The 72,089-nt window shown below is 39.7% G+C and overlaps 1 protein-coding gene across 3 annotated transcripts; it reads right to left on the bottom strand.

Moving 5' to 3' along the window:
- Positions 1-5,908: 5,908 nt before the first annotated feature.
- Atl2 (atlastin GTPase 2) lies at positions 5,909-51,078 on the bottom strand. Of its 3 annotated transcripts, XM_070025404.1 has the most exons (14): positions 50,864-51,078; positions 28,185-28,429; positions 21,878-22,012; positions 21,507-21,611; positions 18,792-18,842; positions 18,453-18,509; positions 17,700-17,792; positions 15,161-15,299; positions 14,049-14,176; positions 12,422-12,478; positions 10,634-10,705; positions 9,544-9,975; positions 7,697-7,711; positions 5,909-7,601 (listed from the first exon to the last, which is right to left on the bottom strand). In XM_070025404.1, the coding sequence occupies exons 1-14, from the start codon at positions 50,979-50,981 to the stop codon at positions 7,494-7,496; spliced, it is 1,755 nt and encodes a 584-aa protein (XP_069881505.1). In that variant the 5' UTR covers positions 50,982-51,078; the 3' UTR covers positions 5,909-7,493. The 3 variants fall into 3 exon arrangements, with proteins under 3 accessions (XP_069881505.1, XP_069881506.1, XP_069881507.1); XM_070025405.1 differs by lacking the exon at positions 7,697-7,711 and having other exon boundaries at positions 5,909-7,113; XM_070025406.1 differs by lacking the exon at positions 7,697-7,711 and having other exon boundaries at positions 7,122-7,601; positions 50,864-51,072.
- Positions 51,079-72,089: the final 21,011 nt, after the last annotated feature.

Here is a 72,089-nt window from a genome sequence, read left to right on the forward strand (position 1 = left end):
GTCCAGCAATTCACTTCTCCTTGCAGAGAAGACAGTTCTGATCCAGCAGTCAACATATACTGCCAGAAAGGCAAGCCCTGGAGATAGATACTTAGCTAGTATCTTTACATCTTGCTGTCCCCCTTTCCTTATGCCTGTCAGTCACTCCTGGTCAGGGAGGATAGTGGGAAGGGCTTTTAATTCTGAGATAAATTGTTAAATTATTCAGAATCCTGTTTTCCAATATGGGAGTTGTTCTGTGGCTTGTTGGTGCTGAGGTTGGAACTCTACACATCAGAGTAGCTACACAATGTTCAACCATTTGGGTCGCCACCCCAGCCCTTTGGGCTTCAGTTGTTCAGACAGATTCTCGTTTTGTCCTGGGCCCGCATCAGACCACAATATAATCTCTGCCTCCTGAGTGGCTAGGATTACAAACAAGCCACTATGTCTGGCCACCATACTTGGCTTTTTAGACATAGAATCTAACATTTTTGCCTATTTTGGCCTTGAACCATGATCCTACTTGGCTAGAATAGTTCTAGGATTTTACATGTGTAAAGGGATTTGAGACCAAATATCTGAGGCTTGCTAATATAAATGGCTGACTTTGCTACTTACTATTAAAGGCTCAGATTACTCTCTGTACTTGTTTCAAACAAGTCTGGTGGACTATTGACCTCCTCTTCCTTTAATTCATTAATCCTGCTCTATTGGATTCCTCAATGAGGAGTTGAATATTGATAGATGTTCATTATATATTTATAAGATAAACATTTTAACCTTAATGATTAAGGCTTCATAGGAGGCTTAATTTCTACTGATTTATAAAATTTACCCAAGGTTCTTTTCTCTGCACTCAAAAGCTGATGAAAGAATACAAAACATTATGAAGTCTCATAGCATTCCTAAAAGACTGCAAACACCAGTTTGCCTACTAGTTTGTTCCTTAAGGAAGGTATTTGAAAGGTGAGAACTAGCCCAAAGCTTGTGAATAATTATAAAAGAAAATTTAAGGTTAAGAATGGATCTGAACTATGGAATATGGATCAGTATTGTGGGATATAATATTCACTTTAATACAGAAGGAAATATTTTCAACCTATTGATTACACCTGTCCTCCCCAATACAAACTCCACCTCTCCAGAAGAAGCAATATAATTTCAGCTCCACACAGAAAGCTTCTATAGAATATAAAAATAGCAGGAAAAAAATCCATAATTCTGCTATTAAAAAACACTCCTACCCAGTCAGGGCAGGAAAATCCCTGAGATTCTTATTCCAATAAACTACCAAAAAAACCTTAAGTGGAGCTATAGCTCAAGTATTAAACATTAGCCTTGAGCAAAAGCAGCTCAAAGACAAAGAAGCTCAGAGACAGTACCCAAACCCTGAGTTCAAAACCTGGAATCAGCAAGACAGATAGATAGATAGATAGATAGATAGATAGATAGATAGATAGATAGATAGATAGATAGATAGATATAGATAGATAGCTATAGATAGATACATATATATGTATATATGTACTCTCAAAATTTACCATGTATACAAATATTTAATATACAAAAGACTAAAAAATGCTTAAAGTATACCTTAATGAAAAATACTAATATTTGCTTTCTTCTGGGACAAAATAGTCATGACCATCACCCTCCAAAACTCATTATGTTTCTCTTTAGAAAGGAGTGTATACTGTTAAAAATAGGTATATAACTTAGTAGCTACAATTTTAAGAGAATCAACCCTATACAAAAGACTTAAGGGAACATATTCCAGAATTTTTACACATTCTTATATCCTCTTAAGATCTCAGGAAGGTATTATTCTGTTTGTAAAGCCAAAGACACTGAGGTTAAACTTTCACAGTACTGGTTGTTTTAATGCACTCCACCTTTTCCTAGAACTGAAGTTTAAGTATTCTTCCAGCTCTAAATTAGACAACTTTTAAGTAGTCTTCATGTTTTGAAATTAGGATGTCTAGATTATGCCTTTTTTTTGGTCGTGGGGGCTGAACTCTGGGCCTGGGCACTGTCCCTCAGCCCTTCAGCTCAAGGCTAGCGCCCTGCCACTTGAGCCACAGCGTTACTTCCAGATTTTTCTGCTTATGTGATGCTGAGGAATCAAACCGAGGGCCTCATACATGTGAGCAAGCACTCTACCACTGAGACAACGTCCCAGCCCTCTATGCCATTTGCCATCAGTGGCTAGACTTGTTACCTTTAGACTGACTCTGGGTTAATAATTACCATATAAACTTGTCAGGGTTTTTTTTTTTTACAATTTTTTTTTTTTTTTTTTTTTGGTCATGGGGCCTGAACACTGGGTTTGGAAACTGTCCCTCAGCTCTACAGCTCAAGGCTAACACTCTACCGCTTGAGCCACTGCACCACTTCTGGCTTTTTCTGCTTATGTGGTGCTAAGGAATTGAACCCAGGGCCTCATTCATACAAAGCAAGCACTCTACCACTGAGCCACATTCCCAGCCCCATTTTTTACAATTCTTAAAAGTGCTGGGAATGTAGCAGTGGGAGAGTGCCTGCCTAGCATGCACAGGGCACTGAGTTTAATCCCCAACACCACACCCATAATAAATGACAGAAAAAAAGAAAAAACTTGTGAATAAGCTTCAAGAAGTAATTGGCAGTCAGCAAATCAAGTAGATGCAGGCTTACCACAAGCAAAACTGGCACACAATTTTCTCTTCTTGTACCTGATTACTAAAAGCACTTTTCACATTTTACTTGATTCTCTCACCAATCCTGTGGTCAGAGGAAAAGTCATAAAAAGCAAACTGTCAATGATCCAAAGTCTGTTTTTCCCTCCTCAAACTCCAACCACCAATCAGGTGTGGCAGGTGTGGCAGGTATGGTGGTATGCATTTGTAGTCCTAGCTACTTATGAGGCTGAGGTAGGAGGATCACTGTGTTACCACCCTGAGCAACACAGTGGCACTCCACCTTAAAAATTTAAGAAACTCATCTTCCATTGAAAGAATAATTTGATTATTACTTAATTACCTAGGAAAGCATTCATGTTGTATGCAAAGTATAGGACAATTCTTTCATGCAAAATCAAAACTAAGAGCATATTTTTGCATACATAGATTATGTCTACAAGGACAGAAAAAGTTTCAATTAAGCACATACTGAACTAAATATTTACCTCTGAAGCACACAATCAAATGACAAGGCTTTTGACTTCTTGATTAAATGTTTTGGTTGTTTTGGGTTTTTTTTTTCTGAGACAGGGTCTTACTACACAGCCCAGGCATGCTCAGCTTCAGCCTTTATAATACTGGGACTACAAGCATGTGCCATGATGCCCCACTGACTCCTATTTTTTGAAGTGGTAATATTAGGGGTAATTTTTGCTTTGCTTCAGTGTTCTTTTTAATGTTTTTCAGAATGCCAATGTCTGCAGCTTGATGTACAGATGGTCTGTCTGCAGCTTCGTATTCATGCAAGCTTCCAGAACTGTGTACTTGAGCCCTACATTTGCAGCCTGAGATATCTAGACTTTTTTCTTAATGTTTCATACAACCCATGCTGGCCTCAAACTTAAGATCACAGGTATAAACCATTTTTTTATGTCCAGCTGAGATTCTTATTTTGATTTCCTCTTGTATAAGACTGTCTTTAGTATGAAAAGTAGAAATAAGTATGTAGAATTATTTGAGCTAGAGACTGCAGTACTTCCATTCCCTAAGCTTTCTTGTATCTTTAGGTACTTTTGACCTGGTCCACTGGGATCACTGGCTGTAAAGAGAAACTACGGAAACAAACTATGCAACTATGAACTCTTGCGACTAAGAAAACTGAACCAGAAAACCCGTTTAAAATTTGTCCAAGGCAAGGGAGGAAGGAGGGAAAAGAGGAAGGGAGAGTGATACAAAAGGATGAGACCGATTTTAACATATTGGAAACGTGTAAATTCAACAATGAAATTCCCACCTTAGCAATTTGAGCTAACAGTAACAAATGCAAAGGGCAAATAAGCAAACGAATAACATCCAAATTCATAAATCTAAAAGCACATACAAGTTGTACTTCGGTGCAGTAATGGTGAGCACTCCTCAGGCGTACACTCCAGAAAAATGCTAAGCTGAAAGAGAAGTTCCTAAGACTCAGTAGAATAAATACAGAAGCTGACAACTCTGTGCTTTGAGATGCATAATTTGGTTTTGTGTGACCAGCAGCCAACAACTAAAAAATTCTCCAGTGTCAAGTTTTCTCTATGGCAGGACCTCTAGATAGAAACCAGGCAAGACAGTCATTTGATTTGTAAACTCTGGGCAAAAAAGATGGCTGCCAGAGCATAGCTGACAGCTCTCCAATATGATTTCATCACCCCCAACAACTGAACAAGAATGAATGTATCTGTCCAGATACTTAGGTGTGCACACTAATTCTGGTCCAGTTAGCTGAGAGATTCAGGCCAGGAGTTTTCAGGCTGAAGGCTAAACATGTACAACACACATGCAAACTATACACTAATAATGCTTATTATCTAGCTAAAGGGCTAAAACAACTACTTCTTGAAGTCTCTACACAGCTCAATTCTTTAAGTAAAACAAAACTCAACACAGAGTTTGAAAACACAGCCTTCAAAGGTGAAACATTGACACTGAGTATGTGGCCCAAGTGGCAGATCACCTACTTAGCAAGCACAAGTTCAACTCTATTACAGAAAAAAAAATGAAATTTTGTTAATTTTACAACTAGAGTATTTTCACTGAAGCCAACAATGAGTAGCAATCTACCTTAGTGAGCAATGAAAAATATTTTGTATACTCAACAGCAGGATCACATAATAATTGCCCCTTGCACTGAAAAGTACATTATTTGTGTCTTAATTATTAAGTAGGAGCATTTTCACTGCAAAAATCTTGTTTAAAAAAAAAAACTTTGTAAGAGATTTTAAAATATACCACAGAAAATATATTAACATCAAAGTTGTTTCTTCAGTCAAGTTCTGTCTTTAATCCCTTTTACTGCTTCTTGTTTAACAATGTTTCAAATTTATCTAAAACTAACATGCTTTCTTGGGAAAAACACTAATTTAACCAGAAATGCTAAGGACCCAACAGACTATTATTTCATAATTTCTTAAAAGGTAAGCTGTGAAAGTCTTTAATTTCAGAACAATTACTATTATACAACAAACTTTTTATTTTATTCACTCATTAAAAACAGTCCACAGCATTCATAAAACAGGGTGGTAGAAGAAATAAAGAGACATTTCAAGTGGATTCTTTTAGGTATAAGAACAAATGATTAGGCAGCAATTTAATACAGATGGAAACAAATACAATCCATATAAAAACAGGATTCAAATGGGGTGAGAAAGAAGAAATATCAACCAAAACACATTTAGACTTTTCATGCATGTAACTCAACATCTGAATTTTCACTTAAAATCAAACTAGGTGCTTTAATAGGTGTTTGCAAAGAATACTATAAATCTATTAAAGAAATGTTAGCTTCACATTTAACACATACAACAGGAAGGAAATAGAATGGGGAAAAGAGAGCTTAAGGGAGAGCAGGGGAAGGAGAAAAGAGAAGGAAAGAGACAATTGGAGGGCGAAGGGGAGAAGGTGGGAGGGAAGGAAAGAGAGAAGGGGGGAGGAGAGGGAGAGACAGAAAGAGAAAGAGAGAGAGAAGGAGGGAGGGAGGGAGGGAGGGAGAATGAATTAATGAGAATTAACAAACCCCAAGCTGCACCAGGCTTCTCACAAGACGACACAGAAAAATAAGCTTAGTTTTACAAGTTTAGTTTTGAGATACAATACCTTAGAGCTCTCAACTTGAGTGTTTCCTGCTCATGCTCTTTTCAGTATAAACAAATATGGTTTATGTAGTGGAGTACATATTTGAAGAATTCCTTAAAAAAGAATCACAAGTTTCATTTTATATATACAACAAATTTTTAATTATATACTGAAAATAAATTACAGGAAATAACTTTAAAATGCAACAGAGGACAAGTCACAATAAACATTCCCATTGAATTCCCTTGGGGGTGGGGGGTGTGAGATTGCAGTGCTCAAAGAAGATAAATATCACAAATATATCAAAACTTTAAATTGTCTATGCATTCACACACTGACATGAGCCACAAACATTCCTTTCACAGGGACTGTACTTATTAGCCTACCACAGAACCAGATTTTGCCATAAACTACAAAACTTTTAATACAAAATTGTATTTATATATTTATAATTCATATACATGCCCTATCTGTGATTTTAGAAAATAAAAGCTACACGCTGTACAGTACAGACACTCTTAACTCATAGCTGTAGGCAACATTTTTGGATGGAATCTTTTCCCCCAATAAAATTAATGGCATATTTTATGTACATGAAGGCTAAACTGCAAAAAGACAGTTCAGTTTCCCAGATATGCATTTTTTAGGGCTGGTTTACAAATTTAAAAAGGCAAGACAAATGTACACCTCAAAATTACTTTCTTAGCTACAAGAGTTGTCATGTAATTTTCGTGACGTTTCTGGTACATGCATTTATGTAATACTGGTATTGAAGGCAGTAAAGCAATATATACTTTTAATGTAGTGGCTCAATAAAGGCTTCATTGTCATTCCAATCTGATTCTTGATACAATGATTCATAGATTCTCTAAAAATTAAAATTTCAATGGGTCATTATGTTAGAGACTCTAAATAGATTTCTTAAAATAGTTCCCTGAAATATCCTTTTACATAAGACAAATTTCACTAACATTAGATTGACTAAAAAGAAAAAGAATTCAACATGGCACAATGTGCATGATAAACTAATGCTCCTTATCCAATTTCCAGGTGTAAGGAGCCATTAAAAGAATGCTCAAAACCAACAAACAATTTTCACACTCTGTGGCAGCCATCTGTGAAGCCAGTTATACTAAACTACTTCTACAGTTGATTGTAAACTTTGGTTTATTTTTATTTGAGTTCTCATTGTACAGCAAGCATGAAAAAGGGAGAGTGGAGTCCATGAGGAGATGAACTGTCAGTCTGTCTTTAATCGGGCATGATGAGACACTTGGTCAGTCAGGCCTGCCTTGATAGAGTTTGTTACAGACTGCCTTATGTTTTCCTCCATCAAATTATCACCCAGGGGCTTCAATACCTGTGGTATGAGAAATGTGCAAAACAAACAAAAACATGAGGTAAAAAAAGAGTTACATATAAAAATAGATATAAAAATTCAATTCAAAGCAATGATAAAAATAACCAGGAATGTGAGAAATAAAAAGATGCTTCTCCCAAAAAAAAAGTTACAATGCTACAAATAATGTAGATAGACATTTTATAATGCAACAAAATTACTTTCCTCTCATTCAAACCATTCAAATCCTATGAGATGGATGTGCAATTCCATACCCTATATGCAGCATCAAATCTGGTATGTATACAGCATTTAGGCAGACCGGCCCAGACGGTCCTGCTTATTGTCCTACATGTATAAGTGTGAACACTTCAGATAGAGAAAAAAGTTAAAAATACTGTCTAATTTTTCTTCTTGTTATTGTTGGATGACAGTCTCTGACGCTGTGCTGATGAAAGAGCACGATGAGCCATTCGACGTCTAGTAACTTCAAACAGTTTGGAAAAGACCTAAAACATGGAGTGATTTGTTAGGAGAATGACTCAGAGTGCCTTCAAGCTAGAGTTTAAGACTATAAAAATTTGAGACTTTGTAGGTTTCTCACCTTCCTGGGACTCCTCTGAAGCAAAAGAAAAGAGAAACGCAAAGAAATTTAGACAAAGTTTGATGACACAGCACATATCTTCCCTGGGTAATGATCACCTTACCCTCACTGTGCTGTACGAAAATAATTTTACACACCTGAAATGGTTCCATATAACTGTTTTATAAATCTTAAACTCAATGCTGAACAGATGAGTTTTAGAAGAAAACACTACAATTACTGAAGTTCTTATTGAAGAAAAGTCAGTAATCATTCAAAATTTCAAAGTAGATCATGTTTTTTTAAAAAAGGTAAAGTGGTGACAGAGTTTAATCTATCTTCTACTGAAGATAGCAAAAGATTGTGAAATAGTGATGTTTATAAAAGATAAAAATTTAAATTTAATGAATATCCAAATACAAATTTCCAAATTAGAATCTTAATAAATAACAGCACATCTCCAAAGAGGAAAAAAAAGAAAATCCAAATTAACATAGTGGGTAACTTTACAATGTCTTAATGTAAGCATTATTACAAGAAAGGTCAGCATCCTATCAAGTTTCTTTAAAACATGTTCTATCTCTTCAGCCTTTGAATTTTAAGCAGAAGCAAACATGAACCCAAGTATCCTAAATACTTCACTTCAATACCTCACTGGCCCAGAAATAGGATCTGAAAATGTCTATAATATTACATTGTTCATCAGTAATTACTTCAGCATTCATTATGGTTCTTGAGATGATGTTCAGTTACTTTCATTATGATGGTTTTAATAATATTCATACCTGTATACTAGCAATTCTAACACAGAGGTGGCAAATATATAAATTGACTTTAGTTTATACTTTCAGGACAAGAGTTTACAGCCTGACTACTTAAGGTAAAGAAGTATGATTGAGGGGCTGGGAAGGTGGCTCAGTGGTAGAGTGCTTGCCTTGCATGAGGCCCTGGGTTCTATTCCTCAGCACCACATAAAGAAAAAAGAAAAAAGCTGGAAGTGGCACTGTGACCCAAGTGGTAGGGCGCTAGCCTTGAGCTGAAGAGCTGAGGGACAGTGCCCAGGCCCAGAGTTCAGGCCCATGACCGAACCCCCCCCCCACCAAAAAAAAAAAAATTATGATTGAAGTTGGTTTCTTTGCTCATGGTGTTTTATTTTGTTTATTAGTATTTCCAAGGCACAGATGTCAAAATTTCTTTAGAAAGAAATCTATGTGGGAGCCACCTTGAAGCATATCAGCAACTTACTACTACCTTCATAAGAAGGCAATCTGCCAATATTGTTAACAACTTACACAAACTGTGCTTCTAAACTTCTTTTCTTTACCTTTAAAACTGCTATGGAAGCTGGGCACTGGTGGCTCATGCCAGTTATCATAGCTACTCAGGCGGCTGAGATCTGAGGATTGCAGTTCAAAGCCAGCCTAGGCAAGAAAGTCTGTGAGACTTTCATCTCCAATTAACCACCAGAAAACCACTGTGGCTCAAAGTGATAGAGCACTAGCTTTGAGCTGAAGAGCTCAAGGACAGTACCCAGGCCCAGAGTCCAAGCCCCATGAACAACCAATAAAAACCCAAAAAACAAACAAAAAAAAAACCTGCTTATGGATATTTTCTTTTCTCAAATAAACAAACAAAAAAAAAAATCAGAGACGTTGGCCCTGCCCCTACTGTCTGATATAGCCAGGCCTATAAATAATTACAAATTTAAAGAAAAATAAATCTTCAGTTAATATTCTACATCCAAACAAAGCATTGTTTGGTCATTTTTTACATAAAGGAAAAAAGTACGTGTGCAAACACTGGAGAGGTTAGTAGGTAAGAGGGGAAAATAAGATTAGTCACTGAAAAACCAAAACAGAGATACCAACCTGTTCCCATAGTGTTTCAGCAATCTGATCAATCATTGTTCCAATTTCTCTGAACTCCCCAGAGTATTTAACATATGCCCAAGTACAAAGGGATGTCAGTGCTAACCCCATGACAAGGTTACATAAGACGGCTATAGAGTTTAGGCCAATGAAGCCAGTCAGTCCTGAGATTATGTACATAGCAAACATGACTGCAAACAGCGTGGCAGGAGTACGAGCAGCATAGAAGATATTTTTGCCATCGTTGTGCTTTATAAAATTTGCATAGGTTTCTTCAATTTCAGCTTCAAGCTGGTCCTGATAACGACGGCAGAACTCATCTCCACCCATTTTTTTCACAGAACGAAACTGTTTAAGGGCCACTTCCTTGAAATCAAGATGTTTTCGCTCCAGATCTGAAGGTGCAATGTAAGGCTTGTCCCCACCGCATACCTATAAGGGCAGAATTGTAGGAGGAGATTATTACATGCTAGAAGTAACATTTAAAAGAAGCTCCCTGCTCATAGATATTAATCTCTGAAAATCAAATCACTTACATGGTTTAGTTTTAAAGTTATTTATAATACTTCACAAAACATTAAAACCTGCTATTTCTTCCATGTCTGACTCAATAGACTAAGACTATTATGACTAAGACAACTAAAACTGGAAACAAAAAATAAAATACACTACCATCAACGTAACTTCATTTGGCCCCACCAACACACCATAATAGTACAAAATAAATGCTATGAAGAGAATGCAGAAGTAATAGTACTACAGAGATCAATACTTCACTAGTTTAACAAGCTTAATGCAGACACTGCTATTGCCTAATATTTTGTTTCCATCACAGATTACGAATAACAGCACTCTGAATTACAAGTCAGAAAACACTTTAGTTGAATTTATGTAGTCACTTGTCACCTGAATTCTGCATTCAAACCACACCAATTATTTTCTTATAGTTTATTTCTAGCAGAGACCATAAAGGGGAATTATATAATGATACAGTATGACAATATATAAAGACCACAAATTAGCTCAATTACTTTAAACATAAAAATCTCCTATCTTTCTCTAGTATCAAGTTTAAATTTTAGTTACAAACCTGTTCCATATTTTTACAATAAATATCTCTTGCTCCTGCTACTGCAGCAAGATTATTCGCCTCAGCTGTTGCCTAAAACATAAAATTATATGTGCCATTAATGTATGCAAAAAAAGCTCTATGACTAGAAACACAGTAAACTATATATAATGAAGAATTCAGAAAATATCAACATCTAGTTCCTTTCTTGTGGGAAGATATATAAAAGATATGATACAGACTTCTAATAGAACTTCCTACCCAATTGTGTATTGCTTAGGTTTATGTTTAAATGGACTTGTAGAATATACTAATTACTCAGGTAGACAGAACCCTACAATGTGTCAGGTCTCTATGTGTAAGGAATCAAGAATTCCTAGTTCACAGTTGTTAATATCATAAGATCAAATACAGTTCTCATTTCTGTGAATCTGAGTCATTCTCAAGTACATAAAGCCAATTGTCACACTGAGTTTTATCAGAAAATACTGTTTAACCCATCATGAAACTGAGAAATTGCCCCAAATAGTCAATTTTCACAAGTAAAAATTAATTACAAAAACAGTGTCCCAAAAGAACACTATATTAAAAAAAATTATAAAGCATGAAGCTGGAGGTGTAGATTTAGCAGTAGAGCACCTATCTGGAAAGCAAGATCTCCAGTACTGGAAGTTCAAACTTCAGTATTGGGGCCAAAAAAAAAAAAAAAAAAACAGAAGCCAGGCACTGTAATCCTAGCTACTCCAGAGACTAAAATCAGGAGGATCATGGTTTGAGTCCAGCCTACTTAAAAAGTACACAAAATCCCATCTCTGTAAATTGCTAGATACAGTGGTATGTGCTATAATCCTGGCTATATATCTATATGGGAAGCTGAAACTGAGGATCATGGTTCTAGGACAACCCAGGCAAAAAAGTTCATGCAATCTCATCTCAAAAGAAAGTGTTGAGCATGGTGATTCAGACCTGTGATCCCAGCTTTGCGCAGCAGGAAGCATAAATAGGAAGATGATTGCCAGGCTGGCTCAGGAACAAAGCAAGACCTATCTCAAAAATAATTGGGGCACAAAGGGTGGCACAAAGCTCTGAGTTCAAACCCTAGTACTGCAAAAAAAAAGAAATTAAAAAGAAGTCTATATTTATTCACTACCAACAGAACAAATTGTTAATACCCAATTTTTTTTTTTAAAGCATTAGTTTACTTTTTTTTTTTTTTTTTTTGGTGCCAGTGCTGGGGCTTGAACTCATGGCATGGGCACTATCCTTAAGCAGTTTTGCTCAAGGCTAGTGCTCTACCACTTGAACCACAGCTCCACTTTCAGCTTTTTGGTAGTTAATTGGAGATAAAGTATCACAGCCTCTCCTGCCTGGACTGATTTCAAACCACTATCCTCAGCTCTTAGTCTCCTGAACAGCTAGGATTGTAGGCATGAACCACTGGTGCAGGTATAAGCCTTATGTTTTGAACAACATTTATCGTCAAAGACTCAGAGAACAGAAGCAGCTTAATTCAAAGCCCACATTAAGCCATCTTATATAATAAAAATTTCCTTATACTTTGAGCATCTAAAGAGGAAGTACCAAGGACTCTCGATTTCTAGCAGCCTGTACATACTCAAGATCTACACTCTGAAGTTACAAAATAAATCATATACAATTTTCAGAATTCATACAAAGATTGCCTTAAATAGATATAATGTATTTGTATGCAAAAAAAGTACATATCCCCTTTTTACCTATGTTTCTAATTAAAGCAAAAAATTTTGTTTGCCCACTTAAGTGTATTCACATCTCTTCTTGTCCTCATACCTGAAGCATGGACTTTGGATGTGGAAGTTCCTCACCTTGATATATTTTAATGTAAGCCTAAAAGGACAGAAGATTCATTTTAGTGGGTTATACAATTTAAAAGGAAATTCTAGGTTTTAAACATATGTGATCTGTCTATAAGGTTAATCCTATCCTCAATACTATCAAATAGATAAGTTGTAGGAAGAAAAGGATAGGTTTTAGAAGTCAACATAGGCATCTTTTGTCTCCACTTTGTGTAACTCAAGATTAATTTATAACTAAGCAAATATCATAATTCATAACTAACAATTCATAACTAAGCAAAAAAGCAAAGTGATCAAATGTCTAATCAGCAAGCAGAAATAACATTTTTAATCAACTAATTTCCTTTTCATCTATATACTATATATATATATAAAATATATATAGGTATATATATTCTATATTGTATATATTATATACTATACCTCAGCCAGGTGCTGGTGGCTCACACCTGTAATCTCAACTAATTAAGAGGCTGAGATCTAAGGATCAAGGTTCAAAGCCAGCATGGACAAGCCAAATCTGAGAGCCTTATCTCCAATTACCCACACCACCAAAATGGAAGTGTGGCTCGAGTGGTAGAGCACTAGCTTTGATCTAATCAAGAGTGTGAGGCCCTGAATTCAAGCCCCAGTAGTGGCACACACAAAAGAATACAACCCTCTACAATAATCTGTTCTAGTGAAGTAAGGAGACTGGGTCTATGCTTCCCCTAGATGACTGGCCCTTGCTTTCCCCTGATTGTTTCCCTAGATGATTTGCTTTTCTATTAGGTTTAAACCTCATCTGGTTTGCTTTGCTCATATATAACACTTTTGTTGGGTTTGATTCCACACATCTTGTGTGGTTTGGGCCTATATAAGCTTTGTGCTAACTGCATTCAGGGCTGCTGGTCTTTGAGACAAGAGTCCACCAGCAGTTCTCCAGCTCTCCAATAAAAACTCTTCATTTGGCCTTTTAAGTGGTGGCTTCTCTGTTCCTCACAAGTGAGTTTCCTTACAACACTAGCAGGTCAACTATAAAGGCTAAGTAAGAAGGTATGTGGGTCCATGAATAATTTACTTGAAATACAAAACCAGTATAGATACTTTCAGCTATTCTTATCAAGTTCTCAGAACTAAGGGAAGGCTTTTGTGAGAACTTAGCATGCTGAGTTATGTTTCTAGTTTCTATTTGCACTCACAAATGAGAGTGAATGGCTCTCCTCTCTACATCAGAGAGAGAAAGACCAAGGTGGGAAGTTCTGTAAACATATGTCACTATTGTTTTTGTCTGTACTAGTATTAGTGCTTGAACTCAGGGCCTCCCACTCTTGCTGTGCTCTGCCACTTGAGGCATGCTTCCACTTTCATCTTTTTGTTCTTTAATTGGATATTTAAGAATCTCCAGGATTTGCCCATGCTGCTTGTGACTAAGATACTCAGATCTCAGGCTTCTAAGCAGTTATGCTATAGGTGTAAGTCACTGCTCCTTGGCTACTACAATATTTTAAGTATCTCTAAATGTTGATTCATCTAATTTAAGACAGAAAATTTTGGTTTTAAAATAAAGATAAGAAACTGCATTTATATCTCAAAATCATTTTCTTTAAGAGTTTACCTACCTTAAAATATTCTACAAGATCTCTACAAGTGACTTTAGATCCACTTATCTCTTTTTCTACTAAGTTTTCAGGAGCAAGGAGCAATGGAACCAGGTTTCGAAGCTCTCTTTTAAAGTCTTCATCAATATCTGGTGGATATGAAATTGGTTGAACACATTAGTCCAAAAAATAAGAGTGAAAAACAATTACAACATTCATAAAGTTCTATTCTATGAAATAAGAGTACATCAATTATTTAAATAAAACCATTTTAAGTATACTTAAGTAAGGTATATCTCCTAGGAAAAAAATCTAATTCCCACTACTAAGTTACCCTAGTTTCCCATCCTTCCATAATTCTTCTGCCTCAAACTGTAAACTACCAAAACAACCCCCATAATAAGTATTAACTTACAAAAGACATGCATTATTTAATTTTATACAGATTTTTTTCTAGCGATCTGTAAAAGTTTTGTCAAACTCAAATCATTTGTGACCACTCAAAATAATCTTAAAATAAACACAACTTAAATCTGATTCCATCAATACAATAAATGGTAGGCTTTTTGCAGACAGCGACCAGATTGTTAAAAAGAAACATTCTTAGTCCTCACAATATTCAGAATATCAGTCCTGAGCAACAGCTCACATGATAAAATGGACTAAGTGGTACAAACTTGTAATCCCAGTTATTTGGGAGGAGGAAATAAGAAAACTGATTCAAAGTAAGACTTCATCTCAACCAATAAAGTGGGAGTGATGAGGCAAGACTATAATCTCAGCTACATAAGAAACATACATAGGAGGTTCACAGTCCAAGGCTAGAAACCCAGGCAAAAATACAAAAACCTATCCTAAAACTAAAGCAAGTGACAGAGGCCTGTTTAGCAAACCCTGAATTTAAGTACCAGAATGCCAAAATAAACAAAACAAAATGGTAAAATGGTGTAAGCAATATGCAAAACTGTAGCAAAGAAACCAATGAAAAGTTAGAGATAACACAGAGCATTATAATCCACTTTATTATCAAGGTCCTCCCACCATAAGACAGGAAGTTTAAGAAATCATATTTTTTTAAAATTTCATCCTCTAAAAAAGCAAGTTCTGAGTTTATCAAGAATGGGAATTCCCACCTTTCAATCTCCCATCAAAACTAGGATTAGTTGCAACTTTAAGACCAGGATGTGGCAAAAGGAAGCAACCCAGATTTGAGAAACAATTGTGAATGTGCTTCCTTACATTCTGTAGCTCTTCATGTTGATTTTGTTTTACCTGAAGACAGAAAGAAATAGAATAGTAAATGGAAGAAAAAAAATTAACTTTGAAAAGGGAGTTATACAGCATACTTACACACATGTACTCTCAACTCAGAAGCTACAGCAGAGAAGAGTTCATTGGCAAAACAAATTACTAAATGTCTAAGACCTGGTGCAGTGGCTCAGGCCTATAATCTCTGCTACTCAAGAACAGCTGGGCACCAGTGGCTCACACCTGTAATCCTAGCCACTCAGGAGGCTGAGATCTGAGGATCACAGTTCAAAGCCAGCCCGGGCAGAAAAGTCCATGAGACTCTTATCTTCAATAAACCACTACAAAACCAGAAGTGGCGCTATGACTCAAGCGGCAGAGTCCTCACCGTGAGCTGAAGAGCCCAGGGACAGCACTCAAGCTCAGAGTTCAAGCCTCATGACCGACAAAAAAACAAAACAAACAAACAAAAAAAAACCAGTGGATACACAAAGATCACAGTTCAAGGCCAAAAGTCAGAAAGACCCTGATCTCAATTAGTCTTGGTGGAACATTCCTATAGTCCCAATTATGCAAAGAGCTATAGGGAAGAGGATCAAAGGCTAACAATAGCCCAGAGCAAAACTTCAAGACCCTGCCTGAAAAATAACTAAACAAAAATGAGGTGAGGATGTGGTTCAAGTGACATAACACTGTCTAGACCAGCAAAGCCCGGAGTTCAAATCCCAATACACTATAAATACCAATAACTTAAACATCTATTTATTTTGTGTGTGTCAGACTAGAGCCTGAAGTCAGGGCCTGTGCTCTTACTTGACATTTTCACTAACACTGGTGATCCACCACTTGAGTTATACTCCAGGTTTCCTATTTCTGAACACTCTGGTAAAATAATAAAGGTATTTCTTTTTCTAAGCTGCCTGAGATATAAAAAAATTCAAATAATAAATATAGTATCTAATGTCTAAATAATAGATTCTGGTTATGACTTATAAACCAGTAAAGAACTTGTTTTTGAATACTTAAATGTCAAAATAAAACAAAAAGACACAAAATCTAAATACTAATTTACCGACAAATAAAAAGACTAGCCCCTGAAAAAATAAGAACTAAGTTTCAAAAAGCTTTGGTACAGTTTAGATAATCTTAGAAATTAGGAATCCAGGGCTCTCTGCAAAGTTATCAGTGTTTTCTCTGGAAAAAAAGCTTAACCTCAGAAACACTGTGAGTAATTACTAGCTTATCTAGATATAATTCACACATTCTACATTCCAAAGATTCTTCTCAAAAGCCATTCTAGCAAAACATGTGCTATTCATAATTAAAGCCTTAAAATGACCTAAATATCCAGGGTAGAATGGGAGGGTAGAAAATCTCCATCACAGAATGGAAAAAGTCATCCATTCAGTGAAATACTGTATAACAGTAAGAATAAATGAACAATAAACTATGTGCAACAATGTGGTTTAATCTCAGAAAAAATACTAGACAAAAAAGACTAGGCATAAAAGAATAATTCTATAAGCAATTCTGAATATTCATATGAGTACAAAAACAAAGCCTATATGGCCATGGACAAGAAAATCACATTGTTACCCAAAGTCTTTGAATGTGACTGAAAAACCAAATGGACCACCAAAAAATCTCTGTAGCCTACTACATGAGGAAAGGGATCTCCTATCTTTTTTTGTTATGAATAATAGTCTGTAAGTATCTGAATGGCAAGTTTTCCAAGTATTCCCATTAGGGGTAAAGGATCATAATCTTGGTGAGATTATTTTCTAGGAATGTCTGAGTGGCATATTGCACAGGAGGATATTTGAGTCCTGGACTCAATTACCAAAAAGAGATCAAAGTTAGTTAAGAGATCAAAGAGAACTCAGTTTTCTGTGTCCTCTTTTCATATAAAAATAAGAAGGACAAACTAAATAATATTCAAGATCATTTTTTTAGCTCTATGTACTGTCACTGTTCCAGAAATAACTATCCTTTGACAGAGGGCCTCACTTCATATGTGTTCTATGTTTGCATATTAATCAGTCTGTCCAAAATATTCAGAAGTTCAACAGCCAGAGAACTGGAAGCAATCAAGTAGAGATGGAAAAATTTAATCTTCTTCAAGAGTATTTTTTAATACTTTAATGCTTCTTCAAAAGCATTTTTTTAAATAAAAGTATCTTTTTAATACTTATTACTGAGGGAGTTTTCTCCGGAAAAAAATACTTACTCCTAAATTTTTAGAGTGTTATCTTCTTTAGCAGTTGCATAACCAATTTCCTTTTCATCAATTACGTAGTACCTAGGCTAATCTAGAATACTTAATTGATTTGAATGATAGTAACTGGTAATATAAGCACAATCCAGGCAGCTAAGCCCTTTGCCTGGCTTGACGTGTATACTCAAATCTCTAAAAAATGGGTTTACCTGCAATCTCTTTTCAAGGAATTGTTTTCCACCTTCTAAGCCATATGAATGTTCATAAGGATAACTCCAATCTCGAATCAAAAACATTAACGTCTGCACACAGAAAAAATATAAATCATTTTAATATTAAAATCTTAAGACAAATCATGACTTTATGGAACACTATCCCCCAAAACCAAACAATCCTTATCAAAAGTTACAGAAATTGTGCTGGGTCCAGCCATAAACCCCTCACCTATTTGATAAACGTGATCATTTGGACCAGAACATCCACACAAGAGGCAGAATCAGTGGAAATCCACTAACACTAGCAACTAACAATGCTGTCATACAGAGAGAACTTTACTGATGAGCAAACATCTGTACCCACGGCAACTTGCAAATTATATACACTTCAAAACTAAACTACCTGGAACTTTCTCATCTGAAACCAAAATAAGTAACAGACTTCTTTTTGTAATAGATAGAAAAAAGAAACCTGTAACGTTCTGTAGTAACTGTCATAAATTCTTTACAATCTTACATTTTGGAATTAAATAAAATCTCAGTACCCCTAATCAATCTGGATTCATTTGTTTTAGTTCTGATTTTGCTGAACTTCTACTTGTAGTAAACTGGTGATGACAGTAACAAATGGTTAGTTTGAACTCCATGAAACTGGTGCTAAAAATGAGTTAACATTTTGCACCTCCAAACCTACAAGCTGGATAGCTTAAGAGTTCTCATAACATTTTTAAATGATAGAACACATACCTGAAAGGGTTTCTGGTAGATTTCTTCCATTGCAAGTCTTCCATACTCTGTAAATAACTATTAAATCAAGTTATTTAAAATAATGCCCTCAGAGAAACTGAAAGAAGACATCTGTATAGCTGTTCTATATTACAGCACCAGATGTCATTCTTTAATGCTACTTGAAAACCATACCATTCATTTTCTAATACTTCAATTATGTAACAAAATTTCCTCAGGTTAAGAAATTATGTATTAATTTAAAACCATATAGCATTCAATAATCTGCTGAGTATGAATTTACAATAAAACAATAATTAAATTTTAATACTTTTACATATATTTATGTGACAAACATACTTGCAAGTGTTGAAGATCATCTTCTTGAATATTCTGAGACAAATTATATACCTGTTGAAACACAATTCATTTTGTTTTCATCAGATTAGATTTTGAATACACAGCTTAAATATAATTTCCTTTGTGAAAATAAAAGATATTTTACACCTTAGCGCAAATTAGTCATCTAGCCACTATCTTAACCAGTGGTACATAGCAAGTATTTTCTCTTTTTGCTAAGTCAATGTAAAACATTAAGAATTAAGAATATATCTATATCCATGGCCTAAAAGTTGTAGCCATACACAAAAAAGTATAATAAAAGCATATTATTTAATGTTTCTTTTTCTCCTTCTAAAGTGTTTTCAATGCTATATCATAATCATTTAAGAAAAACAAAAATGAGGGTTGTTTCCACAAACATCTTCTAAATTAGTAAATAAGAACAAAATGTCTACAATAAAATTTCTCACTAATACAATTTACAGTCATTCAGAACTGTAACTATCATTTACTATAATGTATTTGTCTTTTTTTATTTTGTTGTTGCTTGAGAGACAGAGTCTCACTATTATAACCCAGACTGACCTCCTCAGTGATGGAACTACAGATGTGCCACCACATCCAACTCCTGTTACTTGTTTTGCAGTAATGGATTTTGAACTCAGGACTCACACTTTTCAATAAGCAGGCATTCTGCCACAGAACCATGCCTCTAGTCCTTTTTACGAGCATGTGAAAACTAATACCAGTAGGTGGCACTATTGTCCTCCAATTTTTTTGGAGGCTTTTCCAAAGCACACAGATAAACTGATAATGGAGGTTAAGTATAGAAAAGAGAAATTAGATTTCAGATTAAGTCCTTCTGAAATTCTTAGAAGAGAATCTAGGCTGCTTAAGAATAAAAGTGGATACATACAATAATTGCCTATATAACTTATTTCTAGGTAAATAGTGTTATTTCAAAGAGAGAGCAATTTGTTCTAAAGCAAGTAACTGATAATATATAGATGAGCCTGGAGGTTAAGAATAGTAAAATGCTCTGTTTGGTCACTGATGCCTTCCAAACAGGGTATCTATCTAAAAGGTAATTAATGAATGCTGTGGTTAATCTTAAGTTTAACCAAAAAAAAGCCTAAGCTTTCAGAAAACAGATCTAGAAGCTAGGAGCACTTGTATGTAAGTATGAAGCCTGGATTCAATTCTCAGTACTAGGGGAGGAAGAGGGGGAGGAGTCCAAATCCCCTCAAGGCTAAGAGGCAAAAATACAAACATTAGTACTCAGCAGGCTGCCTTATACTTTAATAGGTGCTAAAAAATTGTTGAAAAAAATAAGTGACACAACTTTATCAACAATCATTCATATATATCAATATAGATATATAGAGATAGGTAAGTAGGTAGGTAGAGACAGACAGAGACAGAGAGACAGACAGACAGACAGACAGACAGACAGACAAGACAGACAGACAGAAAGACAGACAGATTATAGTGACAGGGTTTGACCATAGCTCTCACAATTAAGAGTTCAGGCTGGCTCCAATCTTACAATCCTGTCTTAGCCTCCCAAGTGCTTGGATTACAAGTATGTAATATCACCAGCTGGGAAGCTCCATCTTAAATACAGAAAACTAACCTCAAAGGTTCAGAAGAAAGCAATATCTTAATCTCCTCATTTAGATCTCACCTCTAACTGCACACAACCACCACATATGAAAAAGGAAAGATAAGGAAAATCTCATTTTATAGATAAGAAAATGGCCCTAAAAGTTGCTGTCCATACAAGATATCCTACTATTCTTTAATAATTTCAGCCAGATAACCACAGATAATCGCAAAAAAATAATAAAGCAATGCAAAAGGATAGGTGTCAAATGAATACAGTCTGATTCATAAAGAAGAGTTAGCCTAACATGAAGAAAACTGGATAGAATTCAGAGTATAAGTGAAAAACAAAGTATTTTACCCCTTTTTAAACCAAAACAGGTGCTATATATCTTCAGTTTAAGTATCACTTAGGTTTCCTAAATGCTAATTAATTCTACTTCCTTTAGTTCAAATAACAAAGAACTATTATCATTGATATCCAATAGAAAAGCTAGGCTTCTTCACTTAATTACTTGTTTTTCTGGTTGGGTTTAGCCAAAAACAAAAATTATACTTTGAATTTAGTGTATCTGGCAGCCATATGTCTGATTTTAATTACAGTCATATGGGACAAATATTGTTTGTTTGTTTTTCTTTTTCCAGTCCTGGGGCTTAAACTCATCCTGGGAACTGTCTCTGAGCTTCTTGCTCAAGGTTAGTGCTCTACCACTTGAGCTACAGTGACACTTCTGTTTTTTCCTGAGTAGTTTCTTGGATATAGGAGTCTCATGGACTTTTCTGCCCAGGCTGGCTTTGAAACATAATGCACAGATCTTAACCTCCTGGGTAGCTAGGATTACAGGTGTAAGCCATGGGCACCCAGCTCAAATACTGTTTCTTTTAAGGAAAAAGAAAGTACTGGATCGACAGTGTAAAACTAAAGGGACTGACTATTGGTTTACTTCTTCCTTTGTATCTAAGATATAAATTTTCTAATTATGAACCAGAACAGAAAGCATGAAAATATAAAGAAAAAAAAACAAATAAATAGCTCTCTTTTCATGTTAATTTTTATCTTTCTTCAATCAAAAGATATTTTTAGAAAAGGTATTATGACTATGTTGAACTGATCACATGATTTAATCTCACCTGGACAGAGCTAGTCATAGTGCTCAGAGCAAACACCGTTGCACAGTCTTTAATAGTTGACTGGCTATCAAAGGCACCCTGGGTATCCATTAGCAGCACTGCCACCTAGAAATTTAGAAGTTTGAAATACTTAGTAAAATAATCATCAGAAATGACCAAGAAAGTGTACATTGAAAGCACACAGTAAGTGATAAACTTCAGAAGCAATCATTAAGTCAAGAAAAGTACTCATATCCTTTATATTTTTACACACTAATCTATGTTAAAGTTATTAGACATTAATAGTTCCATGCTGTTTTGATTTTTAATGCCAGCAGACGGCTCAAGAAAGAATACAAGATAAAAATAGAAAAGTTTAAATAGAATTTTACTTTTGTTCCATTAGGTCTGTCAATCACAAATACTTCATTCCAAACTTGTATGCCTGTTGTTTCTCTTTCACAACCACCTCTCCATGTAAAGCCAGTCAATGGTTCATTGGTTCCACCAATCCAACTTTGAGAATCCTGTTAAAATCCAGGATACACGTAAAATAAAACACACAAAAGGAACTTTAAAACAAAATCACCAAACTATGAAAAACCCACCCACGCCATAGTTTTCAGAAGAGGAAGCAAAGTCCAAAGAACATCATCCAAGTGGTTGATTAAGCACTCCAAATCCTATGTGGGATTCTACAGAGATGTGATCTCGCTCAAAACTAAAAAGCAGTTCAAACTCCCATTGACTATAGGCTTCTCTATGAGTGCAGTCACATCCACTTTCACCTTTTATAAAGGTGTTCTGTAACACATTAAAACCAATGACATTCACCTGTAATCTCAGCACTCAGGAGGGTAAAGTAGGATTATTACTGAGACCCTGTCTCAAAAAAAAAAGCCAACAGCAGTAAAAACAAAAACTGCATAAAATATAAACATCATTTTGCTTTAATATAATCTTATACAGAAAAGTAAAACTACATTACAGAGAGAATGACTGGCAAAACAGTATCACTCTCAGAATAGTTTCATCTAAAACATCTTCACATTATTTTATTATTTAGTCAGTCGTAGGGCTTGAACTCTGGGCCTGGGCACTGTCCCTCAGCAATTCAGCTCAAGGTAAGTGCTCTACCACTTGAGCCATAGCACTACTTCCAGTTTTCTGAGTGGTTTATTGGAGATGAGTCTCACGGACTTTCCTGCCCAGGCTGGCTTTGAACCGTGACCCTCAGATCTCAGCCTCCTGAGTAGCTAGGATTACAGGCACAAGCCACCAGTGCCTGGCTGCTTTTTTATTTTATTTTTATTTTTTTTTATTTTTTGGTCCAGTCGTGGGGCCTGAACTCTGGGCTTGGACATGTCCCTCAGCTCTTCAGCTCAAGGCTAGCGCTCTACCACTTGAGCCACAGCACCACTTTCGGCTTTTTTCTTTTTGATTATGTGGTGCTAAGGAATTGAACCCAGGGCTCATGAATGCAAGGCAAGCGCTCTACCACTGAGCCACCTTCCCAGCCCCTGCTTTGTTATTTTAAAAATTACTCAACCTTGGGCTGGGAAGGTGGCTCAGTGGTAGAGCGCTTGCCTTGCATGCATGAGGCCCTAGGTTCGATTCCTCAGCACCATATAAGCAAAAAGGAAAAAAAATACCGAAGTGGCGCTGTGGCTCAAGTGGTAGAGCACTAGCCTTGAGCTGAATTGCCCAGAGTTCAGGCCCCACGACCGGACCCCCCCCCCAAAAAAAAAAAAAACTCAACCTTAAAGAGAACTAAGACTGCCGGGTGCTCACACCTGTAATCTTAGCTACTCAGAAGGCTGAGATCTGAGGATCATGGTTCAAAGCCAGACCAGGCAGAAAAGTCCATGACTCTGATCTCTAATAAAAACCACTAGAAAACCGGAAGTGGCACGTGGCTCAAGAGGTAGAGCACTGGCCTTGAGCTGAGGAGTACAGGGACAGTGCACAGGCCCAGAGTTCAAGTCCCACGACTGACTGACTAAATAAATAAATAAATAAATAAATAAATAAATAAATAAATAAATAAGAACCTGATTCAAATAATCACACTATTAAAAGGCCTCAAAAAAAGCCAAGGAATCTGAACCTAGACTGCATACTGTTAAATTTGTATATATGATTGTTCGATATGATAGTGCAGTTGTGTTAAAAAAATATTAAGTCTTATCTAAATATGTCAAGTATCTGATGAAAGAATATGCCCAGAAAAAAAACAAATAAAACAAGATGCTGATAACAGAGATATACTGGGGTTATTAATACTAATTTTTATTTGGAGATACGTTTAAATTTTCCAAAATAAAGTTTAACTAGCACTCTGTATAATCCATGACTACAGAAACATTTTATAAGGGTAGGGCCCTGGCCTGGGTTTGATCCCCAGCACCTCAAATCAGCAAATACTATATCATAAGGTAATTTATTTACAAAATTAAATTAATAAGTGTTTCTGATAGATATAAAAATGCTTATACTTCAGTATAAAGTCCACATACTCTTTGTCCAATGTATCCCAAAGGAAAAATTACTTCGTTTCCGAAATACTTCTAAAAAGTTTGAATGGCTAATCTAAAACATACTACAAAGTCCAAATTAGAGAGATGATTAATACAGAATCAAAGAAGGATGAAGCAATATATGAAAAACAGACATAAGATGGCAAAAAACAAAAAATCCCATCACTCAATCACTCATATCAGATCATCTAATTGGAGGCCTAGAAGAATCTATAATCATTATTTTATAGAACTTCCATCTCCAGGAGGCTATAATCCTGTAAATTACACAATTCTGTTGTACCAATGTCTTTCTTTTTCCCAAGTTTTCAGTACCTTCAAAGTCAGGACCCTCATCTTCGTTGGTTACAAGGCTGACGGGTGGCATAACCCCATTCACAGTATGTACAATGGACTTCTGTTGCACAAACCATAGAATTCAGACAACTTACTGATACCCTGAGACAAGTATAACTGGTGGTCCTACTTCTGGTCTACATTTTATGTCCCAAATTGGTCTCCTTGTGCCTCCTTGCTCTAACCTCTAACACACCCAGATAGTTAATTTTTACAAGAAACAGTCATTCCACTATTCTTTTAAAAATCCAATCTGTGGCTTCCTCACTACCTGTAAAACCATCTGGAGGTCTGTTGTCTAACCATATTTATTTGGTTTTTTTTCTAGTTTTGTTCTTAATATTCTACATATACACCAACATACACATGCACACTTTCTACCACATAAAACAAAAACACTATTTCCCACATACATATTATTTTGCTAACCTATACCCTCTCAGTTTGTCTCTTGTTTGATATTGAGATGCTATACCTACTCATTACTCTGTAATGTCAAAGAAATATGGAATTAAATGAATTAATGAAGCTTAAAAGAGCCAAGTTCAGGAGAGTGGTATGGGCTCCACTAAAGGTGGAGAGAGGAAAATTAAAGAAGCTGGACATGATGGAAGCAATTAGTCTGCAGATATGAAAATACAACAATGAAACTTGTTGAAAATGTTTTGAGGGCAGTGGGCCTGTGGTTCAAGTGGTAGAGTGCTAGACTTGAGCTGAAGAGCTGAGGAATAGGACACAGGCCCAGAGTTCAGGCCCCATGACTGACCCCCTCCCCCAAAAGAAATAAGGAACGAAGGAAGGAAGGAAGGAAGGAAGGAAGGAAGGAAGGCAGGCAGGCAGGCACAAAAGAGAAAGAAAGAAAAAGAAAAGAAAAGAAAGAGAGAGAAAAAAAATGTTTTGAGAAGAAGGAAGGCTAGGGACAGGATAGAGGGAGTATAGTTGGCACATTGTAAGTGTAGAAAAGTTACTATGCCTCACACTACTAGTGTAAATTAGTAAAAACCCCCTTCGGGGGAAAAAATTGGCAGTCCAAGTATAACTAAAAAAGCATTTCACCCTATGACCCAACATTCTTACTACTGCAACAGAACTAAATGTTTATATCAAGAATGTTCACAGAAATTTTACTCACTAAAGACAAAAACTGGAAACAATCCATGTCTAGGACAGAGGGATGGGTAAACTGTGATATATTCATTTAACAAAACACTATATAGTAATAAAAAAAACAACCAATTTTTCATACAGGTAACAATAAGCCTCTTACATCTCAGGTTGAGTGAATGAAACCAGACACAAAATATACATACCTTATGATTAAATTTAGGTGAAGTTCCAAACTAGGCAAAACTAATCTATAATAATAGAAGTCAGACCAGCAGTCCTTGAGAACTGGAGATACTAATGACTTAGAAAGGAAATGAGTGAGTCTTCTCTAATGTAGGAAGTGTTGTCTTGATCTAAGAGGTAATGATTACAAAAGTATACTTATGTAAAAATTATTACTGCAGGTGCTCAGGTGTGATGTAAGGTTGAACACCTGTAAATCCTACCACTCTGGAACTGAGTCAGGAAGATCAATTTCAAGGCAAGCTTAGACTACTTAACAAGACTGTCTCTAAAAACTTCACTTGACTATAGTAAAGTTTATGCATTTCTTGTAAATTATACCACAATAGAAATAATCTTAGGAAGAAACATTTACAATATCATTTTTACTCCAAACATTTTTTTTCTTGAAAAAGACCATATCAGAAACCAATAACTATTCCACTGTTATTTCTTCTTATTTCATGGGAAAAGTATGTCCTACCATTAAACCAGTAATGTTATTCCCCAAATTTAACTATTTAATGCAAGCTTTGCTTGATAGAATAAGGTGAGTTTTAATAGGAATTCTTGAGAAAAACCTACAAATTAAAGTTAATAATGGTATTTTATCTCTGCTATCACTCCAGCTAATCACTCAAGTCCTTAAAATCACTTCTCAAATGTTTTCTTCTTTAGAGCTATACTGGTAACATTGTTTAATTTTGTTAACGAGCCCATTCTACCCTTTTTCTAACTTGCATACATGTAATAGCAGTGTACAAATATTGTCACAATATAATGCAAGAAATTTTAACTTATAAGTCACTAAGTAGTATTAACCTTACTCAGGCTATCATAACTTCTTTGTGGAATCAGTACCTTCTCCAGCAAAGAGGGAGTTCATTAGTTCATTAGTTCTGGGACTGTGAAATATATAACAAATGTGGGTTGCTACTCCCTCTTTGAACAGTAAAAATGATTAACCAAAGATAGAATCAGAAAAGGCACTTGAGGTGAAACTTACTGTAATCCCTTGACAAGTCATCTAAGCTTCTACCATTCTTACTATCTGTGGCCTACTTGTAATTAAATATATTTGCAGTGAACTGCTCAGAACTAGAAAGATAAAACACTCAAGTTAAGGAGTTGGATGGCCTCAAAATGAAGAAAACCGTTATCATCTTTAAAGATTCAGGTTAAGAAAAAAAAGAGTATGTCATTCTATTTTTTCTATTTGATATAAAACTGAAAAAGATCAAATCTAAATGGAAAAACTTCAAAATAATGTTTCTTAATTTCCTAAATCAGCAAAATATTATATTCACTAATATGAACTACATTCTTGATATCCGGTCATTCTTGAGAATTCCTATGACAAGAATTCCCCGAAAAGCTTCCTGGAAAACCAACTAAAACCTTATCTCAAGATTAATACAGACCCACATTTATACATAACTTATAAAGGAGAGTACTCAAGATAACTTTTTAGGTAATTACATCATTCTATTTAATTTTTATTTCTAATGTTCTTAGATGGCTTCTGAATGTCAACTATCCCTTAAAAAAAAAAATCCCTCAAAGTGCTACAAATTTTCCAATTTCTTCTGCTTGGTCCCTGTCAAATCCCCATTCCCTCAGTCCAACTTTGAACTGTTCTGGCACTCTAATTCAAGTAGAGTTTTTTCTCCCCCTTCAGAAAAGACAGTCAATGTCAAGAAGAAGACAGAAAACAATTGTCTGTACCTTGTAAAAGTGACAAATACCTCCAGCAAAACAGACAATACATGCCTACTAAGGAGGCCCTGGAGATGTAATGATCAAGCTGAAGCCCAGTCCTAAGAGAAAATAAACTAGCCAGAAAATAATAACTTTATTATCAATAAAATATATGACCTGTGCCATGAGACTTGGGAAGAGAATAAGAACTTTACAAGTTGGAAAGGTCTTCTAGTCAATACAGCAAGGTTTGAGTTATAACATGACAGACTCTACAAACAACAAAATCTATATAGCATACTTGATATACAAAGAGCAAGCATTAGGCACATTAGATATCAGGAAGGCCTTGGAAGTCACTCTAAGGATCTGGACTTTTATCTCACAACTAATATTATAAGCGCCTTGAGGAACAGAAGCCTATTTCCACTAAGGTCTCCATCAGCCTACTTCACTCATTCTAAAGGTAACCAAGAAAGGGGAAATGTGGAAGAAAAAATAAAACCAGAGAGAAGATAAATAATAATGAGAGACTTTCAAGGTATACTCAGATGTTTGGGTTAAGGCATAAGGCGAGAAACATACAGGCTCAGGTCATACTCATCAATATGTATTTCCAAAAGCAATTATAGAAATACAGAGGAATCGAGAGCTCAAAATTAATGTCTTAATTGACAAGTTCTATTTTTTAAACTATATTTCTGTAAAATTAAATATACAAATTTGGCTTTTGTCTATTTTTTGAAGAGCTAGTATGTTTTGTTTTGTTTTACCAGGTTCAATTTAAAACACTATTCACCTTGTTATACATATATCTAAGCATGAAGTCCAGTAGAAATGATTTCCCTTTACGAAAAGCTCCTGCCACGGACACCACAACTATGTTAAGATCTCGTATGTGCTCCTGTAGCAATATCTGCTCCAAAGCCTCTTCATCAAGCTCAAAATTATGGTCATCTTCATGGGCAAGAACAATCTGTACTGGACATGGTTTCTTCATAACCTCATCAGAGTTTACTAGATCATCATCTTCATAATCCTCACCTAGAATTTAAAAAGGGAAAAACAGATTAATCATTGCATTACATTTTCTTTAAAATTACATCTAAAATGCAAATTAACCTCCATATATTACTTGAAAATAATTATAAAAAGATTTCTAATTTTATAGTATTTAGTATTGTTGAATACTAATGGCCTCTATCTCAAGTCCTAAGAGCAAAATATGTGAGCAGCTTCATCATTCTATAAATAGCTTTTGCTACTGTATGTAAATTCTAAATATTGTTTTTAAATCTGAATTTTAAAGGTAAAGTTTTAAAAAGAGATATAGCCAGGAACAAAACAAGTAAAATTTTTAGAAGTTTCCAAAAATAACATACTAAAAATAACAAGCCCCTAATTTTATAAGGGTAACAAAGTAGTACAGCATCCTTTTATCAAAGCAAGGCACAGATTAATGTTTTAGTGGAGAATAGTCTATGAGATGCTAACAACACCTTTCACCAAACGACAACTTCCACATCAAAATTATGGAAATCACAAAAAAAACCATATAAACTCATCCTTTGTTTCCTATCAACACACCAAAAGAAAGTAACCTTTATCGAAGAACTTCACTGAAAAACACTGAATAAATAAATAAACATAAGCAGCAAAGAAAAATGGCCAAAGTTTACATTTCTGTTCTAAAAAATAATAATAAAATACCTAATAGCTTCAGAAAACATATACTTTGGGCTTCTTGATCCTACATAATAATGAGTTACTCCTGGGGCTCTTTTCTCCCACATCAAAATTTGTTAAGAGAGGGGCTGGGAAGGTGGCTCAGTGGTAGAGCACTTGCCTTGCATGCTCAAGGCCCTGGGTTCGATTCCTCAGCACCACATAAGAAAAAAGCCGGAAGGGGCGCTGTGGCTCAAGTGGTAGAGTGCTAGCCTTGAGCTGAAGAGCTGAGGGACAGCGCGCAGGCCCAGAGTTCAGGCCCCACGACCGGACCCCCCCCAAAAAAAAAAAAAATTTGTAAGAGACCTTCCCCTTGAATCTGCTAAATGTCAATTTCCATTATAAGAAGACCTATGATATCCACTATATTTAATGTAATGGCCATCTCTGTTAAGAAGAGACAATCAGGGGCTGGGAAGGTGGATCAGTGGTAGAGTGCTTGCCTTGCATGCATGAGGCCCTGGGTTTGATTCCTCAGCACCACATAAGAAAAAAGAAAAAAGCCGGAAGTGGCGCTGTGGCTCCAGTGGCAGAGCTCTAGCCTTGAGCTGAAGAGCTGAGGACAGCGCCCAGGCCCAGAGTTCAGGCCCAACGACCAGACACCCCCATCCCAAAAAAAAAAGAAGAGCCAATCAACTAAAGAATGATACATCATTCCCCAAGAGTGCAACAATACATTATCCACATGACCATGATGCAAAATGTATATGAGAGAGAGAGCAAAATGTATAAGCCTACATTACTAGGTTTTTAAGAATTTTTACAGAAACATCTAGCCTATCTGATTTGCAAAGACTTGTTAAAGGCTTTTCCTCCACATCATAAGACATCTTTAACTGTATAGAGCAAAATCAAAAACGTTATTTCAAAATGTGCTACAGACACTGACAATAGAGAGCCAGCAGTTTCAAAAGAGAATTTCTAGAAGTAAAAGCAATCTGTATTTTGTTTTTTTGCTTGTCATGGGACCTGAACTCTGGGCCTGGGCACTGTCCCTCAGCTCTTCAGCTCAAAGCTAGCACTCTACCAGTTGAGCCATAATAGTGCCACTTCTGGCTTTTTCTGCTTATGTGGTGCTGAGGAATCAAACCTAGGGCCTCATGCATGCAAGGCAAGCACTCTACCACTGAGCTACCTTCCCAGCCCCTAGCAATCTGTATTTAAAGAGGATACTATCACTTCCTGTTTCAATGGCATACAGGTGTAGCCAGATAGGTTATTTGAATACACAAAAAATAAAACTTTCCAAAAAGGGTACAGCACAGTTAAATTCCAAGGTGACATATCACTAGGAAAAGCCACATTAAAAAAAAAAAAAAAACAGTGAGCAAACTGTATAAAAGCTTCCAAGCTTAGGAAATGGTTAAGGCCATAAGGCAGAAGGTAAAATTGTCCATGCATAGGTAAGGAGTTGTCTGTGCCTGTTTTCTCATCTGCACAATGAAGATCATAGTACATAAGTGCATAAAACTGAAGTATGTATTGGTACATATCAAGCACTATGGATGTACGTTATTAAGGTAACAGTTGTTTTAAAATGATCTAACAGGGGCTGGGAAGGTGGCTCAGTGGTAGAGCGCTTGCCTTGCATGCTTGAGGCCCTGGGTTAGATTCCTCAGCACCACATAAGCAAAAAGAAAAAAGCCAGAAGTGGCGCTGTGGCTCAAGTGGTAGAGTGTTAGCCTTGAGCTGAAGAACTGAGGGACAGCGCCCAGGCCCAGAGTTCAGGCCCACGACTTGACCAAAAATAAATAAATAAATAAAATAAAATAATCTAACAGGAGCTTTATTTACACCTTAAAATGCCAAAATACTAAAGGAAGGAGGTCAGGTCTGGCAGGCGCCATATTGGCCACATGGTGAGTGGTAAGGTCTGGCATCTTGTTTTCATGCTGGGGGAAGGAAAAGCCCCTGCCCATGATAGGCATGCCCAGATCCCTGGGGACAGGAGTAGCACTTGGCTAATAGGTTATTGAGTCTATCAGTCCAGTGCCTGGAACTGGGAATTTCTTATAGACCTGCCCCCTTACTCATACTCTAAGCACAGGCCAGCCCAACCACAATTATGCCTTGCCATTCAGCTCTCCATGGGAGCTGAATTGGCTTGTTCGTAGTGTTTTTGTTCTTTCTTTCTCTCTAGCCTGTTTCCTAACTCTTAATTGTATTTGGGGCTGCAGGCCTTCATAACAACTGAATGCCTGCAGCCTGCTAACTGTTTAATGAAGACTACAATATTCCATCTTTCAAAATGTGGCTTCTGGGATAATTCACCTTACAACAACACTATAGTGGTTTTCAGTTATCCTTATCAAATTTTTACTTTTCTTACCCCTGTATCAAATAATAAAAATCTTAAATCTGTCTTCATCTCAGAATTTCTGCTGTTATCACCCCTATTCTTTTTACCACCATTTTTTTCTATCAACAGATAGGAATTATCAGCTCAGATGTTAGTATCGCGATGGTTTTCCCTGACCACTCAATTCATTCTAAATCACAGACCCCACTCATATCACTTTTAAACTTTTTTTTCTTTTTCTTTCTTTCTTCTTTTTTTGTCCATCATGGGCCTGGGTGATATCCTGAGCTCTTCAGCTGAAGGCTGGTGCTCTACCAGTTGAGCCACAGTGCCACTTCTGGTTTTTTGGTGGATCCAGATAAGAGCCTCACCAACATTCTTGCCAGGGCTGGCTTTAAAACTTTTAAATATTTTTACAATCATTTTCAGTGTTTAAAATAATCCTTTTTCATTTATTTAAGTGTGTACTTCCAAGCTTCTCCCTCTAAAGAATGTGTGTGTGTCACTAGTCATCCTTCAGTTCTATCTCCCAGCACCTAGAACAGTGTTTAGCACCTAGACTAGTAGGTGCTATTATTATTAATATATGTTATTATTTATATATTAATATATTATTAATATATTCTTGAATGAATAATAGTTAACCATTCTACTTAGAACTGTTATACCTAACTTTACTTATAAGCAAATCTGATCACTGATTAGCCTGGAAAAAAATACCTCTACTAAATCAAGACAAGTAAGTATATTTACCACTAAATTACAATAAAAAATTGTCATTCCTCCAAGGACAATAGTCTAACTTTTTTTTAAAAAGCTTCAAAATTAAGACAGGCACTGGTGGCTCACATCTGTAATCCTAGCCATTTAAAAGGCTGAGATGTGATGATTGTGATTCAGTCAGCCCAGGCAGGAAAGTCCATGAGACTCTTATCTCCAATAAACTAGTCAGAACAGCCAGAAGTAGTATCGTGGTTCAAGTGGTAGAGCACTTCTCTGCTGGGCAAGATTTCAGCCATCCAGTATTATCTTGATTTCATACTTCGAAGTCAGTTCTCCCTACTGCAGCCCTCAAGTGGGTCTTTCAAGATCAAAGCTGAAAAATAGATCACAGATATCACCTATTTCTCAAACATCTTTTCCATACTTAACACTGATTATATCTAATGATCAGCACACCTACCAAAAAAAAAGGCCCATGATGCCAAGAATCAGGGCAAGAGAAGGAGACACAGCAGAATGAGGTAGAATAGAGGAAGTTTTTAGAGCAATGAAACTATTCTCTGGGGCTGGGAAGGTGGCTCAGTGGTAGAGCGCTTGCCTTGCATGCATGAGGCCCTGGGTTCGATTCTTCAGCACCACATAAGCAAAAAAGAAAAAAAGCCGGAAGTAGCACTGTGGCTCAAGTGGTAGGGCTTGAGCTAAAGAGCTGAGGGACAGCGCCCAGGCCCAGAGTTCAGGCCCCACAACCGGACCCAAAAAAAAAAAAAAAAACTATTCTCTGATACTACAAAGGAGAATAGTGTTATTACACATTTGCCATGAACTCTATGATCATAATGTATCAGGAAAGGTTAATCAGTTTAAAAAAAAATGAGCTACTATGATGGAGGATGTGGAGGAAGGGGAAGGCATATGAAAATGGTACTTTCTATTCAACTTTACTATGAACTTATTTAAAATTTGTCTAAAAAACCAAATCCTTTCAAAAATAATTTGTCTTTTTGCTGCTTAATCATAGTTTATTTTAAATCTGCTAAATTCATATATTCAGCACGAATACCAACAGAAAAATTTACACTTCAGTGCTAGATCTGTCTAAAGTTCAAGCTTAATTGTAAGTTAAAAGAAAGGTGCTACAAATCTGCACTATAATGTTACCAATGTTGGGTAGATTACATCAACCCAAAACTAAATGTTCAGAAAGGGAATAAAGAGTGGCTCACTTTTCAGAAGCAAGAGAAACTCAGGTTATTATTCCCATTTCAGATCCAAATTAAAAACAAACGTGTATGGAGAATAACTTTGATTCGATCTCCTCAGTCCATTTATAAAAAAAATTAGTTATCAGTTCAAAGCAAATGTTTTATAGTCTGAAACTGAATTCTGATCTCAGAACTGAACCTCGACATTTTTTCTATATTCAGAAGATATTACCTAAGTATTCAAAAATATTTTCTAGCATCTGTTTTTAGAAGCTTTAAGAGTTACACCATGGCACACCAATTTCTAGGAACTTCCTATACATAAGGGACTAAGCAAAGATGCTAACAAAGATGTACATGTTTGTTTACCAGTTATTTCTGGTGGTAAGAATTAAAATTAAGTGTCTCAAAACTGGGAAGCTACCCAACTTTCAACCATATACTGACATTACACAGTTTAAAAATGCATACACATCTTTAAGAAGAATAGTTTTTAAATAAGTATAAAATTAAGGGGGGGAAAAGCAGATTTCAAAGTACTAAAAACCATTCTTAATTCTGTTTTGCTTTGTTTTTTTTTTAAGAAAACAAAGGTAAATTCTGGCATCAGTAGCTGATACCTATAATCCTACTCAGGAGGCTCAGATCCAGAGGTGAGGCTCCATCTCTAAAATAACAAGCAAAAATCAAGGCTGAAGGCATGGCTTAAGGGTATACCACCAGCCAAGCAAGCAAGCTCAGCAAATAAGTGGGAGGCTCTTGCATTCAAATCCCAAACTGGAGGGGGAAAAAATGTGTGTGTGTGCTTGCATGCAGTGCTGTTTATATTGTTTTAAGGAGTGGAATGAAGTTGGTAGGGATACACTGTAGGGACAGATATGTGAAAATGTCAAAATGAAACATGCTCCAAATGAAACATACAACAAATACATACTAATACTTTTTTTTAAAAAAACTACACACAAACACACACATATTGGGGGGAGATTGGAGCCCTCTAGTTACTAAGAATAACTGATATCAGAATCATACTCTACCATAAACAGTGATAAAATTAGGTAAAACATATGAGACATATGCTTTTTCAAACCACTAAACAGGCATCACAAGCTAGTGATCTCCAAAACAAAAACTCACAAGATAAGCAACATCATCACCCCCAGTTCTCTGGATAGGAACAATTGCCTAACTACAGCACAAAGAACTAAAGCAAAACCAAATCAAGATCTGAGTTAATACTAAAGCAATTGCAATTATGAGGCAGGACATCAGAGAAAAAGGAGCTGTACAGAGATGGTAACCAAAGTCCTTGAGCAAGGGCAACAAATGTCACAGGTGCATGGGAACCTAACACTATGCAAAGGCTTTCACCGGGGGTCACTGATTACAGGGTTGGAAGACAAGTAGTTCTGAGAGACTCTGAAGTTGCCCAGCCAGCCAGAGCAGAGAGATCTTCCACATCATGCATCAAGATGAGATACTATATAAGCCACATCTCAGAATTAAACATGTCCCAGAATAAGGTTTGTTTTAGGACTATCCAAACAAACCCTAAGCTCAAGACTAGAAAAAAATGATCTGTAGAGTACACACTTTAGAAAATCAGAACATTTTGAGGAAGGAGAGTTCTAAGTGGTGCTGCGGCTCAAAGTGGTAGGCACTAGCCTTAAGAAGCTCAGGGACAGTGCCCAGGCCCTGGGTTCAATCCCCAAACCAACAACAACAAAAACAAAAAGTCTTTGCTCCAAGTAAATTTCCTTAAGCGATAAGTAACCATTGAGAGTAAAAATAACAGGAATGTAACTCAGTGGGAGAACACTTGTCTAACATTCACAGGTGCTGAGTTGGATCCCTAGCACCATACACACAAGTAAGCCAGAACCTGAGTATAAATTTTTAAAAATATTATATAGGGTTTATAATAGATGTAGAAGTGAAAAATAAAAAGCAATTAAGAGCTAGGAATGTGGCTTAATGGTAGAGTGCTTGCCTCGCATGCATGAAGCCCTCAGTTTGATTCCTCGGTACCACATAAACAGAAAAAGCTGGAAGTGGTGCTGTGGTTCAAGTGGTAGAGTGCTAGCCATGGGCAAAAGAAGTTCAGGGACTGTACCCAGGCCCTGAGTTCAAGCCCCAAGACTAGCAAAAAAAAAATTTTTTTAAAGCAATTAAGACAGCCACACACTAGTGGTTCATACCTACAACACTAGCAACTCAAGAGACTGAGATATGAGGATCACAGTTCAAAGCCAGCCCCAGCAGGAAAGTCTGTGAGACTCTTATCTCCAATTAACTACCCAAAAGCCAGAAAAGCAGCTGTGGTTCAAGTGGTAGAGCATCATCCTTGAGCTAAAAAATTTAAGCTCTGAGCATACAAAATAATACCTATCAATGTGAATTCCAGGAAATGGAGATGAGGGTTTTGTCTTTTTTCTTTTTCATTGTCTGTTTTCTTTCTTTTCATCCTGTTTGTTTATATGTCGTTGGGAGTTTACGGGAAGGCACAGAAATGGAGGAACAAAGGGTAAATAAATGCAGCAAGGGTAACTCAATGAACACTATGTTGAACTTTGGGCAAGGATAGGAGGATAAAACTGGGAGAGTGAGGGAAGGGGTGACATTATCTAAAAAGAAATATATTTTTTACCTAACTTACGTAACCATAATCCCTCTGTATATCACCTTCATAATTTTTTTTTAAAACTGTTTTAAGTTCAAAAAAAAAAAAAAAAGCTCAGCAACAAACAGTGCCCAGGGCCCTGAGTTCAAGATCCAGGACTGACAGGGAAGAAAGGAAGGGGGGTGGGGAAGAAGGGGAGAAAGAAAGGAAGGAAAGAACAAGAGTTGATAGGGAGTAATTGGCCCTGACATGTATTTCTCTTTAAAAGTATGAAATGATACAGTCAACTTTAAAACCCTTTTTAGCAATTCTTTAAAGTTAAAACATTTGCCATACAAACAACAATTATATCCCTAGGCACTTAGATATATTAGAACACCAAATGATCCGAACACAAATGTTCATAGCAGATTTAGTCATAAAAGCCAAAAGAGTGCAAATCACTCAAAATACTTTGTTCGTTTACTAGAAAACAAATTATATTCAACCCATTTTTAAAAAAAAAGACAGGGGCTGGGAAGGTAGTTCAGTGGTAGAGTGCTTGCCTTGCATGCATGAGGCCCTGGGTTCGATTCCTCAGCACCACATAAGCAAACAGAAAAAAACCGGAAGTGGCACTGTGGCTCAAGTGGTAGAGTGCTAGCCTGGAGCTGAAGAGCTGAGGAACAGCGCCTAGGCCCAGAGTTCAGGCACCATGACCGGACCCCCCCCCCCAAAAAAAAAAAGACAACTGCTTGGTAATGTAAAGAAATGAAATACAGATATTTATGTAAACCTAAGCAGCACTCTGTTAAGTGAAAGAACACAGGAAGGGAAAGAATACTACACTATATGATTCTGTGTATATGAAATTCTGTTTTTGCCTGGAGCAGAGAGTAAAGGAAGAGAACTAACTACAAAAAGTCATCGGAAACTGTTTGAGGTCCTGAAAATATTTTGTATCATGATTGCGAGGGTTCATATCCCCCAATACTTGTCAAATGTCATCAATCAATCCCCAAGTTCATCAAACTACAATCCCCAATCAGTGAATTTTATGTAATTTTACATTCTCATAGCACATTTTTAAGTAATCAGGCCCAGTATATTCCTCTCAGAATACTCACTTCTTAAACAAAAGATTCAGTATAACCAATCTGTTATTCACGCCCCCAAACAAAAACTTTGAAATTTTCTACTTGTAAGATAAGCCCATGACTCCTTAAAGCTGAGGTAAATGTGAAACCAACATCAGTGTTTCTCAAAGCATATGCAGGAACAAGGGTCATGATATTTTAATTCTGTTAGTATATAAATATCGTTCATTTAATTCTTTTTCATATAGACTTGAATAATATTAAGGCCAAGTTATCTAGAAAGGGAAGAAAAGTTTTGCACTCAGGGCATAAACACTCTTGTCATGGCTCAGGGCTCATAGCTGGTTATCTACCCCTTCAGCCACACCTCCAGTCCAGCATTTACTTTTTAATTGAAGAGTCTCATAGACTCCTTTGTCCAGGCTGGATTCAAACTGAGTTCTTCAGATCTCAGCCTCCTGAGTAACTAGGAGTCTAGGCATGAGCCACCAGGGCTTGGCTGAAAAAAAATTTTTTCAGGCTAAACTGTAATGCTCCATCCTTCCTGGAGACTTATACTCTAATAAAATTTACACTTCGGCGTAGTAATTAAAGATTCTATAAAAGGCACAAAAGAGAGAGGGTACATAAAATAATCACTACTTTTAGCAGTGGCACATCAGGCCTGTAATCCTAGCTACTTAGGAGGCTTAGAACTGAGGACTGAAGCCAGACTAGGCAAAAAAGTCTGCAAGACTTTGTGTCCAATAAGCCAGCAAAACGCCAGGCTGTAGGTGTGGCTCACGAGCACCAGCGATGAGCAAGGAAGCTAGAGAATGCAAGGTCCTGAGTTCATGGTGTACACTAACACACACACAACTCTCACAGGATTTTTTTTTTTTGGCAGGGGGTCCAGTTATGGGGCCTGAACTCTGGGCCTGAGCGCTGTCCCTCAGCTCTTTAGCTCAAGGCTAACACTCTACCACTTGAGCCACAGCACCACTTCCGGCTTTTTTTTCCTGCTTATGTGGTGCTGAGGAATCAAACCCAGGGTCTCATGCATGCAGGGCAAGTGCTCTACCACTTAGCCACCTTCCCAGCCCCTCTCACAGGATTTTAAAAAGTAAATATTAACATGATAGTTAACTAAGGCTGAAAACTATTGAGTCTGGAGTAAGCTGCAGACTGGGATAGGGACACTGACAAAGACAAAAAAAACTTGGACTTCAATAAAATGTTTATTTAAAGGAAAGACGCAGCTAGCTATTGGCCAATTAAGACACTAAAAATTATTTTAACTCATGATTTGTTCCAATAAAATAAGTTAGTGCCAGGCATCAGTGGCTCATACTTATAATCCTAGCTATTCAGGAGGGCTGAGATCTGAGGATTGGCAGTTTGAAGCTAGCCCAGGGCAGGAAAGTCAGTGAGACTCTTATCTCAATTAACCCGCAAAAGCTGAGACTAGAGTGGTAGCTCAAGTGTTAAGAACACTAACCTTGAGCAAAAGAGCTCAAGGACATCACCCAGGCCCTGAGTTCAAAGTGTGTAAGCTCAAATTTCTCTTAGGAACTATAATTAATATAAATTACAAAACAAACAAACAAACAAAAAACCTCTAAAGACTCCTCCATAGAAGGGCAACGTTAGTTATCAAATAGTTCCCCTTACAGCTCTGCCCCTTTGGCCAACAACAGAGCACTCTACAATAAATATTCATGCTTTAAGAAGAAAAACCAGGTCTGGGAAGGTGGCTCAGTGGTAGAGTACTTGCCTTGCATTCCTGAGGCCCTGGGTTCAATTCCTCAGCACCACATAAGCAAAAAGAAAAAAGCCGGAAGTGACGCTGTGACTCAAGTGGTAGAGTGCTAGCCTTGAGCTGAAGAGCTGAGGGACAGCGCCCAGGCCCAAAGTTCAAGCCCCACGACCAGACCCCAAAAAAAAAAAAAGAAAAACCAAGTCCTTCCATTTCCTTACAAATGGGGCATGTCATTCTTTCTAATGGAAGCATAGAATTCCATGTATACACACATATATGTATATATAGATGAAGAAAATGTGGTATATATGTGTATACAGATATATATACATACACACATACATATTTACATATACATTTTCTTCATCGAAGAATATACACACATATATATGTGTGTGTATGTATATATATATATATGTATGTATGTATGTATGTATGTATACATACATACATACATATACACCACATTTTCTTCATCCATTCATCTACTGAGGGGCATCTGGGTTGGTTCCGTATCTTAGCTATGGTAAATAATGCTGCAAAAAATACAGTTATGCTGGTAGCTTTAGTGTGGCCTTGTTTGTGGTCATTTGGGTAAATGCCCAAAAGTGGGATTGCTGGGTCATAGGGGAGGTTCTATGTGTACTCTTTTGAGGAACCTCCATACTGTTTTCCAGAGTGGTTGAACAAGTATACAACTCCCACCAACAGTGTATTAGGGTTCCCTTTTGGCCACATCCCCTCCAGCATCTGTTATTAGATTTCTTGATTATAGCCATTCTAACTGGGATGAGGTAAAATCTCATATTAAGTAAGCCAGACCCAAAGAAACATAGGTCCCATCATTTCCCTTATTTGTAATAATTACTATACATCTAGGATAATCTTAGCAGATAAGCAGAGTAACTCAATGGCTATCTATGTACATATGGCTATATAATATGATGCTAAGTGGAATGAATTCCAAGACATGGACACAAGAGGTTTTTCTTTGTTGTTGTTCTCAATATACAACATGGTTTTCTTTTTCCCCCTATAGTATATATCCTGTTGTCACTTTATTGGATTTTGATAGCTTGGGTATTGTATATACATTTATACGAACTAGGGAAGGAAAGGGGAACAACAAAACGGTGAGACAAAGGACAAAGGGGAACCTATGCAACAGCATAATCACAAGACAGTATGTTGGAAATTATCTGTACAACTTGGGGGACATGGGTGGGAAGAAGAAAAATGAAGGAGGAAGTAACAAGTTAGACAAGAAATGTAATCCCTACCTTACTTATGTAATTGTAACCCCTCTGTATATCATCATGACAGAAGCAGCAGCAGCAGCAGCAGCAGCAGCAGCAGCAGCAGCAGCAGCAGCAGCAGCACTACCACCACCACCACCACCACGCTTTAGCTGGTCACCAGTGTCTTACATCTGTAATCTTAGGAAACTGAGCTCTGAGGATTGAGGTTTAAAGCCAGCCAGGGCAGACAAATCTGAGAGTCTCATCTCCAATAACTATCAAAAAGCCAAAAGCGGAGCTGTGGCTCAAGTGGTAGAACACTAGCCTTGAGTGGAAAAGCTAAGGGGCAATGCCCATGCCCTGAGTTCAAGCCCCAGTACCAGAACACAAAATAAAAAGCCTTTTAAGCATATTAAACAATTTGTCTCCTTTCTTCATTAAACTAATCAGGAAATAAAGAGTTGTTTTTCCTATAAGATTCACATCTTATTTTCTACTTGAAACCTTCCCTGTTTCCATAGTAACCAGCATTGATGTCACACAATTTTTCCTGCTCCCACTTTTAAGTGGGAACACTACACATAAAAATGCTTTTACATATTTATTGAAATAGATAAAGCAAAATGTAAAGCATATTATATATATATATATGAACTCAAATTTTTGCCAGAGCTTGCCCTCAAATATTCATCTATTCTTTATAGCATACCTGAATGTAAGTGTATTTTAAGATTTAAAAAAATAGAAGTTAACTGTAAGTATCTTGAACAAAATTTCAGTTTATGAAATCAACTTTACTGGCTAGTTAAGAGATCCCAGAATAAATAATTGTTAAAGTGCCTTTAAGGAACAAAGAAACTCAGAACAACTCTGTTTTATTGAAAGTCATCATGCTAGGGCTCTTCATTTTCTTCTAAAGAAGTCACAATTTATCCTCAAGTCAGGACTTAGAAAAGGTCCTGCATCTGTTCTTTATTATTTGGGCAGTAGTAAAAACGCATTTCCCCTCCCTGTGGTCCGAATATATACAGACTATACAAAAATGAAGCCATTTTTATTTTAATATTTTAGGTGAGTTGTTCTTATCATACAGGAGTTACAGCATGTGTCAGGAAGACAAATGCTTCCTTTTTTACTGAAACAAAAAGTAAAATAACTTTATTGGAGGATAGAAAATAAAATAAATTATGGGGTCCATTCAAAATGCCTCTTTTAGAGAAAAATAAAAAGTAAAACCACCTAATACTATGGATAGACCAATTAATAAATAAAATTCTCAGCCAGGGATGGTAGAACACATTTATAATCCAAGCTACTCGAAAGGTACAAATTGGGAGGACTGCAGTTGGAAGCCAGCCCAGGTGAAAAGTTAGCAAGACCCTATCTCCATAACTAAGATTGACACTGTGCTACCTGCATGTATCCCAGCTACACAGGCAGTATAGGTAGGAGGATTGCAGTAGGAAGATTGTGGCTCTGGTCAAAAACTCAAAAGACACTATCCAAAGCAAAAAAAGAGCTCTGGTCTAGTACCAGTGGCTCATGACTAATCCTAGCTACTCAGGAGGCTAAGATCTGAGGATCGCAGTTCAAAGCCAGCCCAGGCAGGAAAGTCCAAGGGACTCTTATCTCCAATTAACCACCAAAAAAAAAAAACAGAAGTGGCGCTGTGGCTCAAGTGGTAGAGCATTAGCCTTGAGCTGAAGAGCTCAGGGACCACACCCAGCCTAGAGTTCAAGCCCCTCATGACTGACCCCCCCCCAAAAAAATAAAAAATAGCGCTCTGAGCCAGGGCAAGTGGTTGAGCATCTGCCTAGCAGTACTCAGGAAACCCTGAGATCAAACATCAATACCACCAAAATGGAGGGAGAGGAGGGGGGAGAGGGAGAGGGAGAAAAGGGAGAGGGGTGGGGAAGAGGAAGGAGGGGAAGGAGGAAACAAAACAACAGAAATACACAGTACTGTTAGCACAGTACTTTTAGCAATGGAAGAAGGGGAAAAGAGAAAGCTACTGGGAAAACCTTTGAACTGGTAGAGAAACAATTATTTCTCTTTTTAAGAGGATTCAAAATTAACCAGGGAGAAGAGGAAGGCACTAGGAACATCTTTCAACTAGTACAGTAATAATTTAGTTCTCGTTTTAAAAAGATTCAAAACCAGCCAGGCACTGGTTGTAATCCTAGCTTGTAATCACAGTTCAAAGCCAACCCAGGCAGGAAAGTCAGGCAAGAAAGTCAGTGAGACTCTTATCTCCAGTTAACCACCAGAAAATCAGAAGTGGCATGGTGGCTCAAAGTGGTAGAGTGCTAGCTTGAGCAAAAAAGCTCAGAGACAGCACTCAGGCCCTGAGTTCAAGCCCCCACCACCAACCAAACAAACAAAAAAAGAATTCAAAACCAATATGGCAAAAATATGTACTAAGTCAACATAATTTTTGCCTATACTTTTTTCCTGTCATTTTTACAATTCTGAAATATATTAAAATTTCATTTTTGGCAGTACTGGGTTTGAATTATACAATGATTCTAACAAAACATTTTAAGTTGCCTCAGAATTTACCTCACAGGGAAGAGAACTTATATTCCTGCAATGACTCTAGGCCAAGCACTGTGAAATCCACTCAACAACCCTGTAACTGACCAATCATATCCACATTTCAGAGAAAGAAAATGTGGACATTCAAAAAAAGTTTCCAGGGTACCTCAGTGGTACAGTGCTTACCTTGCATGCATGAGGCCCTGGGTTCAATTCCTCAGCATCACATAAGAAAAAAAAAAAAAGAGAGAGAAAAAAGCCGGAAGTGGCTCTGTGGCTCAAGTGGTAGAGCGCTAGCCTCGAGCTGAAGAGCTGAGGGACAGCGCCCAGGCCCAGAGTTCAGGCCCCACGACTGGACCCAATAAAAAAAAAGTTTCCAAAACTTCAAGCTTCCACAAGTATAAAGTGCAGTACATGCATCAAAGTTTCTATCTTTATTTTAAAGTCACACTATTTCTTGAACTGTGATCCTCTAGACCTCTCCCTTCCAATTAGCTGTGATTATATGAGCCACTGTTACTCAAACAATATAAGCGCAACTAAAGGGTTTGATTTTGTTTGAGAAAGATGGGTCAACTAACGTCTGGTATTTGAGATTTCTAGTTCACTAACATTCCAAATGAAACTGGATTTTTGACAAAAACTAAAGTAGCCAAAGCAATTAAATGGACAGATATACATAAGCCTTCGTGAGGGGAGTAGAGACACAACAAACGGTTTGCTCCTAAATGGTCAACCCATCTATAATTATAGTGGGTCTACAACTACACTACAATGTCAGTACATAATTAGCCACAACCTCTTAGTAAAAACGTTGAGTCTTGTAGGCACCACAGTTTATGAACAAAGGTTGCTCAGAATACAGATTCTTGTACTCCACCTCCAGAGTTTAATTCAGCTTAGAGGATGGTGCCCATCTACACTTTAATAAGCAACCTACCAACAACCACCAAGGTAACTCTGTTGCACAGGGTGAAAGAACTGGAATTGGATCTTCATAAACCTTTATTCCTTCTACAAACAGTAAGTTAACATCTTCAACATAGTCTAGGAACTGGTTATTCAAAATAGTGAACAAAACCAAGTTTTAAATGCCCTTATGTGCATACACACTAAAGTCTGAGAAACAGAAAACATATATGTGTATTACATGTACTAGTGTTAGGTGCTACAAACTATTATCATCTGATTAAGAAAAATGGATCCAAGGATTGCCATTTAATTGAAGAACAATCAGGGAAACCTTCTCCAATAAGCAAATATTTAAGCAGAAAAAAATGAAACAAGGATATGTGGGAGAAGAGAAGGAACACTATTAGTAACGTTATCTTCAAAACAGCTTCCACACAAAATAACTTTTAAGTGTTACACTTTTTACTACAGAAAAGAGGAAAACACTCATGTAGAGTGCTTGCTCTGTGCTAATACCATGTACTCTCTTTACTCATCAAAATTACTTTGTGGGATAGTTATGAATTTCCTTGTGCACTAAAACCCATATTAAGCAATTGCAAGGACACACATTTTGTAAAAAACCAAGTAAGGGTATGAAGCTGGTCTTAGGGACTATCAAATTTATCAACTCCCAACTATGCTAAATTTCATCTTTATTACCAAAAGAGAACACTTGTTGAGTTAACTCAGATCTCAATTCCTCTGTGCTCAGGATTTCTATGTACCTGGAAAGAGTTACCAAAAATTTGTCTACATAAAAAGGGAGATTTTTTTTTCATCAAATTTTAACAAATGTTCCCATACAGCTATTTTTTCAAGACATATTTTCCTTGTGAAGTTTAATCATGTTCATACAGACAGAATCATTTTATTCTTTACAAACTTTCTGGAAAGGTAAGTTTTAAATTTCTGACTCTTAAAATGTAAGACAGAGTAAAAACGTATTTGCTCCTGGCTGGTACTGGTGGCTCATGCCTGTAATCCCACTTTCTCAGGAGGCTGAGATCTGCACACAGTCCAGAGCCAGAATGGACAGCAAAATCCATGAGACTCTCACCTCCAACTAAACACCAAAAAGCTAGAAGTGAAGTTGTGATAGAGTGCTAGCCTTCCGCAAAAAAAGCTCAGGGACAGCACCCAGGCCTGTAATTCAAGCCCTAGGACCGGGACCAATAACCAAACAAAAAACAAGCTGGAAGTAGAGACTTGAACAAAGATGATCAGGGACAACACCTAGTCCAACCTTTAACCCCAAAATTGGCACGCACACACACAAGCATATTTGTCCATATTTGGACAGATCTGAATATTCATTTCCAGATTGTTTCATATTCATTCATTTCAACAATGCTAAGTATACCTACCTAAGTATCACTACTCTGTTCTTCCTACTTGGTTTTTCTGGCTGGGTCAAATTTACTCTAGCAATACCTCAAGCTAATAATTAGAAAATAAAGCACCATTCTAGATACTATAGTACTAGATCCTAAAAGTACAATTCATTAGTAACAGTCTTACTCTCAAGATCCTAACAGAGTAGTGCAAGACAAAGTCCCGCAGATCTGTGTCTTGCTTCAACAGCGTTTGGACAGAACAGACCCGGGGACTCTTTCTCTTTTCCATCACCTACTGCCTTAGAATCTCCTCCTCTCTACTCACCAACCACCTCTGGCCCTTATCCTCTCGCCCTTCTCCTGCTTCCAGAGCTAATCCACATCGTTTTTTGTGGTTCTATTTCGACGACTAGCCATGATGTCCCAGATTCACCCTCAACTGCCTGGTCTATCTGCACCTGCGGGCTCCTACACCTGCCTCTCTGGCCATGTGGCCCTGAACAGCATGGACCACTTCTTCCCTGAGGTGGCCGAGAAGCCAAGAGGGCGCCTACCGACTCCTGAGGACGTACAGCCAGCATGGCGCCACGGCAGAGCGCTGTGGCAAAAAGCTTTCTCAAGATGAGCCGGGTAAAGGCTGGGAAGGTGGCTCAGTGGTAGAGCGCTTGCCTTGCATGCATGAGGCCCTGGGTTCGATTCCTCAGCACCACATAAGCAGAAAAAGCCGGAAGTGGCGCTGTGGCTCAAGTGGTAGAGCGCTAGCCTTGAGCTGAAGAGCTGAGGACAGCGCCCAGGCCCAGAGTTCAGGCCCCATGACCAGACCCCCCCCCCAAAAAAAAAGATGAGCCGGATAAAGCCGCAGAAGCCTGAAAGCCACCCTGGCCCTGGAGAAGAACCTGAACCAAGCCAATTTGGATCTTCATGCCTTGTGCTCTGTTCGCACGAACCCCATCTCTGTGACTTACTAGACGAAGAGATGAAGCCCATCAAGAAGATGGGAGACCACCTAACCAACCTCTACAGGCTGGCAGCCCCTCAGGCTGGGCAAGTATCTCTTTGAAGGTCTCACCTTCAAACACAGCTAGAAGACCCAAGGGTCCAGCAGCCTTTGAAGGCCATCTCTGCACAGGCTGAAATCAGAGTTTCTGCATGAGCCTCTCTCTCCAGCCACTGGGTACCTTCCTAACTAACAACCTCTGAGCCCTTCCCAAGCCTTGGACCAAATGGAAAATAAAGCTTTTTAAAAGAAAACAAAATCCTAACCCAAACATGTATAAAAGAATAGTGTACTAGATATTCCTTACAATGCTTCGTAATCCTAGCTACTCAGGAGGCTAAGATATGAGGACTAGGGTTCAAGGCTGGGGTAAGAAAGTCCACGAGACTCTTAAAAGACTACCATCAAACCTCAAGTGGAGCTGTGGCTCCAAGTGGTAGAGTGCTAGCCTTGAGCAAAAAAGCTCAGACAGTGCCCAGCCCCTAAGTTCAAGCTCCAGGACCACCAAAAAAAAAAAGTTACTCACATGCTGCTACCTTCAAACAAGAGTATCCTATACTTTGCTCCCAAGACCCACTCAACCTTCAGAGCCTGACAAAATCCACCCTACTTAATGATATTTGTCCAATAGTAATTCTGCATCTGAACTTGACTGAATAAACTTAATTCACAAATACAGTCTCTTTGATCTCTGTGAAAGTGTAGAATATGAATTAGGAATATTTACACTTTTCTATATAGGTATTTATTACAAATAACTGGAAAAAACCTGGTTTATAAGATGAACATTACAATGTCAAATGATAACATCATTCTTCCTCAATTACACTATGTTCACTCTCTATAATTAAAAAAAAACACTGAAGCTATAATCAAGTATTTTTCACAAAAAAAAAGGGATGAAATGTACTCAAGATCCTAGATATCCATAATTCTCCAACTATATATCAGTTAAAGTCAGAGTTACTAGTAATTTTAGTGTTCATCACAGAAATTCAAGTTGGATAGTTTTTATTAAGTTGGTAGGTTAGAAAGGGAGTCCCTCCCCTAGATTCTGATTATATTTGGCCAGAAGACAAAATTCAAGTCAGTCAAAAGTGCATATGTCAGTCAGGTGTCAGTGGCTCACACCTGTAATCCAAGCTACTTGGAGGCTGAGATCTGAGGACAAAGGTTCTAAGTCAGCCCAAGGAGGAAAGTCTATGAGACTTTTTTTTGTTTTTTATTTTTGTTTTTTTTGTCGGTCATGGAACCTGAACTCTGGGCCTGGGCGCTGTCCCTCAGCTCTTCAGCTTAAGGCCAGTGCTCTACCACTTGAGCCACAGCGCCACTTCCGGCTTTTTTCTTTTTGCTTATGTGGTGCTGAGGAATCGAACCCAGGGCCTCATGCATGCAAGGCAAGCACTCTACCACTGAGCCATCTTCCCAGCCCCTCTATGAGACTCTCCAATTAACCACCCAAAAAGGAGCTGTGGCTCAAGTGACACAACACTAGTCTTCTGCACTAAAACTCAGAGACAGCACCAGGCCCCAAGTTCAAGCCTCAAGATAAGCACCCCCCCCAAAAAATGCATTTATTGTCATTTAACAAATAGAGGACTATAAATAAATGTTTCATGTCTGAAATATTGTTTCTAGAGCTATCAGTTGCCCTTAATATCAATTATTGTATAGCCTTTTTTCCAAGTGAAGGGGACTACTTAAGTATACACATTTTTAAAAAATTCAATCCACAATGTTTGTAACAATCAAACACACAGAAGTATATTTACCAATAACTTAAAAATTCATTTGTAAAACAACTATTCTAGCTTCATAGTTCTGAAAACGGATACACTATCTCTTCCTCTTCCTACTTTAAAATTTCCCAGTCCAAATGAGGGTTTAGATCAGTGGTAGAGTTCTTACTTAGCAATGCAATGCAAGACCCTGGATTCCATTCCTACACCAAAAAGTAAAAATAACAAGTCCCAGTCCCCTTTCTCTTTCCTGTCTTTACCTTCCCTCATTAGTATGATTTCAAACTTCACTTATTCAACCCAGCCTTATCTATAGTCTTCTCTAATTATATGTGATTAAGTCCAATGAAGGAGGGAATAGTTAGAATGCCTCAGTAGTTTCTGTGACTGAGAGAAACAACCTTCATACTCTGACGCAATTTCCTTACAGTAAGTAAGGCTTTAAGAAATAAAATGAAGACAAGATGTTGAAAATGCTTTATTAATTGCCAAATATTATCCTATTGTCATTATATAGTCAAGAAAGTGAGTGAGATTCTTGTCTTCAATTAACTAACAAAAAGCCACAAGTGAAGCTGTGGCTCAAATGGTAGAGTGCCTGCCCTGAGAGGAAAAAGCTGAGGAAAAAGCCGCCATCAATTCAAGCCCCAAGACCAGCACCACCCCCAAAAAAAAAGGTAATTTCTACTCCTATCCCTATTAATTCTGGCTTTTAACTCTAGAAGCCTGCCAAGCAACTTTGCTCACAAACCTGTGTCAAACAGATCCCAAATGACCATAACCATGTTTTCAAACTAAATGTTACAATTTGAAAAATGTATTTTGAACTTCAGTATCATCAAACTAGTTGACAGTCTTCCAAGTAAATTAGTAGCTGCCTACTACCAAATGTGGAAAAAGTATAATTTTGAAGAAAGTGTAACAATTTTAAGGAAGTTATTTTTATAGTGAATATTCAACTTTATCCTAAAGTTACAAGAGAACCACATGCACGTACAAAAAAAAAAAAAAAAACTAATGTACTCCTACATGTATTCCACTTAAGGCTATAATCTCATTTTCATTCATGGTTTATTTTCTCTGTACTAAATATCTCTCTGCTATACTATAGCTCCTTCTCCCCAAGAAGTTCATAAAATTTCAAAAGCTCCTTACTAAATATCTACAAAGTCATATCTACAAAATGCCATCAACCTAGAAAGTTTATAAGACTTAATGAATGCTCACTTGCTTTGTAAAGATACTACATGCCTTAAGAGTAACCATTTCTCTTAAGAAAAGCAAAGCCCATTCCTAAAACTTAACTATAATGTCGCTTGACTCATCCCAACTCAGCTCTTCAACTCATTTCTCCAGTGGGTATAGAGGGAGATGAGTTTCTACAGTCAAAAACAGATGAGTCCAGAATCATTCGCAGCCTGCTTGTTCTTACCTTGGACACAAATCCTACTACACCTCTATCTAGTTTTTAATACAGTAAATTCTAAAGCAGAACAAATTAACAAGGCAAGACCTGTTTTAGGAAGTCGTTTGATAGTAATGGCTATCGAGTGAACTTTTCCATTTACCACCACTTAAAAACAAAGGAGTGGGGGAGGCAAAATCTGTAAGAACAGACAAGAACATTTAATAAACGGTGGGTCCTTTATCAAGAGTCTCAAGAGCATGTCCATTCAATGTACTACCACACAAAAGTGATAACCACACTGTATCGAAATGTGTGCTTTTCCTAATAAGTACATAAAATCCTTCTGAAATTACATCTAACATGGTAAACACACAAATACACACCCTCCCCTAGGACCTAAAAGAACTCAATTAGTCCACACATATTCCAAAGCAACTAATTACTTGAGAAATTCAACGAGCATAGATCTAAGCATAGCATTGCCTCTCCTGTTAGTACTTTTTTCCTATCGAATGCCACCACTGTAAACAGGTCTGTCAATTGCAGGAGCTGGCAGGCAATAATACCATAAGCTTTATTCCCAATTCTTTTTCCCCTTAGGAAAAAATCCAGTTTGTTGTTGTTGTTTGTCGCCTCTGACACCATAAATGGTGAAGTATATTCTAATTAAATTGTTCTGCCACATAGTTACCTTGTGGTAACTATTTAATCACAATGTCTTCATCCACTGGAAGAAAAAAAAGAGAGAGAGAGAGAGAAAAAGCTTCGACCACTGGAAAATAGAAATCTAACACCGCAAAGCCCTATTTAAGTACACTTAGTCTGCCCTTACCCGGGCTGCACCTACCGACCTAACCCGTAGGCTTTGACTATTTATAAGCTTTTCAAAAACTTCGCCTTTAAGTAGCATCGAAATTCCCACTCAGGAGCTCCTGCGTTTAATGAAACGACAAGATCAAATGTTAGACTCCTAAAAATAGGGGTGCTGTGAGTGAGAGAAACACGCACACACACACCCCACCGAGCTGCCAACGCAACTGCGTCGCCCTCGGGGGTGGCGGGGCGCCCCGCACGCGTACAGTAAGGAGCCTCGCGGGGAGCGAGACCGGGGAACGGGCATCAGGTGACTCCACGCCGCTGGCACTTTCGCTGTGACCCGAGTGGACTCGTCGTCACCCTGGGCTCCGAACCCCCCCCACACACACACACCCCATCCCCAGGCCCTGGCAACTCCAGCCCCCCGCAACGCGAGCGGAGGGAGGGGCTCGGGTGTCCGCGGAGCTCGGGAGCGCGAGCCCGGGGCACGGCCCCGGCCTGCGGACTGCGGCTCGCTCCGAGGGCCTTGTGGGCCAGCTCTCCGACCGGGCAGCGCGGCGTCCGCACTTCCCGCGTCCGCCTCGGCGGCGGGGCCCGTCACCCCGCCCCGGCGGCCCCTCCTTCGCCGTCCGCGCGGAGCCCCGATCGCGGCGGACTGACCGCCGGGTGGCCGGCCGCGCCCGAGCTCGCCGGCACGGAGCGGCACCCCCGGCGACCTCCGCGCGTCCCGGCCGGCCCGCGGCCCCGGCTCACGGCCGCCCCCCTGGGGCCGGGGCGGCCACGGCGGCGGCCACGCGGCGGCCAGCGGGCAGGGGGCCGGGCCCGGCCGGGTTCGCCCGGCAGCGGCGGGAGCCGCGGCCCCGGAGCCGCCGGCTCGGGCCGCGCCAGGTGGAGCCCGGGGCGCGGTTGGGGCTAGGCCCGGCGGGAGGACGCGGCGACGGGAGAAGAACCGAGTCCGCCGCGGGTTGGACCCCGCTGCCCGCGGCCAGTGCCCGCAAGCCCGCAGCCCGAGCGGCGGCGGCGGCGGCCTCCACCCCGCCCGGGCCCCGCGGCCTCCGCCCGGCCGGCCCGTACCTAGGGAGGTCGTGGACGAGACGTGGTTAACCCCGTCGCTCGAGTCGCTGGTCCGCCGCCGGTGCCTCAGCCCCTGGTGCGGCTGCTGCTTTCGCGCTGCCTCGTCCCCCTCCGCCATCTTGTACCGATTTAAAATTAACTCCCCACTGACGTCAAACGCCGCCGCCGCTTTATCAACCTCCCGGGAGCCCGCAGGGCGGCCGGCGGGTCCTAGCGCTGCCCTGCGCGCCGCGCCCCGCCCACCGGGGCCGGGCCACGCCCCGAGCCACGCCCCCCGCGCTCCGCCTCCGCCTCGGCCGCGGGCTGGCGAGGGTTTCCCGGGCCTCGCCCTCGAGGGAGGGATCAGGCAGGCTCCCCCTCGCCGGGTCCCCCACACCTCCCTGGCCTCGGTACCACACCCCTTTTCGGCTCGACTGGTTTGTACAAACGAAGAAAGCGTCTCGGGAGGACGAAATCCCGCCTTCCTAACGCAGTTGCCCAGTTCCCCGCTGGCGCCCTCGCCCCGCACCTTTTTCCTTCTCTCGGTCTTACCCCGCGTCCTCCTCCCGCAGCCGCGCCCCCTTCGCCCCCCGCCCCCCGCCAGCTGTTGCTCGTGCCCTGCTTCTCCTCCTGATCTTGTCTCTCCCTGCACAAATGCCGAAAGTCCCCCTCCCACCACTACCCTAGGAATGTTTGCCGAGCTCCGGATCTGTTTAGGAGACCCCTTCGCTGCTTCTGAACCGTGGACATCATACCCTCGGCCTCTGGCTCCCAGCGCCCGGGCGGAAAGCACGGAGATCAGAAAATGAATTGTAACCGGTCCTCTGTGCTGAACCCAGTGACACCCTGTGGGAAGTTCAAGTCAAAATTAACAATCAATGTCGCCCTGTAGAGGCATCTGTGAAACGTGGTCCCCATTCTCTGGCATTTGTACCACACCCTGAGCTGCATTTGAAAAGTTCCTTTTCCTGGTAAAGAAAGGTGTCCACGTATCCAAATGGCTGTCTTGTCCAGGTGGTCTTGTAAATCTGAAGTTCACAGGGCCTTTCATCCTCTAGAAAGGCATTGGCATGAAGCTTATATCGTCCAAGAGGGGCTTCGGTTGAACTGTTTGGGGCATTGTTTAATCCCCTGCCTTCAGGGAGTTTCTTCGAGACAACTCCCCGCTCAGGCTAATCAGCTATTTGCTTAATAATAGTGCTCCTTTCATAACCTCGCAGTTGACATCTATTTAACATTGGCCAGCTCACTTTATACAAAGTATCATTTTAGGCACGAAAGATGCAAAACTGAGTATGTTTGCCTTCAGAGACAGCTTTTGTTTAGAACCGACAGTTAATGTAGCACTAACCATGCTTCTCAAGGGGCCCCAGGAGAATTGAGGTCATTCCCAAGGCTCCAATGCTGACCAGTGGTTTCTTTTTATTATTGTTGTTGTCGTTGTAAAGGTGCTGTACAGAGGAGTTACAGCCGCAGAAGTCAGGTAATGTGCACATTTTTGAACGTCTCACCCCTTCACTTTATCCCAGTTTTTCCCTCCCATCCCCACCAACAAGTTGTTTAGTTCACAACTGGTTTTGTAACCAGTGTCTTCTCTATTATCAGACATTGGTAATAGCATAGGCTATTTTTATAGTGCCCCAGACAGATACACAGTTCCTGACTAGAAAAAGTATAGGGAAAATAAATGGAAGCAGTCAATGGTAATCACTGAGTCTCAAACCAAGCTATCAAATGTTACTCCATTTCCCACACTAACCATCTCTCTTCCATCTCTTATCATAGTGAAATCTCAGCTTTATTCCAGACTTTCTCTCTCATCTCTCCTGCCCTCAACATCCCGAAAGTCCCATATGAAGTTGATTCTGACATCTCAGTCTCTCTCCAGCATCTAGACCAGTGCCTGGAACATGGCAGAGCTTCAGTACATACCTGTGGAACAAACAAATGAGTAAATAAACCAGTAAGTAGGTTGCAATCCTAATTCTACCACTGATCCATCCAATACTTCTAAACTTTCAGATTCTTGTTTTGTACAACTAACAGTATTCTTTTTTTCTTTCTTTTTTTTTTCTTTTGCCTGTCATGGGGCTTGAACTCAAGGCCTGGGAACTGTTTCTGTGCTTCTTTTGCTCAAAGCTAGTACTCTACCACTTGAGTCACAGCGCCATTTCAGGCTTCTTTCTGTTTATGTGGTACTGAGGAATTGAACCCAGGCCTTCATGCATGCTAGGCAAGCACTGTATCACTTAGCCACATTCCCAACCCAACTAACAGTATTCTCAAGAAATCAAAGTTTGAGAAGAGTTCCTAAACAGTTAATGTTCTGTGGATGCTTACTGTTGTAGGCACTAGTCTACACTCGATTTTACTTATTAGGTGAGAAAGGTGGATTAAAATGGCAGTAAGAAACCACTTCTTACCCATCCATTTAGCAAAAAGTCAAAAGTTTGTGATTATACTGTGTTGGCTGAGATGTGGAAGAATGTTATGCTTAAGGTACTTATTGCTAGTGAGAATGAATGTTTTTATATGTTTAACCCCTGTGGATAGGAGCTTGCAACATAGCCATCAAACCTACTTTGCTTTTACGTCAGCCTACATTTACTCCAAAGATACAACTAAATAAATAAATAACAATGTTTTGTCAAAAAATGTGGTGCGTATATGCACAAGGAAATTCATTGCCATATTACTTGCAAAATATTAGAAGCTATCTAAATGACCAAATACTGGTGATTGGTTGAACTTTCATAAATACTCATGGATGGAGCACATTGTAATTGTTATTAAAGAAAAAAGGTTGATCTCAATGGATTTATATATTCTGAAGTAAAAAAGTGAAATGCAAAAGATCGTATTTAAAATTTTTTGAAAGCTCATATTTATCAGGCTACCTTTGATATGAAAGAGGAAATGGTAATAATGAATTCCAGAAGTTTAAATAGAAAACAATTGAGTTCCAAGGGCAGAAGGAATATAGTATGGAGTCACACTTCTCTGAGTGTCCCTTTGTGGGATAACATTAACTCCTGCAAATATTTTCTCTGTGATCAAAATAAAGTGAAACCAAATTAAATGAGTGTTTTCAACAGTATTTAAAAATAATATAACCATTCTGAAAAGGAAAAAAGCCAACTAAACCAAGTAATTTAGAAATATTATATTGGACAAATAAGTATTTCTCAATATTGTTCACAGTCAGAGAAGAACAGCAAAAATAAGCTAGTTTAAATTCTTTATGGTACACTTGTTAGTATAGAACTATGTGCAAAGCAATTCTGAACTTATTTTAGAAGAATCATAGGATAGAGCAAATGAGTGAATGTCTTGATATTATGGAGAGCCAGCATTCTCATTGGGGAAGAAAGGCTGTTCGATTATAAAGATAGATGGCAAGATGAACCCCTCTGGGTGGACTAAACTGGGGATATTGACATGGTTTCAAGATTGCTTATATGTATATATACATATATATATATATATATATATATATGTGCATGCATATGAAACTATAATCACATAGGCTGGAAACATGGTCTGCCTAGTAAGCCTGAGAATTCAAACCCAGGACTACTTTGGTTTGGGAAGGAGGGTAGAAGGATGAGGAAGAGAGATAGAGGAGATAAATCTGATCAAAGTGCATTGCATGTAAATATGGACAGGTCAAAATGAAATGCCCTTGGTACATCCAATTGGTATTAATTATTAAAAGTGTAGAAGGAAAAAGGAAGTCTAAACATGCATATAAAATGCATATAAATGTGTGTGTATGTTGGTCATAATACCATTTCCTAAAGGAAGCGGGAGTCCTTAAAGAGATGGCTGAGTTGGGTCAAGGTAGGTCCAAGGCAGCTTATGAGTACTGTTTCTAGGCAGCATTTAAGAACACACCCAAAAAAATTAAGAAAATATCAACAAGGCATTCAAGTTAACCTAAAGGGGTTCCCAATAGCTTAATCTAGGATGATCTGAAATAAATGGCTATAATGTATACTCAAATGGTCAGAAAAAAAATGTATATAGAGAAAGAAAGAAAAGGTGGTATGGAGAAAGAGAAGAGCACAGCTTAATACTTCATGGATCTAGAGAATTATTAGGCAAGAGTTTTAGATCTTATTCTTGAAATTTCTGTACGTTTGAAATTTTTTTTTTTTTTTTTTTTTTTTTTTTTGTCGGCCATGGGGCTTGAACTCTGGGCCTGGGTGCTGTTCCTCAGCTCTTCAGCTCAAGGCAAGCGCTCTACCACTTGAGCTACAGCGCCACTTCCACGTTTGAAATTTTTAATTGAAGAATTACTTATAAAAATTGTATAACTTTCTTTTGCAGAGCAAACATCTTATCTCTTTGATGGATCAATTTGGACAAACTTATATTCCATGTATTATTATTATACAGGTATTAAAATCACTATCATTAACAATTTAACATTAGAAAAATTGCTTGTAATGTTAAGTAGGAAAAACATGTCAATCACATGTTTGTGGAAAAAGCCAGAAAGAAATACCTTAAAGGTAAAAGAAGATAATGAAGTTATATGGGATATATCCATGTCTTTGTAATATTTTGTGGGCAACTAATAGTTCAGTTCTTGTCTCTGAACCACCACCATAATCCAAAGAATAATCACTTCCCTCTCCTTTAAAGCAATAGCAAGCTCTCTATCAACTTGTGAAGTAGCATTCATTGTTCTTATGCTCTTGTTACAGTTTGAAGAGCTCACTTTGTGAGAACATTTTCTGTTTTATTATCAGTCCCAAGAACATAGTGCTTCAAAGACGGAGGAGGAGGAGAAGAAAAAAACTTTAAAATGATCATTTAGCTAAGATCTAGGCACTGTTCATTTATTAACTTAAAAAATGCTGAGACTCATAGAAAAACCGTTTACAAACAGGGTTGAACTCTAGGTCTAGGCACTGTCCCTCAGCTCTTCGGCTCAAGGCTAGTGCTCTACCACTTGAGACACAGTGACACTTCTGGCTTTTTCTGTCTATATGGTGCTAAGGAATCGAACCCAGGGCCTCATGCATGCAAGGCAAGCACTCTATCACTGAGCCACCTTCTCAGCCCAGGGCTGTAATTTTTTTATTTTTTAGAAACTTATTCCCATGTCAAAATTAAAACATAAGCCATTTGCTAAATTAAAGTTGTTACAATCAATGGCAATAAAAAGCTACCTAAATGCATTCCAAAGTGTAATGCATACCTAAGTCAGCTCACTTTCTTGTTGTTCAGCATAAACATTATCCTAGATGTTGAAGAGATCTAAGTGTAATAAGAGCCTTTGTTCCCCCTTCTCTCCTTGACTTTAAGCAATCCAGTTCTATTTAGTAATAAGTCAACTACTCCTTCTGTCTTTCTTTTCTCTTTTTACTTTTCTTTAGTTTCCTTTCCCTCTTCTCATTTTGGTATTCTACCCACTTCAGTTCCCCAAACCCATTCCCTTTCCAATCTGTGCCATATCTGAGCCAAACTCTTATTTTTCAACAAAAGGGATGAAGGCATTGTTCAAGTAGTAGGGCACCTGGGTAGGAAGTCTAAGGCCCTAAGTTCAAACCTCTATACTGCCAAGTACAATAACCATTTGGAGGCTGGAGGTGTGGCTCACTCTTGAGTGAAATACCTGCCTAGCAAGCCTGAGGTCCTGAGTTCAAACCCCAGTAACACACACACAATAGTTGCCTCCCCCCAAAGTACAATGATTACTGAAGAAACTCTTCCATGCCACTATTCAGAGTGACATTCCTTTTTAGAAGTCTTCTTTGAGAAGAGAGTCCAAGGCAAGAAGAAAACAAAAACTAACCAGAATTCATCCTGCCATTTTGTTCATCTTCACTAAGATAGTGTTAGATATAATGTTCTTCCTCATAACATGGAAAAAAAGCCAGAAAAGATTTAGATATCCTTTAATAAAAATTATTTCCTTGATTTGGAGGGCTTCAGCTAGAAGAAGAAAGGTTGAACTGGGAGAAACAGACAGGAAGAGAAATGTGAAGCAGTGTGACTTCCAACAGAAATTGCTTTCTCAGAAAATGAAAGTCTACAAATGCCGTGGCAAATTACATTGTCTGAGGATCTGATTATTTTTTCAATGATGTGTTTTGAGATTTTTTTTAAAAAGTGTTGTTTCTGTTCCACCATTCTTGAAAGCTGTGACCCCTAAAGCTACGGGCAAGAATGTGCAAGAAAATCTCTCCAAAAATGAGCGAGCCTTTTCCCTGGACTAGATATGAACAGAGTTTCTTTAAGACCTAGAAGACTAAAAAGCAGGGAAGCGCTGCTAAGGACTAACCTCAGAGCTTGACCCAATCACTGATTTCTATGATGACCTCTACAGGTGTTTTTCCTTGACCTCATGGGGTAGTAGTGGACATTGCCTGACCACCACGGTTGGGCAATGACTGGCAAGCTGAGTTGTTTCATCAAGGCTTCCTTTGAGGATAAACATTTTGGGAGAGGAAAAAAATTTTGTAGAATAGAGACAGTAGAAAAATCAGAGTTCCTGCTGCCCTAGAAGCAACTGGATTAGTGTGTTAGTCAGCTGCGTGTTGCTATAACCAATACTTTAGATGATGTTTAAGAAGAAAAGATTTATTTTGGCTCAAAGCTTTGGAGACACCAGTCCATGCTGGTGTGGACCCATTGATTTTAGGACTCTTGTAAGGGTGTCAGATAGCAATGGCTTCTTATGGGGGTGCCATGGCAACAATCTCTTCTAGGGGTGCCAGATGGCAATGGCAAGGAGCATATGGCAGAGAAAAATGGGTCACTTCATTAGAAGCCAAGGAGCAATGACAGGGAGGGAGGAGTCAGGGTCCCATAATCCCTCTTAAGGACCTGCCCCTAACAACCTAAAGACCTCTCACTAGATCCCATATCTGAAAGGCTCCACTACTTCTCAATAAGGCTACCCTGAGGAACAAGACTTTTAACACGTGGAACTCATGGGGACATAAGATCCAACTATCGCAGTTATTCATTGGCAGAAGACCAGATTTATATCCAAACTGATAAGCCAGAGTCATTACTCAATACTCTCTAAGGACAACTGAAAACATCAAGGGTTCTTGAGGCTAATGTAGTTATAGGAGCATAAGTACGGGTGCATAACTTCCTGTCACCTTATTTGTCTCAGAATGAGAACGGTGGGCATCATGAAAAGCAGTTTCACCATAGAAACTGCTGTTGACAGGTTTCTATATGGGCTTAATGTGTAATGTCAGGAGTTCATTTTTTTCCTCCAGAGCAAAGGACTGCTGTCTGTTGTGAATGCAATAGGAAAATTACAGTCCTTCCAATCTCTATTTATCCTCAGGTGCAGTGATATGTAAGCTTTCCTTTGGTGAAAAGAACACCAGCTTTGAAGTTCACACATCAGCTCTGCCATTTGATTTTATGACCTTTGTGGAAGTTAGTCACCCTCTCACCTTCAGTTTACTCTGCTGAGAAGCAAATGTCTTTGCCCAGTCCTGTTCATTATGATTATAGATAGTGTAAATAAAATACTCAGCTTGGTGGCTAGTACTTGTCAACAAATAACAAATAATAGCAACATGATTACTGTTCTAATGAAGTAGATGTTTCAAGTCTATATCTATTCCTAATTTCATGTAGCCTACAAAGATAACTCCACAAGGCAATGATTATTTGCATAAATGATTATTTGCATAACACTCATTATTAGCCTTTTACAAATGAAAAACTCAGGATTAAAACATAGCATAATTTATTCAAGGGCATGTGACAAGTTAATTGGGGATCTGAGATTCAACCTAGTTCTGTCTGCTCGGATTGCCCATGTTCTTAAGCATGTATTATTTTAAACATTATCACCTCTGAATAACACACTGTCCTGCAGCTAAACACTGAAAATTCTATAAGAATCATTTTTTGACTAGGCACTGGTGGCACACACCAATATCTTAGCTACTAAGAAGGTTCATATCATATCTCTGGATCAAGGTTCAGAGCTAGCTCAGTCAGGCACATCTAAGTAACTCAATACACACACACACACAAACACACACCACTCAGCATTCAGGCCACTGAGTAGCTAGCATAGCTTCTAGATGTCTATAAAACTGTTGTGGACAGCTGTTGTGGAGGAAAAAAGGGCCAGGATAAGGATGTCTATGGGCATCACGGATACAATAGTATCATCTGCTTGGACAAGTGACTTCTACAGAGTTCATAAGTGCCTTATAGTCAACTAAAGTCGTTTAGTAGAGGGAGAAACAAAAATGCAAATCCATCAACTGAACTTGTTTGAGTATGCTTTGAAAAGTAGCTAGAGCCTCAATAAGTTATGATCACCATACCAAAAGAAATGCTGATTGAAACTCTCTAGGAGCTATGTCATATTCAATAGTGTTTAAAAAATAGTTATGAAGGAGTGAAAATAGCCATCATGATACATAAAAATGTGCTTGTGGCTTGAAGCCAACATTACTGTGTGCTTCAGATCCTCTGAGAACAGGGTAGTGAATGGAATCCACCTCAAATAGCCTATGGGGACAATACCTAAATGTTTCCCACAAGTCCTACTCTCAAGAATGCCTTTGAAGTCAGTGGGAAACCAGACTTCACAGAGGAACTGTATATTTTGGCTGCTTTTAAGATTAAGACAACATCTATATTGACATTATTAGGATCAATGTAATTTATTTGCAAAAGCAGAACAGTCTAGTCTTTCTTTTTCCATCTCACACACAAACTTAATTACAAACTTCTAAAATATGGACCTCCTGGCAGGAAGAAACGCTCCACCATGACAAATGTTCATAAAATACATTGTCTTTGTTGTAACCTATTTACTCTAGGATTTATGATCAATGGAGTAGCTCCATCAATTCTACTTTGGTGATTAAATCTCCCCTCATCTCCAATACTTTGCATCAATCTTACGCCATGTCTCTCCTTTCCCTACATTCTTAAGATCTGCCTCCAACTATAATTACTCAGAATGAGAATTCCTTCTTCCTGTTTCCCATAATAGTTCTTTGTTCAAGCTAAGATAGCAGAATGTAATGTCACTGCCACCTGATCTGTTGGGCAAATATTTATCTTTCAAGCTTGTTCTGATCACAATCCAATGTGAGATATAACACCATAAAATGATTGTTGCTTTAAGACTCTATATTTTGGTTTAAATTTTCATATAGCAATAGATAACCACAGGGCATAATACCAATATATACATAGATGTGAAGTAATGCATAGCAATAATACTGAGTTCAGGCTGCTTAAAGCGGTGTTCTTAATACTTGTTTTGTTTTGACCAATGCAAGGGAGATATACCATTCACCTACAGAATTATAGGCCATGTAACTCAATCAGGAACCGATCCAAAATTTGTAAGTCTAAAGTTGTTAGGTTTTTAAAAAGAGGAAGCCGAGTAAGAACAGCACCAGCACGCACGTGGTATTCAGATAAGGGGTAGGTTTATTTAGTAGACCTGCTTGGACCAGGCAAGGGTGGCACTCCACGTGGCTGGGAAAGGCCTGGGAATGAGAGAGAGCTGGGAAGAGAGGAAAGAGAGAGAAAAGAGCAGAGAGAGGGGTAAGAACAGTAGCACTCACATGGTATTCAGGTAAGGGGTAGATCTGCTGGGACCAGGCAAGGTTGGCACTCCACGTGGCTGGGAAAGAGAGAGAGCAAGAGAGCAAGAAAAGAGCAGCAAGAGCTAGAAACGAACAGAGAGAAAAAAGAGAGGAGAGAGAGTCTGGGCCTGGGCTAGCCCTTATGTAGGGTATGGGTGGGGAAGGTGTGGCCACATCAAATTCAGATGTGACCTCAGCGGATGCAGATGTGACCTCTTCCAGGTGTCCCAGTTGCCTAGGTAACGCAGGTACTGGGTGGGGACTTTGCTGCGAGGAGGGTGGAGTCTGCTGGCCATCCAGGAGCGGACCTTACATTCCAGCCTTTTAATAATCATGAAATAGGGCGCGGATTCTCTCTGGCTACTTCCTGCTGACAAGGGGCGTCGACAATAGGGGTAAAAGGCTGGGATGTGGTCCATGCTGGGAGAAGGCAGCAGGCTGCAGCTGTCGCTTGGGTGTTGATTCCTCGATGAAGTCTGGAGGAGGCGAGTCTGTTGGACGGAGTCTGGAGAAGTTTCATGAGGCATTGACGGAAACCTGAACAAATGGAAACTCTGACAATTTTTAAACCTAGAATGGCTAGCCTTTGAGAGGGAACCTAGAGGGGAGGGTCCCCGGGACCCAGCCTGCGTCACACTCTTCAGGGCACAAGCCAAAAAGTAGAGTCAGTCTGGTGAGTGAATAAGAGCTGACCAGGCAGAAGCGGCGTCCCGACTTCCCCCAGAGCCCTCTAGAGAGAAATGGCCAAGCCCCCAAAGCCAAGCGTCCTCGGCTTCAGAGGTGACCGGCCTTTCAGCTAAAGGCCGTAGGAGCTCTCTGGCGTGGCGCCACGTCTGGACAGAGACTGAGTGACAGAGAGCCGTAGAGTAGTTTCACTCACCAGAGTAGAGAAGTGGTGTGGACGTGGATGTGAAGGCCAGAAATGGTATTGGTGAAAAATCTCGCATGGTGTCAAGGCACTTTGGTTCACACAAAAGGGGTAGTTATTGGGTAGATGAAAAGAACACCATGCGCTATTCAGGCAGGAAAAGAAGTTACTGAACTGTAGTCCCACCCAGCATGGTGGAGAAGCATGGCTGAAAAAGGAAAGGGGGGGGGAAGAGAGGTGACCTAGTAGGAGGTGACTGCTTCCAGGTCTGCCAGTTCCATGATGTCTGCAAGAAGTGAGTCTCTTCGATGAAGTCTGGAGGAAGTCTTCTCAGGCAGGGGGCTGAACAAAGATGAAAAGCAAATATATTACTGGAAAGAAAAGATTGGATGTCCATGGCTTGGAGGTGACCTAAGGGATGAGGTAGTGAGGTCTTTGGGGAGGAGAGCAGTTAGCTCAGTGTTACTCACCCGGATCTTCAGGGATGCGAGATAGCCTTACCTTGGTAGGCCCAAGGGGGGAACAGGTGTACCTCGAAGTCAGTGTTGGCATAGAAGGGGCAGGAGCAGGAGACCTTTTTATTCTTGACAGGTGAATCCACTGTGGCTGTCCCTTGAGCTTGACTGCTGTGGGGGTGGTCAGCAGAACCTGGTGAGGGCCTGTCCACTTAGGGTGTAAACCAGATGGATTAAGGGTCTTGAGAAACACTTGATCACCAGGCAAAATTGGGGGAGTGGGAAAGGGGCCTTGATGAGGCTGAGGGAGACACTGGTCAGCATGTTGGCGCAGCATGTGCCTAAGAAAGGTTAGGACGGGAAGGTAGTCTATTAGTGGAGTTTTGGTATTGTCAGTAGGGAAATTACCTAGGAGAAAAGGTCTTCCATACATTAACTCAAAGGGGCTGAGGAAAGTAGGGCTGCGGGGAGAAACACGTAAGCGGGTGAGCGCCAGGGGTAACAGTTCTGGCCAGGATTGTTGGAGCTCTAGAGAAAGTTTAGTAAGTTGTGTCTTAAGGAGCGCATTAGCTCTTTCAACCTTTCCAGAAGACTGAGGCCTATAAGGAATGTGAAGATTCCACTGGATGTTTAGAGAGGATGCCACCTGTTGGGTCACTTTGGAGATGAAAGCAGGTCCATTGTCAGATTGAAGTGACCTGGGTAAGCCAAACCTAGGAATAATTTCTTTAATAAGGACAGAGGCAACTGTGTCAGCTGTCTCCGACGTTGTGGGATAGGCTTCAATCCATCCTGAAAAGGTATCAACCATAGTTAGAAGGTATTTGAGCCGCTTACATCTGGGCATGTGAGTGAAGTCTATCTGCCAGTCTTCCCCTGGGGTGTGTCCCCGTGCTTGGTGTGTGGGGAATGCAGCTGGTCGGAGACCACCCTGTGAGGAAGTAAGAGAACACGTGGGGCAGGCTTGGGTAACAGCCTTTAGTCGAGTAGTTAGGCTAGGGCAATGGATTAAAGGTTTAAGAAGGTGGGAGAGAGGCTTGTATCCAATATGCAGCGCCTGGTGAACCTGGGAAAGAAAGCTGTCTGCTTGTGTCTCAGGAAGAACAACTCGTCCTTCCAGAGACCACCATCCCTGTGCTTCCTGGGAGGCTCCCTGGTGCATAAGTTCCTCGATCTCCTGTGGGGTATAAGAGGGTTGAATTGAAGGCAATACCAGAAGCAAGGGAGCTGGAAGTTGTCCCTGGAGTTGTCTCTGGGCTGCTAGCTTTGCCTCCCGGTCTGCTTTTGAATTGCCGACTGTAATGGCATCCAATCCTGTCTGGTGTCCTCTGCAGTGGATGACCGCAACCTGTTGGGGAAGGGAAGCAGCTTCTAATAGTTTAAGAATAAGTGAGGCATTAGTTATGGGAGTCCCTTTGGTGGTCAGGAAGCCACGTTCCTTCCAAATTGCTGCATGAGAATGGAGAATATGATAGGCATATTTTGAGTCTGTATAAATATTGATCTTCCGGCCCTTGGCTAGAATTAAGGCCCTAGTTAAAGCTATAAGTTCTGCCTTTTGTGAGGTAGTGCTAGGGGGCAGAGGGCTGCTTTCAAGAATGGTAGAGTTATTAACGATGGCATAGCCCGCAACTCGGCTTCCTGAAGAGGTAGATGTGGAACTGCCATCGATGTACCAGGTGTCTTCTGGGTCAGGAAGAGGAGTTTCCGAGATACCTGTAAAATGGGGTGTGAATTCCTCCAAGGTCTCTGTACAGGAATGGGAAAGAGGGTTAGAATTGGATGGAAGCAAGGTGGCTGGATTGAGCGGGGAGCAGCTTTCCAGTGAAAAGTCAGGGTTTTGAATAAAAGTAACATGAAACAGCTGTAGGCGGGAAGGGGAAAGGGAAGACAGGGATTTATGAGACAAAAGGTCCTTTAGTCTGTGGGGAGAGCGAATGGTAGTGGGTTGGCCAAAAGTGAGTTTTGTGCTCTCCTGTGCCAAGGTGGCTGCTGCGGCCAAAGCTCGGAGACATGCTGGCCAGCCTTTTACCGTTGGGTCTAGCTGCTTTGAGAGGTAGGCCACAGGTCTAAATGAGGGGCCTGACATTTGTCCAAGAACCCCAAGGCCAATTCCCCACTTCTCAGTGACATAGAGTATAAAGGGTTCCTTGAGGTTAGGTAGAGCCAGTGCTGGAGCCCGAAGAAGCGCTTGCTTCAGAACTTTAAATGGGGTGTCAATGGGCTTTGTGGGGTCTGGCGGCTCCAGTAGGGAACCTTTGGATGCCTCATAAAGAGGTTTGGCCAATGTAGCAAAACCGGGTATCCAAATACGAAGGAAGCCTGCAAGTCCCAGGAAAGACAGAATGTCCTCCTTGGTCTGTGGGACAGAGAGAGACTCAATGTAGGCTTTTCTATCAAGGGTAATTCTTCTCTCTGTAGGAGTTATGGACAAACCCAAGTATGTTACCTCTGACTTTGCTATCTGGGCCTTTGAAGGAGAGACTCTATATCCTTTTGTCAACAGGAAGTTGAGGAGGTCAGCTGTATGTTGGCGAGCCAACTCAAAGGAAGGGCTGCAAAGCAAAAGATCATCCACATACTGGAGAACAATGCTAGGAGACACCTGAAGAGAAAGGAGATCCTTTGATAAAGCCTGTCCAAAGAAATGGGGACTGTCTCGAAACCCTTGAGGGAGGACCGTCCAGGTCAGCTGTTGTGCCCTTGAAGTGTCTGGGTCCACCCAAGTAAAAGCAAAGAAATCTTGGCAGTCAGGATGCAGGGGGATTGTGAAGAATGCATCCTTGAGGTCCAGCACCGAGAAGTGGGTGGTACCAGGAGGTATCTGTGAAAGGAGAGTATATGGGTTAGGCACAACAGGATGAATGGGAAGGACTGCAGCATTAATAGTGCGCAGGTCCTGGACTAGGCGATAGGTCCCATCAGGTTTAACTACTGGCAGGATAGGGGTGTTAAAGGGGGAGTTAGTGGGTCTGAGAAGTCCTTGTTTAAGAAGGCGAAGGATGATGGGTTTTAAACCTTGCCTGTGCCTAAGGGAAATGGGGTATTGGGAAGTACCAGGGAAATGGGTAGGGTCTTTAAGTTTAATGAGGACAGGAGTATGGTGTCTAGCCATAGTAGGAGTGGAAGTATCCCAGATAAGAGGGTTGACAAGATCTGGAGGTAAAGGGAAAGGATTTAGTTGGGAAGTTACAGGTGGAGGTTCATCTAAAGACAAAAGTAGAACAGGTGTGGGCTGTTTGGGGATATGGAATGAAAGGGAGACCTGAAATTTAGAGAGCAAGTCCCTTCCTAGGAGTGGGGTAGGACAGTGAGGTAGGATTAGGAAGGAGTGTGAAAAAGGAAAGTCTTCTATTTTACATGATACTGGTCCCGTAGTTGGGGGACAGGTAGGTAGGCCATCTACACCCACCACCGAGATCTGGGAGGGAAAAGTCTTGCCTGTATATTGACATAGCACCGAGTAAGTCGCTCCCGTATCCAAGAGAAAAGATATTAACTTACCGGCTACATAGAAACACACCCTGGGCTCCGTCATTGTGATGGTCTGGTTGTTGGGAGCAGGTGGCCCTGGGCACCTTCATTCTGTAGCCAAGCAGAAAATCTCCAACCGGTCTGGCTCCGCCTGCCTGGGTGGGCGGGGTGGGGGAGGGGCTGGCCTACCTTGTGGAGGTGAGGAGGGGCAATCGACTCCCCAATGTCCTTGTTGTCCACACCTTGGGCAGGGTCCAGGTGGAGGTCGTGGTGAGGGACAGAATTTCGCCCAGTGGCCCTCTTGCCCACACTTGAAGCATGCTCCAGGTGGTGTTTGTTGGGTGCGTCTCCTCAGAGGAGGCCGGATGGCAGCAGCCAGGATTTGATAGTTTTCCCTCTCACGGGCTGTCTTATCGGCAATCTCCTGTTCCTCTCGATTATTGAAAACTTTAAATGCCATACTCACCAGATCTCGTTGAGGGGTCTGAGGACCGTTCTCAGCCTTTTTTAACTTTTTTCTAATATCGGGGGCTGATTGGGCAATAAAATGAGTATTGAGAACCACCTTAGCCTCTGGTGACTCTGGGTCCAGCCTTGTATAGCGCTGGAGCGCTACTGTAAGGCGTTCAAGAAATTCCGCCGGGTTTTCATTGGGCCTTTGAGTAATGTGGTTTAATTTGTCGTAATTAACAGGAAGATAGGCTGCCTTTTGAAGGCCAGCCACTAAGCAAGTTATCATCCTATTTCTGCTTTCCCGCCCAGGAGCATTATGTTGATAATTCCAATTGGGCTCTTCCCTAGGCACAGCTGTTGCTCCCACTGGAAAGTTAATATCTAGGCGGTGAGCTTCATCGGCATGTGCCTGGGCTGCAGTCCACACCCTTTCTTTTTCCTCAGCAGTAAGGGTAGAGGATAGCATTAGATATATGTCCTGCCAAGTAAGGTCATAGGTCTGAGCCAGGTTCTTAAACTGCTTGACATAATTATTAGAATCTTGGGCATAAGATCCCAGCCGCTTCTCAATCTGAGCAATATCAAACATTGAGAATGGCGCATGCACCCTAATTACACCTTCAGCCCCTGCCACCTCTCGCAAAGGGCACAGGGGGTCTGGTGGAGGTTGTGTGCCACCAGTGCGAGACCGGGTGTGAGCTGCAGGGGGGGAGGAGATAGAGGGTGAAGGAGAGGAGAGTGAAGAAGGTGGGGAAGGCACCAGATGCTCAGCAGGAAGAGGGGCAGAGTCAAAAAGAGGGTCAGGCACATCAGGCTCCGGAGGGAGCCCTGCGCTAGAGTTGGGTTCTCCACGTGCCAGGAGGAGTGGAAAGGCCGGGCATGATTGGCATAGGGCCGGGTTGTCCCGGAGAGCAAAGAATGGCTGAATATGAATGACCTCAGACCATTTACCATTACGACGGCAAAAATCGTCTAAATCTCTGAGAATGACATAGTCCAAAGTCCCATCTCTGGGCCATCGAGAACGATTATCCAGTTGGTACTGTGGCCAAACTTGAGTGCAATAATAAATCAGGCGTTTCTTGTCGATGCAGTCAATAGACAAGACGTCCAGGGAACGCAGGAGGCATTTCAATGGAGTTTCCTCCTTTGGGCGTGACTTACAACAACCCATTAGAAATGCAAAAGAGAAAAACGTAGGGGGAAAAATTTAGTGAGTGAAGGAGGGCTTACTGAATGGAAGCGGTGTCCCAATTTACCACCGAGCCCTCTAGAGAGAAGTGACAAACAACCGGAGTCAAGTAAAGGCCTAGTAGGTTCTCCGGTGTGGTATCTGTAAAGAGACTGAACGACAGAGGCCCCTTAGGGAGCAGGTCACTCACCAAAATGTAGAAGTGTCGAGGAAGATGCAGAGGCCAGCAATAGAATTGATGCACTGTGTCCGCAGCAGATAGACGGGTTCATAAAAGGCCGTCAGAACTGTGGGTATTCCTCAGAGCAAAAAGGGAAAAACAAAAATGAAAAAAAGAAAAAAAACAGAGAGGAATCTCGGCTGTCCTGACTTTAAGCCCTTTATCCGAGTCACGGCACCATTTATGTTAGGTTTTTTAAAAAGAGGTGACCGAGTAAGAACTGAAACTGCACCACGCACGTGGTATTCAGATAAGGGGTAGGTTTATTTAGTAGACCTGCTTGGACCAGGCAAGGGTGGCACTCCACGTGGCTGGGAAAGGCCTGGGAATGAGAGAGAGCTGGGAAGAGAGGAAAGAGAGAGAAAAGAGCAGAGAGAGGGGTAAGAACAGTAGCACTCACATGGTATTCAGGTAAGGGGTAGATCTGCTGGGACCAGGCAAGGTTGGCACTCCACGTGGCTGGGAAAGAGAGAGAGCAAGAGAGCAAGAAAAGAGCAGCAAGAGCTAGAAACGAACAGAGAGAAAAAAGAGAGGAGAGAGAGTCTGGGCCTGGGCTAGCCCTTATGTAGGGTATGGGTGGGGAAGGTGTGGCCACATCAAATTCAGATGTGACCTCAGCGGATGCAGATGTGACCTCTTCCAGGTGTCCCAGTTGCCTAGGTAACGCAGGTACTGGGTGGGGACTTTGCTGCGAGGAGGGTGGAGTCTGCTGGCCATCCAGGAGCGGACCTTACAAAAGTATTTACAAATTCTTCAAGAAAAAAATTAAGTTAAATGTGTAGAATCACAAACTGTAGAAAGCTAATACATAAAACAAACAAAAAAACACTCAAAAAAGTAATATTTTTAGTAATTAACTTCATTAAAAACCTATACCTTCCTAAAATATTTTTGTTTTACTTTTGGGCTGCAGAATCTTTGGCTGTTTATATTATATTAATTTGAGAAGACTTTTATAAAGAGAATGTGGAAAGATAATTTATTTTACCCTATAGCATAATCAGTAAATGTTTTATTTATTGATCACCTGGAAAAATCTTCCTCAAACTCATAACATTTCATTGTTAATGTCACATAAATTCTTAGAACTGCCTTTCATGTAAGAGCTTCACATTTCAAGGCATATCAAATTTTCTTTTCAGTGACAATTGCAAATACTCTCTGGGCTTGAAAATCTATGGAACATTTATAATTGTACTTTTCAGTATATTACTGATAAGAAAGAAATTGTGTTTTTGATCATTGATGATGACAAAAAAAAATCCTCTTTTTAGGTTTTTACTCAACTAGTGATTAGAAGAATTTTCCATAGACTAGGTTCAAATTTCATACATCTCAGACACTATTTTCTACTCCCTACATACCTAATGTTGCTGCTAGACACTGTAGAACTCCTTTTAACCTCTGAACTTATTTATCCCTGTTTCTATCTCCTTTGAGCCCATGAACATAAGAGGAAACAGGAGGTTCCCCTTTTGAGCTTATTATGTGGGAAGGTGATAGATCAAGGAGAAAAGAGAATGAAGAAGGGGTTCATGCTCTTCTTTTCTATGTGGAACTCATGGAGAAAAATCATGTTGCAGTGCACTAAGCTGAGCCCCGGTTGCTCTCAACCTTAATCTTAGCTATTCTGGAGGCTGAGATCTGAAGATTGCAATTTAAAGCCAGCCTGGGCAAGAAAGCCTTGAGACTCTTTCCTCCAATTAATCACCAAAAAGCCAGAAGTGGAGCTGTGGCGTAAGTGGTAGAGCCTTAGCCTTGAGCACAAAAGCTCAAGAACAGTGCCCAGGCCCTGAGTTCAAGCCCCAGGACTTGCACCCTTCCCCAACCCCCGCAAAAAATCCACTGTATTTACCTTTTATCTATTCATTTCTTCAAGACTGAAGGAAGGAAGCATACTATTACCATGTATGGTCTGGCTGGCTCATATTAGTATTGTTTACTCTATATAGAAATGTTTAAGATTGCCGGGCGCTGGTGGCTCACGCCTGTAATCCTAGCTACTCAGGAGGCTGAGATCTGAGGATCGCTGTTCAAAGCCAGCCCAGGCAGGAGAAACCGTGAGACTCCTATCTCCAATAAACCACCAGAAAACCGGAAGTGGCGCTGTAGCTCAAGTGGTAGAGTGCTCGCCTTGAGCTGAAGAGCTGAGGGTCAGCGCCCAGGCCCGGGGGGGGGGGGGGGGGGGGGGGGGGTCCGGTTGTGGAGCCTGAACTCCAGCTTTTTTCTTTTTGCTTATGTGGTGCTGAGGAATCAAACCCAGGGCCTCATGCATGCAAGGCAAGCATTCTACCACTGAGCCACCTTCCCAGCCCCAAAGTTGGAAACTTCTATCATGTCTCTTTCTGTAGAAGCTTCAGATTTTGTTATTTTTCCTGAACAAGTGTTGATGTTTAATGTACATCTCTGTGTAGTCTTCCTCCCATCAGCCTTTGTTTATCTCATAGCCTCTGTGGACAGAGCCATATCCCTACTATTGCTGATGGTGCTCAGGGAGAAAGTTTCCGTGCCAAATGTGTAGAGTGCTGATGCTTCCAGAGTCTTTGGCCCACTGAGTACCAAAGCTAAGAAGAATTCTATGCAGAGCAACACTTTGTTCCTAAGCTGTCTGTTTGTGCCTATAGATTTCCATCCTGGGGATCGTTTTCAGCTCCTTACCTTCATCCTCTGGTTGGAACTGTGAGAGTGTCTTAGGAAACCAATTTGTTAGTTTCTAGCCTTACCAGTCTAACCAGGGGTCTCCTACCCCACCCAGGAGGGAATGTAGGGAATGGATACTTAGTCCTGCTCTCAACTAAGCTTCACAGTCCTCCCCAAGGGCATTGGGTTTCATTAATAACAACAGTGGGCACAAGTGTATACTGAGAAGAAAGAAACAGGAACCAAAAAGGACTACAAAGATAAGTATTGTTCTTATTAGTTATATTTTGGCCCCGGTCAGTAGTTCAAAATGGTCTTATAGGAGGTGTTTAGACAACCTTGTCTTAGAATCATCATACTGGGAGAAAGAAATCAGTTGTGAGAAACATGGAAGAAGGATTTAGAGGACATTTGACTTGAGAAGACAGGAAAAGACTGACCAAAGCGAAGAAATGCCCATCATAAATCAAGAGGAAAGAAGGAGAAATTAGACAACAAAATCTGGCAATCTGAACTTGAGGATCCTTTTTTTCTTTAAGAGAAAAAGATCGAATGTATTAAAGTTTCATATGATTCTGGCAAATCTGAATCCACTTCCTAAAAAATAGTGTTTCTAAACCTGTCAAGCAAGAAAATAAGCAATAAGAAGACCTTGATTTCTGATCTATTCTCACCACATGCACTAAAGCAACAAACCTTGTAGGATGGAGAGGGCAGAAGCATGCAGACAACAAAGGAAGAAACATGAGCAACAGTAGCAGCTATTTTAATATAGAACAGATGTAGCTGGGAAACACAGAGACAAGAGCAGCGTTTACAGCTGACCAGGGATTGGGTAGACTGAGCCTGAGAGGATCTACACTGGGCTAGTCAATAGTGATCACAGCCAAAATGTTACCTGGTGGGATCATAGATCCTTTGGCCATCGAGATCATCTTTGATTGAATAAATGTGTGATTTATTTTTAGCTCTCTTGAGGACCAAACCCAAGGCCTTCTGCATGCTAAGTGAATATTCTACTACTGAGCTAGATCCCAAGTTCTGAATATGGGTGGTTTAAGTCTATGACTCTGCCTGATTCCCCAGACAATACCTAAGGTTATGAATTGGGCACAGGCTCTAATCCACCATAGATGCACAGATTCTCCTCTCCTGCTGCTGAGACCTATGCTCACACCTGCAAGCCTTCAGCTGGTTCCTCCACTGACTGACAGTTGTAACCTACTAAGGCTTGGCTTCTGTTTAATGTTCATAGGCTACTTCTAGTAAGGTCATTATGAACATGCTCTAATTTTGAGAAAGAAACTAGGTTATTTCAACATTTTAAGTGGAATAATAAGTAATAATACATGTTTTAGTTAGATGACTTTATGGTAAGAGTAACAAGAGACCCAAATCAAAAATTTCATCAATTAAAAAGAACATAATAGCTCATATAAGAGTAAATTCAAAAGTAGGTAAGTCTGAATTGTTAACTTACTGCTCAACAATATAATAAAAGAATCTAGGTAGTTCTTGCCCAATTTCTGGTGTGTGTGTGTGTGTGTGTGTGTGTGTGTGTGTGTGTGTGTGTGTGTGTGTGTGTGTGTGTGTGTGTGTGAGTGTGCTTGCACGCGCGCATGCCAGTACCGAAATTAGGGCCAGGGTGCTCTCCTTTAGCTTTTTTGCTCAAGGCTGGGTCTTTACCACTTAAGACATTAAGCCACAGATTCACTTCCAGATTTTTTTTTTTTTTTGCTGGTTTATTAGATATAGGAGTCACAAGGACTTTTCCGTTCCAGCTAATCCTGAACCACAATCCTCAGATCTCAGCCTCCTAAGTAGCTAAGTAGGATTAAAGGCATGAGTCACTGGCACCCTGTTTATCTACTTTTCCTTTCTGTTTAGGTTTGTTTGTTTTAATTTTGACAACACATTTACCTTTTACAGTTGAAATTTTATATGTCACATCAAAACAACAGAAAAAAACGAAAGAGGGTCTATTTCCTATCTTGAATCTCTTCTCATCAGAAGAAAAATTTCCTGAAGCTCTCTTAGACTCTCCCTCAATGTCATTGCTTAGAACTGCTACATATTGCTGTTCCTAACCTAATTTCTGGCAAATAAAATAGAACTGACATAATTACACCAAATCTATTAGGAAAACAGATGTCTTCAAAGTATATAAGTTGTGTTGATACCTGAGCAAAATTAGAACACTGTTATCAAGAAAGAGGGAGAAAATAGCCATTGGAGATGTAAGCCTATAGTGTCTGTCACTGGTAATAACATGAGGTATAATTTTCAAACATGCCCTGATCTGCCAGCTTCTTCTCTTCTGCTCCAATAACCCACTTGCCACAAAGA

Source organism: Dipodomys merriami, unplaced genomic scaffold, assembly GCF_024711535.1.
Source record: "Dipodomys merriami isolate MVZ:Mamm:240054 unplaced genomic scaffold, mDipMer1.0.p SCAF_17, whole genome shotgun sequence".
Classification (NCBI taxonomy): Eukaryota; Metazoa; Chordata; class Mammalia; order Rodentia; family Heteromyidae; genus Dipodomys; species Dipodomys merriami.

What these genes read in the sequence shown, in the direction of transcription:
- Atl2 (XM_070025404.1), bottom strand. Translation starts at nt 50,981, where the DNA reads ATGGCGGAGGGGGACGAGGCAGCGCGAAAGCAGCAGCCGCACCAGGGG. An exon ending in CTCGTCCACGACCTCCCTAG is followed by an intron (nt 28,430 to 50,863) that starts GTACGGGCCGGC and finishes TTTAAATTCTAG; the next exon opens with GTGAGGATTATGAAGATGAT. An exon ending in CTATGACTAGCTCTGTCCAG is followed by an intron (nt 18,843 to 21,506) that starts GTGAGATTAAAT and finishes GTGTTTCAACAG; the next exon opens with GTATATAATTTGTCTCAGAA.